General features: G+C 40.3%; 1 protein-coding gene across 1 annotated transcript; it reads right to left on the reverse strand.

The window, feature by feature from the left end:
- Window positions 1-12,741: 12,741 nt before the first annotated feature.
- On the reverse strand, window positions 12,742-41,928 carry LOC124506375 (fatty acid desaturase 2-like protein FADS2B). The gene is made up of 12 exons (XM_047072423.1): window positions 41,602-41,928; window positions 32,921-33,031; window positions 31,142-31,339; window positions 29,543-29,644; window positions 24,984-25,109; window positions 22,122-22,188; window positions 19,400-19,473; window positions 19,108-19,205; window positions 18,030-18,126; window positions 15,676-15,755; window positions 14,221-14,346; window positions 12,742-12,793 (listed from the first exon to the last, which is right to left on the reverse strand). Exons 1-12 carry the CDS (start codon window positions 41,926-41,928, stop codon window positions 12,742-12,744), a joined length of 1,458 nt encoding a protein of 485 aa, XP_046928379.1.
- Between the last annotated feature and the right edge of the window lie 30,161 nt (window positions 41,929-72,089).

Consider the following 72,089-nt stretch of genomic DNA (forward strand, 5'->3'; position numbering starts at 1 on the left):
TCTTCCAATGTTAGTCTCTCTCTTCTGGACTCCCATAGTATTTCAAAACTTCTGTTGCAGTAACTAAGATTTCATTTTGCAATTCAAAGAATCTTCTTATCTGTTTGTGTTGAGATGCTCCACAGAGGAGACCGACACAAACATTTGTGCAATTCTAGCAGCTAGCATAGCTTTTACAACATATATTGTCAACAAATGTGCGTTCAGTGAATGAATGATCAATCTAATCGCTAACGTTTACTGAGTGTGAACTATGTGTTAGACACTTTATCGGGTATTTCATGTCTATTGAACTAATTCTATCCTCACAACAGCCTATGATTTAGGAACTACTAGGGACTATTATTAACATTATTTTACTATTTATTAACATTATAATAGAGAGAAAAACTGAGACATGGAATGTTCAAGTAACTTTGAAATTCATGTAACTTATTGGAGTGCTTGGGTGGCTCAGTCGGTTAAGCATCCGACTTCGGCCTGGGTCATGATCTTTTGGTTTGTGAGTTCGAGCCCCGTGTCGGGCTTTGTGCTGACAGCTCAGAGCCTGGAGCCTGCTTCTGATTCTGTGTCTCCCTCTCTTTCTGCCCCTCCCCTGTTCATGCTCTCTTAATAATAAATAAACGTTAAAAAATTAAACAAAAAAAGAAATTCCTGTATCTTGTAAAATTTAAATTTATAATTTGAATTTTTTAACCTTCAGGGTTGAGTCAAAGTGGGGACTCCTCCCAAGGGATGGACCCCCTGCTTTTCAGCAACTGAAGCCACTTACCCAAGATGGTCATGCTGGGGCTTATGGAAGAACATTATGAACTGGTGAAAAGATTGTTTAAAACAGCTAATGACCCCAAATGATCTCTTGAGAGTCCATGAGGTTCATAAGTTTTCACCCACTAGCTGTTTTAGGGTATTTGCATGGACTTTGTTCCTCTTCTCATAGTCCAGGCTGCTTAATATGAAATGTGTGTACATCTAAACTAAGAGTGCAGTCTCTGGAATTGAAATTAAAACCCCGGTTCCATCACTTAGTTACGTGGCTTGAATAAACCTGTTCAAAACTTCTCTGAGTCACATAACATGAAAATAGATATTACTGGTTTTTCATAATTTGAAAATGGGGATTATTTTGTTAAAGGTCAATGAGATAATGTATTCCAGTTAGAAAGCTGTCCATATGATTATATTTTATCACCATTTATTCATTAATATTTATAGAATACCTACTGTGTCTAAGGCTCTATATCAGATGTTGAAAGGTCACAGAAATGCAATGTAGTTTAGCTACCTTATAAAAGATAGTGAGCATCTTATAGGTAAGTAAATAATTTAGATAGGAAGTGGTAAATAGTATAAAATATTTATTGCTACAAAGAAAGCCCTGTGGGTATTTAGTGGAAAAAGGAATTACCTCCAGGGGTAGAAGTTGGCAGTAAACATGTGCTAAACTGGGAAAACTTCAGGGAGAGACTGACTCTTAAAGTAGCAGTGTGATTTGGGCATAAAAAGATATGTTGTTTCATATGGTATATGTAATATGTTATATATACTGATTAACTGTATATGGCTTCTTGGCTTTGAAGAAGTTACTGCCATGTTATGAGAGGAATTGTGGAGAAGGCCACACAGAAAAGACTGTGGGTAGCCTTTAAAAGCTGGAAGCAACCTCTGGCTGATGGCCAAGAGGAAGGCAGGAATCTCAGTCTTACTACTGCAAGCAGATGAGATCTGCCAATAACGTTGGGGAGCTTAGATGTGATCCATCCCTAGCTGAGTCTCCAGATGAGTTCTCAGTCCTGGTTGACACCCTTATTGTAGCATCTCAGAGGATACAGTTAAGCAGTGTCCACATTTCTGACCCCTAAAGGTGTAATAAAATAATTGTGTTTTTAAGCCCTTAAATTTGTAGAAATTTGTTATGTAGCCATAGATACAGATTTTGGAATTACGACAATACAGCCCTATTGAGAAATACTCACTTTCTCGGTCTTCCTAAACAACGCCGCAATAAATATCTTTAACTATATGGCGTATTAGACTGGAACTTTCATTTCCATAGATCAATTTGCAAGTCTGAAATTCTGAACTAAAGATATTTTCTTTGTTTTAAAAAGATACTGTCAGATTCTTTCTAGGTTGAAGTAACACTTCAGTTTTCCATTAACAATGGGTGAGAGCATGGGGTGACTGGGTGGCTCAGTCAGTTAAGCGTCCAACTTTGGCTCAGGTCATGATCTCACGGCTCATGAGTTTAAGCCTCGCATCAGGCTGTGTGCTGACAGCTCAGAGTCTGGAGCCTGCTTCAGATTCTGTGTGTCTCTTCTTCTTCTTCTTCTTCTTCTTCTTCTTCTCTCTCTCTCTCCCTCACTCCCTCTGTCTCCCTCTCTCAAAATAAACAAACTTAAAAAAAATTTTTGGAGGACGAACGATTGTTACATGAAGGTTCATTATAGTAGTCCCTTATGCATTTGAAAATTTTATAAATAAATAAATAGAAAGTAAATGAATAAAAAGTAGAGCAGGAGAATTCCTTGGGTGCTGGTTCCTCTGGTTCTATACTATCTCCTGGGATTCTTCTCAGGAGCCATCCGCCTATAGGCCGAGCCTGCAGAAAGGTTGGTGCAGAACCCCCTAAAACAGGGGCCACGCCTCCTCTGGTGGGTTCTTAGCCAAGGACCATGAAAACGAACAAACACCACCTCCAAGAGGTAAAACAGAGAAAGAACATGAGGATGAAGGAGGAATCCCAAAGACATTTGTCCTGGCAGAGCAGTGGGGATGCCTTCTTTGGGCCAGGGCCTAAGCCGCACTTGGCTACGAAGATAGACTCCTGGGTTCAAGTTCTGCCTCCACTACCCCCAACCGTGTGACCTTGGGCAAGTTGCTTAACTTCTCTGTGATTTCGTTTCCCCTCCTATAAAATGAAGATAATAGTATCAATTTATTGGTGAGGGTATGTGTAAATGACTGACACACAGTAAGTGCTAAATAAACGTTAGTATTATAATTATTATTGCCCGAACTTCCCAATAATCTATGGCAAAGGGCATGTGGGGAGGTCGGAGGGGACGCCTTTCCTTCCAGCTCATCCATAGACACAACAGGTTCTGGGCCAGGTAGTAGGGCTGGTGGGGATGCCATTCTCCAGCAGGAACTCACCCAAGTACACGTCTGCACTCTGGGTAGAAAGACACGCCCTCAAATGGGAAGGTCGTGAATCGTGAATCGTAGATGCGCAGTAAGAAGGAAGTGGATTCACTGCCGCTGCATCATTTGCCTCCAGCTTTTCCAACTTCTTTTCTCAATTGAGGCGCCTCTCGCGCGAGGCCCATACCCTGAACCCCTCCTTGTCGGTTCCCCATTGCCCCTCTCCCGCCAACGCCCCACTTTTTCTCCCAAATCTCTCACCCCACCCCCCACTCTGCGACTTCCCCAGCCACTTTCCTCATGCTGCTGTTACCCATCCTCCCTTTCCCCAACTCCCCAACCCCCCATCATCCCATATGACTCCCCCTCCTGCATCCTGACTGGGGCAGCTCCTGCATAGGGGCCCAGTGGCACCCACCTTGCTCCCACCATTTTTGACAGCCCTGGACCATCTTAATTTTATCTTTTATATTAGTCTCGTCTTCTTTATGAAATTGTCAACTCCTTGGGGGCAGAACAATGGCATGCCCATATTCCATGTGACAGCAGCACCTGGTAACTACAGTACTGGCTCTCCACAGTTATGTGTTGGATTGGATTCAGTTATCTCTCAAGTGGGCATCAGACATCCTTCTCCAAATATTACTCCACTGGATACCGCTGAAGGCTTTGACCTCGGAAATTCCAGCCAGACCCCGACCACGCACCCTCTGCAGGACCACTGTGTGATGTGGTGGGTGGCTTCAAGAGGAAAAAAGCAGTCCTTCAAGAAAAGTATTTATCCAGCACCAGCTCTGGGTGCAAGATAGAACAGTGGACAAGTCTGTCAAAAATCTGCTCTCAAGGACCCGGTGTCATTTTCCCGTTCTCCTTCCACTTTGTAAATGACAAAGACATACTTAAATGCACTCATTGCTTTGGGAAGCACTCTTCCAGCCTTCTGTATTAAAACTTATTTTCCAGTGAGATGAGATGACCAGTAAATAAGATAATTTCAGATGGTGTAAAGATTATGAAGGAAAGAAAACAGGTTACTGGTTAGGGAATCTAGGCAATGGTGGTGGGGCAGGAGGGTGGGGGGGAAGGCACATGGATTCTGTGCCTAAATTGGAGTGGATAGAAGGTGACCAGAATGATGAATAGGTACCTTTAGTGCAAACATCTGGGAGATTCCCAGTAGGTAGGACATCAAGTTCAAAAGTGCTAATAGAAGAGGAGAGGAAGCAAGAGAACAGTCAGGAAGCTAATGCAGTGACTCCTGAGAGCTGACCGGTGCCAGGCCTGGTTCTGATCATTTTAACATACATTGTATTTTTAAAACCTCAAATACATTCATCCTTTATCAATAAAGGAGATTCTCTCTAGGAAGAGGCAAGCTCATGATCACATGTTGGTTAGTAGCTGTGTAACTTTTAAGAACCCTAGTTTGGGACTCTGGTGACTGCACCCCTCTGGCTAGAAGCCCCCCACCGTGGCTTAGGGCAGCCTCCCTCCTTCCCTCCTCAGCTCTGCCTGGTCACGCCCCCATTAAATCATGTGTTGGAACACTAATTCTTTAGTGTAAGTCAATGTTTGGGTTTGTCCCCATGAGAAAGGGACCCAAATTGTTCTTGTGCAACCTTTTCCAACTCCTTGAGCAGAGTTCCAAATTACAGGCTTTAATAATTCCAGCTAGTTAGGCATTTTTTGGTCCTCATACTGAACAGAAAGCACGAGTATGACAGTTGGATTCTGAGCAGCAATTATTAAGAATGTTTATAATGCTTGTCATGAGCAACAGTAAGATCATTTACGGTTTTTCATTATTAGGTAGCAACATTTTGTGACTTTGGTCGTTGTGCTTAATTGGGAAATTTTGTTGGTAACATTGAAATATTCAAGCTCAAATTATCCAAAGGTTGGAGTTTACATTTTATTTTGGATAGGACATTTGTCTTTTGTAAATAAACTACTTAGTACATTGGAGAGACCTTAAAAGGTATGGAAAATTACTACCCACCACCCCACTCACCCGCCTCCATTTTGGGCCAAATGAGGGGTATGTGTCCTGGGAGAAGGGGTGGGGACCAAGGAGAGGGAGTTGGTAGGAGTTAGGTAGAGAGTAGTGGCTATTTACCAACTGACATGGCAGTGTCTCAATCTTTTAATAAATGATACAGCTGAACGGGCTGTTTCCCATTTCTGTCTGCAAGAATAGCAATGAAATCCAGACTTGTCCCTTGAGGTGGTGTAGACCAGGACTTTCCAGCTCATGTGTTCCAGCCCATATGAGGTCATCCTCAAATGCCGATATATTGATCCCCTCATCTCTCAGTTCAGCTGTCTGGGGCCCAGAGAACAGAGTCCAGGGTGGGCCCTCTTGGGCAGTGAGCATCCTATCCATTTACCCTGGTGTTTTAGATGAACATTTTAATTTTGTGTCTATGCCATTGCAGAAAAAACTTTGGGTGGTATGCAAATAGCAAATCCTTATGTCTACTTTTTATAAATGTTGACAAACTTGGAAACATTGGCAAAATCTTTCTTTTAGAATAAGGGAAACATGTTCAGGGCACATTCTTCAGCTTGGATATATCGTTTCTTCTTGAGATGAGCCAAACTCAGCTTTGCAAACTGAACAAAGTTCCACGAAATGAAACAGGCTTTCCTCTCTGATGCCTTCTCTCGGTATTGGACTTGTTTCCTAGCTGCTCCCCTAACTTTCTTCTTTCCCACCTTCTGCCTCCGACATTCCCTTGTATTTCTCACGAGGACCCAGTATACGTCTTTTTTTTTTTTTTTTTGCCGGGGGGGGGGCCTGTATTGGTCCCCACAGCTCAGCTGAAAATATCCTTAAGACTTTCTGTCAAATCAAGTCTCTCCCTCTACTCTTTTTTCTCAGAGACTTCTCTGAAGACCATGTCCGAGCTGGCATCTTTTGCCCTTATGTCCCTTCCAAGTCCCAAAGGGTGTTCTCTACAATTACCTGCTAGCCATTCACACTTAGATTTTCCTTCAGTAGCATAAACTCAAGATGTTTAAAAGCAGTCCTTTACTTTTGCTTCTCTTCTTCTTGTCAGCCCTTGGCTAATGTCACCACCTGCAACGTGAACTTTTGGTTGTCTAGATTCCCTAATGTTTAATTATGTGACATGTCCCATCGATCCAACCTCTACAATGTGTCCCATTCATTCCTTTCCATTTCATTATTTATCCCACCAGCTGAATACACATTCTATCTCCCACCCAGATTTTTGAATTAGTCACCTCACTGGCCTCCCTTCCTCCATGCCACTCATCTTCCAATCTTCCCTTTGTGTGGTTCCAGAAGGGTCTTTCCAGCTCATAGTTTCCCTGTGGACCCATGTAGTCTACTAAACCAAGCATATATTTTCCAGCCTGGCATTTTAGATTTTGTTTCAATGTGAACTCAGTTTAACTTCACAGGCATACCTACCATAGCTCTAATTAATTATTCATGAAAACATTTACTAGCACCCATTCAATGCCAAACAATGGGCAGATCAGTAATAAAATGATGAGTGTAGTGGGTGTACAGGCAGGAATAAGTTGTATCCGTAAGGTGCACAGGGGATCAGAACTTATCAAGAGAGACTTGGGGCGCCTGGGTGGCGCAGTCGGTTAAGCATCCGACCTCAACCAGGTCACGATCTCGCGGTCCGGGAGTTTGAGCCCCGCGTCAGGCTCTGGGCTGATGGCTCAGAGCCTGGAGCCTGTTTCTGATTCTGTGTCTCCCTCTCTCTCTGCCCCTCCCCCGTTCATGCTCTGTCTCTCTCTGTCCCAAAAATAAATAAACGTTGAAAAAAAAATTAAAAAAAAAAAAAGAGAGACTTAACCCGGTCAATTAAGTCTGGGAAAATGTCCCAGAGAGAACCATGCCTGTACAAATAACAGGAAATTATTTTTGAATGCTGTAGAAAAGCCAAGACAAACTAGACCCATTAAAAGTGAAGTTGAAGTGTAAGTGAGGGAAAAAGCTGGTGCACTAGTTCACAGACTCACACACCTCTATTCTGTTCTTTAAACAGTAGCTCGTTCCTACCTCAGGGACTTTGCACTTGCTTCTAATGATTCTGCTCATCAGAATCTCATGGCAGGCTCCTTCATGTTCTTCTCAAATTCACCTGCCCCTGACCGCCTTATCTAAACTAGTCCCCTATTTATCGTTCTTTCTTACAACACCCTGTTTATGTACTTTGTGGGTAATCATCTTGCTTTTTCTTCATTTTACTTATTGACTGTCTTCTCCAGTAGAATGTAAAATTCAAAAGACCAGTCTACCCACTCTTGATCACATCACATCACATCACATCACCTCTCCAATGCCTGACACATGGTAGGTGCTCAATAAGTATTGCTAAATGAAATAAATGTATATGAATAAGTGAAAAACAAAGAAAAATAAATGTGTGCATGGTGTTTATTGTTTTGAGTTAATAATTTTGCAGAAAGTTACATGCATTATATTCCCTTATAGGAAAATTCCCTTAAAATCCCTTCAAAGATGAAGCTGTTCCATGATGGTCACCAATTCTTTACTGAAGAAGAGGAATGTACTTTGTGGTTTGCATAATCTGAAGCTTATTTTTCAAAGTAAATTCCTGGAAATTTCCTTTGAAGCACATGCAAAAATCAGATGGACTAATAGACAGATAGGTAGACGATAGGAATGAAATGAGGTGAGTTTTATAAAATGTTAATGTTGAATTTAGGTGATAGATACTCAGATGTTCACTGTAAGATTCTCTCCAACATCTCTATTTGTAAAATTCCATAAACACTGTTGGGAAAGAAAAAGTACCTGAATATATTCCTGCCATCATGAGGTTTTATATTCGATCTTTTATACTTTCTGCATCTTTAAAGTTGATGATTAGCATGGAAATAGTCAAGAGAGTCCTTTATAATGTCCTGATGAAACAACAAATGGTATACTTATATCTGGTATGATTTTCCTTTTTTTAAAGTTTATATATCTATTTATTTATTTATTGTGAGAGAGAGCACACATGTACGGGTGCACACATGAGTAAGTGAGTGAGTGAGAGAATCCCAGGAGGCACCACACTGTCAGCACAGAGCCCAACACAAGGGTCGATGTCACAACCATAAGACCATGACCTGAGCCAAAATGAAGTGTCAGACGCTTAACTGACTGAGCCACTGAGGCGCCCCTGGTAGGATTTTCAACAGTGAGGCTTGTGCTGTCACCCAGTTAACCAGAGGTTGGCATAAGTAGAACCTCTGGCTCTCTGCTATCCCTCCAGCCTGAGATCTGGTGATTTTGGCTGGTCCCAGGGGATTTAACAGCCAAATGTGGAAAGTGCCTCAAGGGTGTTACTTGTCGCAACAGGAGAAATCATTTTCTGTCTTGTGACTCATAAGCTTCTCACTTGGTGAAAGGTGCCACTGTCATTATAAAAATGATTAAGTGTCTGTCCATCTTGTGTTTCTGTGTGACTCTATGGCCCTCTTGCTTCTGGTGGGTCTGGGATTGGAGGAACCTCATTATAACATAATAGCAATAATAAGCATCAGAATGGGTGTTCTCAGCTTATGAAACTCTTCCGTTTGCCTTACTCCTTTGTCCCAGTCACGCTATGATATGGACGGGCCAGCTAATACTAGGCACACCTGTTACAGAGATTGAGGTAGGAGGGTATAAATGACCTGGCCAATTTCGCTGTAGGGTGTTAAGGAGCTGAAATTAGGATCTGGGTTCTGACTTCTATTCCAGTCACTCTTATTTAATGCCCAACTGACAGTGCGTGCAAGTTCTCACTGCCTCATTTTACCAAGAAGAATGGTGCTTTTGAGGAAATAGGGTTTCAGGGAAGACCATATGAAGACAGCCACAGGGAAGACGAATTTTCCTTTAGCTGAATTCATGTTAAATCACCACAAAATCTCAAATCCGTTTCTTCATCCTGTTCCTCTACAGCTGATGCAGTGTCTATCATTTCTGAAAGCTTACATCTCAGCTTGCCTACTCCCAAGTGAAATTTTTTATGAGCAGGATACTCTTTTAGGACTGGTGAGTAGAAGTGAGTCAATAGGAATCTTTCTTTCTTCCTTCCTTCCTTCCTTCCTTCATTTCTTTTTCTCTCTTTCGGTATATTTTACTTTCTTTCTTCAATGTTTATTTATTTTTGAGAGAGAGAGAGAGCGAGAGAGTGCGAGCAGGGGATGGGCATAGAGAGAGGGAGACACAGCAGGTTCCAGACTCTGAGCTGTCAGCACAGAGCCCGATGTGGGGCTCAGACTCACAAACTGTGACATCATGACCTGAGCCAAAGTTGGATGCTTAACCGACTGAGCCACCCAGGCACCTTACCAGGAATCCTTTCTGAGTTGGTGCTGTGCCTGTCATATGCTCCTCTGGCCTTCCCTTCCCCGGGGCACCTGTTCCTGCTGAGGTGAAAAGATAACTATCTTAATGCTTATTCCATCACCTCCTGGCAAGTGATTGAAATTATTCCAGAAATGCCCACTGTCGGTATCTACTAATGTCACTTAATTCCCCTTTGCTTTGAATTCCTTGACTTGGAAATTAATGAAGGTTGACTATGGAGTCAGGCATCGCTGGGTCTGAAACTACTCCAGCCACGTCCCATCTATAACATCAGGCAAGTTGTTTGGCCTGCCTAAGCCCCAAGTTTTTCTTCTATAAAGTGAGATTAATTATAGGACTTGCCCCAAGGGGCTATTATGAAGATTAAATGGAATAATGTCTACAAAGGGGGTAGCTCAGTACTTACTGCTTAGTAGATGTTCTTATGTTTTGATGATAATTTTAATAATTCGGAGTTAGAATATAGAAATGCTTTTCATATATATGACATTTTTTTCCTTTCTATCAAATTAGAAAGAATTACATTCACATACTTGTCTTCCTCCTTTGCCTCCCTCTCTTCCTCCCTCCCTCCCTTCCTTCCACACATCTTTGTTATGCGTCTCCAACAGATCAGACACTCCCTACTCTCATGGATATTGCAGGCTGGGGTAGAAGACAAACAAATTAATGAATCACACAAACGAATGTACAATTTTACCTGTAGTAATTGTTACAGAGTGTATAACAATAGGCCTTGACTTACAATAGGCCTTTAGTGTGGAGGCTGCCCTGAGATCAGCAGGTGAGTGGCAGGTAACCAGGAGAGAAGAAGTGAGGGCAGGGAGGGTGACAGAGGGGTTCAGACACTGGGCTTAGGGGCAAAGACCCTGTAGCAGAGCAAGTGTCATGACTGGAAGAAGCCACTGGGGCCGAAGCAGAGGGAACAAGGGCCAGTCTGGTACAAGGTAGGGGAGGGCAATGGGGAGGGGCCAATGCAGGCAAAGTCTGTTGGCCATCTGAGGGTTGGCTCTTTATTCCAAGAGCCATGAAAACCCATTGAACAGTTTCAGGTAAGGCTGTAACTCAATTCTCAGGAGTCATGTAGTTTAAAGACCCAGAAGTCTGGCCCGGCAAGCCACCTTCATTCAAGCGGCCATAGAACAGAGAGGACAGAAATGAAATACCCTGAGGACTGACCATCTAGATTCTCCCTCAGTGCTCAGTGTTGTGGGAAGCTGTGAACGTGACAGGCCTTGGTTCTCCTTCTCCAGGAGGCTTGTTGAACAGGTAATAAAATGTAGTCACATTCCTCACCAAGTGCAAATACCTGTCAGCACAGGGTGAGGGAGATAAATTAGTTGAGATAGTTCATGAAAATGACTACTATGCTGACTTGGGACACCTTAAGCAGGTTAAAGTTTACCCACCATAAATTTTTATTCTTACCTAGCAACTTGCTTGAACTAATTTCACATGTTTTCCCTACAAAATGTGTCAAAATCTCCCAGATGTGTTCAGTCCCACAGTAACCAATTCCATTCAGGCAACTGCCAAGTGGTCTGGTCTCAACACAGAGAGGGATGCCTTTGAGTTACTGAGTCTGTCCAGGGAGAAGTCGACTTGCTATTTCTAGTGACCAGGAGGAGAAACAGGACTTGAGCACCTCTGGGGGTTGGACCAGACGAGGCAGAGAAAACAACCACCATCCCCCACACCCACTTGCAGCCCTGATTTCCGGCAGGAGAAATCACTTATAGATCCACCAGTAGGTGGAATATGGGTTATGGCCATATCCATTAGGGCTTATATTACAAAGAATCATAAAACCAATAAAGCCTTTCTTCCTTTCTATCCTCTGCTTAACTTCCCTGTTCAATATTATTACCATTTCAATGCTCCTCCCCCCCCAACCAGTTCTTGCTTTCCTGGCTTTGACATACATGGTTAACTCCCCTGGACCTGTGAGTCACTTCACATACTGTCCTTCATTGCCCCATCTTGTACCTCTCTGGCCCCTGCTCCCTCTGCTTCAGTGCCAGTGGCTTCTTTCAAGTCATAACACTCACTTCTGCCACAGGATCTGTGCTCCTGAACCTGGGGATTTAATTAAGAACAAAGAAAAAGAGTATTTTGCAGGGTTTGGAGTAAGGGAATGAAATGCTTCCTGGTAGCATTTCAGACAACAGATAAATCCCTAATGCTGACTTGCCTGGAGCTGCAGATGGGAGTTTATACTGTTTGCTTTCCCTCCTCACAGCGAGGGTGAGCTCCAACATGACCCCATGAACAGATGAGCAAAAGCACCAAAGCCAGACATCAGTATGGTCTTGAGAGTGTCCACTCATCCTTCTAGCATTGAAACTCTCTTATCTTAAGAAATGCATAACTCGGTGCTAAGCTTGGAAAATGCCTTGACACAGCCTGGGGCCTACATTACAGAAAACAAATCTCTTTCCTTCATCAGAGTTACTCAATAGCAAGGCACAGTATTTCCGCTCTTGTGGGTAGGAATTAGGCAAATCAGTCTTATACTCAGGACCAGTTTATGCTTTAGCAGAAGGCCAGTAATGCTAAAATACGGAAGCTTAACCTCCTGTGTCAGTGGATATTGGGCCTGGTTGTAGGGAGCTCCTTAAGAGATTTTATAAGTTGGAAGAAAAATACATACACACCATAATTACACATATGCCATTACAATAAGAAAACTCCAAAGTGAAGATTGAAACATTTAAGGAGACTTTAATGTTAATTATGTTTAATTTTTAGAGAAAAAAGAGGCTCACACATTTAAGTAAGGAATAAGCAAAAATTTGTATGGTCAGCAGAAATTTCTTAAATACACCATCTCTTCTAAGGGCAACCGTGCTGTTTTCCCAAGTGTCCATCAGAGGTCTCTCTTTTTTCCCACTTCTTCTTCTAGCCAGTTTCTCAGTAAGACTTTTGCCTGGTTCCCTTGCATATGCCCCAGTGATGGAGATGATCTGATTAGGTCTATTAGTAGGACTAAGTTCAAGATTCTATAGAAGAAATAAAGAAAATTGGCTCCCATTTCCCTTTTGGTCCCCTAACCATCTTGTGTTTCCATTGCTTTGCAATTGCAGGGAAAACCTTCAGGGAAGGGGTTATCATGTGCCCTTGGGGTTCACACTCCTGTCACCACATGTATGCCTATGGCACCAGCAGGTAAGCAGGAAAGAGCTCTTGCACATCATCAACCCCCTTCAGAGACACAGCTACATGTGTGTCAAGGTTGATGCTCTGCTTCATGATTCATAGTAAGCATCCATCCAGAGGGTTGCAGATTTCTTCAAGTCCCTGTGGGAGAGGTAAACAAAATCATCAGTAGATGAGGCTTTAATGTAAATGGAGATGCGCCATGGACCATGCACTCCTTTACTTGGCTCAGGGAAATGTTGTTATTTTCAGTTATGGCTGAAAGATGTCTTTCCTGTTGCCCAGTGGAGGGAAACAAATACACTGCATTGCATGTTAGCAGATGATTTCACATTTCCTTTAGGGAGGGGGTTCAGTTTTTCTTTCATTTTATTCTTTTTTGTACCCCAGACTATCCACAGTCCTTTTCCCTTGCATTAAAAAATAAGCTTCTCTGAATCTCTGTAAGATAAAGCATATACCTCTATACCAACCCATCCTATTACACACTCATCATATTTTACAATGTGAAAGGTGTTTTTCTAGGCTCTGGGAATACAGCAGTGAGTAGGAGCAACATGAGTCCCACCTATGTGGAGTTCCTCGTCTAGCTTGGGAGACACGTATTAAATAATTTATTACCCACGATGTTATTTGTTCATGATTGTGATAAAGCTCACAAGTGAAGAGAAGCTTGTGCTAGAGCACCTGCAAAAGCAAGTGACAGGTTGAGTCCTGGGGTTGAGGAAAGACCAAGATGAGGAAAAGGCATTTATGAGCCTTGGAGAAGGGATGGAAATCGACAAGGTTTTATGAGGGGAGGCCATGGACTGGAAGAACATTCTAGGCAGAACATAAGGGGACAAAGGACAGGAGATGGCAAGGGACAGGGAGTTCTGTAGCAACTGAAGAAGGGCCAGATCTCTGGAGGGCAGAAAAGTAAGATGGGCATGGTGAAGAGTATGTAACTGGAGGACCATCTAAGGGTCAGATCAGGCCAGGCCTGGCCTAGTTGGCTTCATTCAAGACACTGGCAATTTTTTTCCTAATTCCAAAAGACAGGGAAACTTACTAAAGTCTGATCAAAGGCTGTTAATGTTCTCTGTGGAGCTTTGAATGCACCAAGATGAGTACTGACTTTCAGTTCTGGTGGGTTTCTCTGCTCTTGGTCAGTCACCCTTCCCTGATCCATACAGTTATGTCCCTGGACCCTGTAGGCATTTAGTTTGCAACTCTGGACCATGATTTGAGAGTCCCTCCCAGCACATAAATTCTAAAGCAGGTCAAGGTTCTGTAGGGGATACAGAGTCAAATAACATGCAGCCCTTGTTTTAAGAAGCTTGATACTTAGTAGTAGGGTAGCAAGGCATTTTCACTAAGAAGTGCCCACAAGGCAGTAGGTAAATGGTAAGAATTATTTTTTAACATTGCATTTTTGATGTTCCCTGAAGGGTCTCATGTCCATGCTGGGCATACAGATGTCCCTTAATAAATAGCTTATGGGTAAGTGATTCACAAGCCAGTGAATAGTGTGGAGACAAGCAGTGAGGGGGAAATGAGAGCTACGAGCTGAGAGACTCTGTAATTACCTGGTGATATCTCCAAATGCTTTCAACAGGGGCTTGTTCACATACTGCAATCCATGCTTGGCACACAGCGACCTCACCAAGGGTGCCACCTTGTGATAATTATGGCATGGCATTGTGGGAAACAGACTAGGGAAACAGATACAGGAGATACAAAACTTAGATCAAAGGAGCAACTTGAAGGAGTTTTTGTTCCCCTATTATTGGATAAAACTCTATTAGCAATGCAGACCTTGACATTGTACAATACTTCTGTTCCAGGAAGCTCAAAATCTGTTGCCAGAACACTCCAATCTTATCTCTCAACCCTCTGTAAGCCCTGTGGGTGGCTAATGTTTGGGAAGACCTAAGAGAATTACCTCTATCAAATATATTAATTTGACCAAGTCATATGAAAGTATAAGATTTTCTACCATTCTGAATTATCTAGAGAGCTGGAGGGGTGCCTAGCTGACTCAGTCAGTGGAGCATGGAACTCTTGATTTCAGGGTTGTAAGTTCAAGCCCCACACTGAGTGTAGAGATTACTTAGCAATTAATTGCCTGTGAGCTGGAGATACCCCCCCTCCAATTCTGTCTCTGTCTCTCTCTGTGGATACCTCTAACTCCTGTACAATAAATAAGTGAGTATTCAGTAAGTTTTAGTCAAGGTGTATGGGGGAAAGTTCTAAGATAGGAATAAGAAGGGAGGAGAGATGGGTTTTATTCAAGGCTTTTAATTACCAGCCAGGTGAACTTTTTAGGTTTTAAACTTTACTTTGATAACATATGAATAATAAGCTTTCTTGTTTTGCTGAGATTTTAAAGGAATACCACGAGAGAAAGGATGAGAAAATCCCATGAATAGGTATAAGAACTTTTTCCTTCTCTATCACAGATACAGCTTAGATGAAGAGGAAAGATGAATAGGAAAGTCTCTTCCTTGAATATTCTGCCGCGATTGACTTTCAAAGTACTATCGTTTTCTCCTTCTTTGGTACATGTGCACATAACTACCTATTGGTAAAGTAGTTCAAATATCATTTGGAAATTGCAGCAGAAACTGGATTTCAGTTGATTGTTTTGTAACCTTGGCTCTAAAGATATAGATACAGGTTGATATTAAAAATAAAAATTAATTTCGACATAACTTTGTTACACAAGTATCATGATTTTTCTTGGGTTTTGCCAACAAACCACATGCAAAGAAAACAACCACCAATTCCTAAGTCCTTGGGAATCTATGAACTGAGTCATTGTTATTTTTCCAAGATTTCCCTCCATTTACTCAATTATTACGCCTTATGCTTTTCTTTCTTCACTTTCTTACCTTTGAAGTTAATAGAATTTAGAGAATTCTGATTCATTTTTTCCCTCTGAAATCCCTAGTCTAGGGCTCTGTTCTGGACTGTATGGAGGGTGGGGGACTGTTATAAGTGACAGCCTTTGCCTTTTATCATGGACTGTTTCTATCACTCACTGGTGCTCAATCTGGAAGTTCAGATGCCCAGTGAACCAGTCATTGAAAAAGGACTGTTCAACATTACAGGTGGCCAAGACCTGCAAAGAAAAAGCTTACATTAGATGTAAATAAGCCCAATGTCAGATTAAACAAATTAAACCTTTATTTATTCTCTTTAAGTCAATTAGTCAACAAGTATCTATTTTCTGTAAGAAACTTTGAAGGATAAGAAAGATACACAGTGGGGCCCCTGGTGGCTCAGCGCATTAAGTGTGCAACACTTGATTTCAGCTCAGGTCATGATCTCGCGGATCATGAGTTTAAACCCCTGGTCAAGCTCTGCACTGACAGTGAGAAGCCTGCTTGGTATTCACTCTTTGTCCCTCCCCCCAACCCACACTGTTTCTCTCTCTGTCTCAAAAAATAAATAAACGTTAAAAAAAAAAAAAAAGCACAGTGTCAGGTCTCAAGGAGCTTATGATTTATATAGGCTTTTAATTATAGCTTTATAATTTAAAAAAAAAGTGATAAGAGGGGCCCCTGGGTGGCTTGGTCGGTTGAGCATCTGACTTCAGCTCAGGTCATGATCTTGTGTTCGTGAGTTCAAGCCCTGCATTGGGCTCTGTGATGACAGCTCGGGGCCTGGAGCCTGCTTCATATTCTTTCTGCCCCTCCCCTGCTCATACTCTGTCTCTCAAAAAATAAAGCGTTAAAATTTTTTTTTCAAAAAATAAATAAAAAGATGATAAGACATATTGCTAAGAAGTTTATGCAATGCAATAGATATGAAGAAGTATGTGGGATTTGAGGGGCTAAGTCACCATCAGCCCTTGGATACAGAAAGCTAAGGTGTCACGAATGATGACTGGCAAATGGGAAGTGGGATTGTAGGATTTGTGTAGAGACTGTAGAGATTAGAATACCATTTCCATACAGTACATTTGAAGGACTTCTAAGTGAGAAGTAAGGCAGTTAATTGTTCGACCATGGGTTCTGAGAATAGAAATGCATTTCAGTAGAAGTAGTTTCCTTTGAAATCTAATGTATTTTATTTACACATTTAAAACCATTATCCTTAGAAGGAGTTCCTAGGCTTCTCTAGGCTTCCAAGATTAAGAATCTTTATGATTGCCATTTTATTCACTGCCTTTCTAAGGTTGGGGTTGTCGCTATTTTGAATGTCATTTTTGTGATTGTTCTATGTCAGTGTTTCTCAGAGTGTACTTCAGAGCACCCCAGGGTTCTCTAAGAACCTTTCAGGAGATCTGCAAAGTCAAAACTACTCCCAGAATACCTCTAATGCAGCATTTGCATTTTTCATTTCCAATTTCTGATGCTTGTGCAGTAGATTTTTTTTTTCCAGAGGACTCTAAACCTAGAATGGCATCATCAGTTTGATGTTTAAAATGTACTGGCTTTATTCTTTTTGTTTTAAAGTTAATTAATAAATAAACTTTTAAAAGTTCTCAGTTTTAGTTGCAACTATAGTAAATATCAATGGCTATAACCCACATTAAAAAAAAAAAAGCTCATTGAGGTCCTCAAAAACTTGTAAGAGTATAACTTTGCAGAGTGTAAGGTGGTCCGTGACCAAAAAGTTTTAGAACCAATACTCTGCTTTAATGCAAGGTCCACTGAATTTGGGAATGAGCTTGGAGAAGGAAGTGGTATAATCATGGCCTAACCACTGGAAGGCTTAGGAGTCAAGGGGATTCTATACTGATCATAAATCTGTTAATCATTAACTGCATGCTCAAAGAGCATGCCATGTCTCCTCTCTGGGTCTTTCTACCTATAAAATGACGTGAAGTGACTTCCAGGGACCATCTAGGTGTAAAATTCATTTTGTGATTCTAAGAGCTCAGATTCACTTGAAAGACTGGGTCGGGTGGGAGACAGGTCAGCAAATGTTTTCTATAAAGTGCAAGACAGTAAATATTTTACTTCTCTGTCATAGTTACTCTGTTTTTCTTTTATAGAATGAAAGCAGTCATATATAATATGTAAATGTACAAGCATGGCTGTGTTCCAATAAAATTTGATTTACAAAAGCAGGCAACGAGCTCCATATGGCCCTTGGACCGTAGTTTACTGACACTTAGTTTAGAGCAAAGGCTCTGAAATCAGACTGCCCAGGTTTAAAACCTGCTTTCTACCACTTACTAGCTGGGCAATATCATACAAGGTACTCAACTTCTTCATGCCTTAGTTTTACCATCTGTAAAGTGGTAATAATCATAGCACTCGCAAAGCAGTGGGCAGTGCCTGCCTCTTAGCAAGCATTTCATAAGCATAAATTATTATCATCTGAGGTAACTAGACTCTAAATCAGTATAATCAGAAGGACCTTTTCCCAGGAACTCCACCATTACCTGAGCGCTGAGCCAGTCCCGGTTCTCCTCTTTGCTTATTCTCATAGGTACATGGCTCATCTGGGTAATATATGCTACCCAGGGACTTTCGAGAAACCTTTCAGAGAATAAAAGGAGAAAGTGATGACTTCTTGGGTGTTTCAGTTCCCAACACTGGGCTGGCACAACTGCTGGAAGATCTGGCTGAGCAACTGAGGAAACGGAAGGGAATCAAAGGTTCCAATAAAATGGAGGTCACTTGTTTTCCTCTTTGGAGGCCCTTTATGTGTAGAGATGACACACTGGGTTTTGGGCACAAAACCAGCCTTGCAGCCTGATGTATGAGTGCAGTGACCCCAAAGTTTTCTGTAGCATTGGTGCAAGGATCAAAGGATACCTAGGGCATATGCAAAGTGATCGACAGCCTCGGCTTTGCCATCAGGTAGAACTTGGCTCAAGTTCTGGTGTGGCACTGCCACTGGCCCCTACTTGCTCTGTAAGTTTGACAAATGACCTAACTAACTCTCTGAGGTTTCGATCCCTTAGCAGAAAAATGAAGATGATGCTATCTACATTACAGGGATGTGCAAGGATTACATCAAATAATATAATGCAGGTAAATCCTTTATCAAAGTTGTGATGCCTAGTAGTTGTCAATGGCATTATTATGTAAGATTTAGGATAATAATGTGAAAGAATGGGAGAGGAATAAATTGGGAATTTGAAGAGAGCTGTTTAGTCTGAAGCCATTTTAGTTTTGGGGAAATCTCTAGTCATAAAGACTGTCCTTCCATTATTCTTGGCGAGGTTATGGTGTCCAACTGGATTACAATTCTAAAGAACTTGGGGATCAGATGGAATTCTTCAATTGAGAATTAAGTATGTAGGAAGAAAAGGACAAGATTGGGCAAACTCTTTTTTCAAACGACTCTTCTTATTCAACTATTTCAACTTAAAAAAAAACGTTTTTATGGAAATGTCTCAGCTACGGAGCTTGGGCATGGTGTTCCAATCTTCTGCTAATCACAAATATCTCAGGTAAGGAATGTAGGAGAATCATATAGGTTATGGGAATAAAAGAATATTCTTGCTTTCTTACTTGACCAAAAATATGAGCAATATGGTTCCGAAGATTCCATAAAAAGGGCCAAACATGATAAAATAGTGGATATAAAAGCTGCTGACCCAGGCAAACTCCTGCAGAGAAAAGTAATTGACAGTTAAATGCCCTGGACACAATTTCATTTCCCCTTCCCCAGGTTAGGGCCCCTTCTCATACTGGCTAAATCTTATGCCTTATTGCTCAAGGAAGCTGCATCTAGAAGGAACCAGGCATTTTCCACCCCTTTTTCTACCTGATCTAGCTTCAGAGGATGAGTCAAGTTACTCACCACCCAAGACTTTTGGAGGTATATCATTTCCATGGACATCAGGTTGGCATACACAGGCATTAGGAGAAAGAGCCCAACTGAAAAAGAACACAAAAGATGGTGAGTAAAAGATGATGTAAGTAAGCAGAAATCTATCTCCTTAACATGCTACTCCTGGAATGTTGCCCCTGAGAAGGGATGCAAAGTGGAGATCCACAACCACTTTCTGGACTCCATGGAGTTCTTTGAGTCTCTGAGGCTGAACCAGGTTTTGGGTCAAGCTCTCTCAAAGAGACTAAGAGGAAGCTTTGAAGATTTGAATCATTCTTGATGGAGCAACCCAGAAGAGCTTCTGCTGCAAAATTTCAAACTTTCTCAAGGTCCATGGAATCCATCATCATCACAATTTTAGGAATGGGCCCTGTCACAATATGTCAAGGTGGCAGAAACACAGAACCTGTACTCACTTTCTGACCAGATGGTTATTTACCTGCTTCTCCAGGACCAGGGGGGCTGTCTAGAGCACAAAGCAGTGTGTTGGAGTCCTGACTTTAGTCGAGCCCTCTTTCTCCACTAGGTCTCAATACTGGGTTTCTGACTCTCAAACTCTACAAACTCTTAGCATGAATGATTTGGTCCAACCTCCACACTGAGATATTTCAACAAACATGAGCATAGTTTTTAACAGTTCAAGGCCATGCCTCTGGGATGACCCCAGCCCCCTTACAGTTCTGCCTGAGAAAGTTCAACATTGCCAACTGAATTTACTGTTTGTTCTAGCCAAAGCTGACTGCAGGCCTCAGGCTTAGACTATTTCTGTTAGAAAACTTACAATTGTAAAATACTTTCTCTGACTCTTTGTGATTGATCTTCTACAACCCATAAATGCCTTTATCAAAGACCTGAGAGTCATTCCTTTGAATGTAGTAAAATCAGGATAGGACCCTATCTCCCAGCCTCTGTACGGGGGGCAATAACCTGACATTTTTGTCTATGTCCCAGTAGGACAGTATTTTTTTGGTTGAGAACCACTGATCTAAAGTAAATGTTTGGGGGCTTCCCTAATTTTGTCTCATTTCTCAAATGCGTAAGCATGTTTAGGACGAGCATAGCTTGGGGTTCCACAAAAACTTTCTTTGTGAGTTGGTATGGGTTTGAGTTTGGTTAAGAGCAAAGTATTTTTGCTTATGATATTTTATCATAGTCAGAATTATTTAGCTTCCCTATTTTCTTTCAAGCCAGAACACATATTCAGGTTTATATATATTTCTTTCAAGCCTGAACACGCATATATATTATATATATATTTGTACATACATATGATTTTCACTTAAATTGGGTGAAAATATCATAAAAGATTTCCAGTGACTTGTGGTTTTGTTGTTGTTGATTTTTAGAGGAGGGGCAGAAAAAGAAGGAGAGAGACTCTTAAGCAGTCGCACACTCAGCACAGAGCTCAACTTGGGGCTCAATCTCATGACCCTGGGATCACGACCTAAGCCCAAATCAAGAGTTGGGTACTTAACCAACTGAGCCAACCAGGTGCTCCATGTGACTTGTGTTTATGAAGTGGGCATTTAAACATTTGCAGGATTACTGAACCTCAAAGATTGGTTAGAAATGCCCTGTACTTTCCACTGAGAAACTGAACACATGTCTTAACAGTTATTATTGCTCCTCTTGAAAGCTTTTTAATTTTAGGTTTATTTATTTATAATCTCTGTACCCAACATGGGGCTCGAACTCACCACCCCAAGATCAAGAGACACATGGTCTGCCAACTGAGCCAGCCAGGAACCCTGAAAGCTTTTTGATACACAAGATACCAGTTTAGAAATTAAAAATCCTTTATGTTACAAAATATACTTTGAATGATGGAAGGTTTCCTTTGTGTTTTAAAATATCTTTACAGTTGATTGTTCAAATACTGGCTTTCTGTAAAAAAACTTATCATGATAATTTAGACTGTTTGCATTAGGATATCAATACATTTTGTTGTTTGGGTAGTTTTAATTACTACCTTACACACACACACACACACACACACATATTCTGCAGCTGTATGTAGACCATGGGAGCAACCCGCTTCCTCTCACACAGTAGCTCTCAGGTGCCGTTTATTCCTGAGCTTCTATATTCTCTGGCTTCATAATGTCAGTGCTTTGGCATTCTTTTCCTATTTTTCCTCCCTATCAAAATACCATTATTCTTTTCTTCTTGACAGGTGTTTAGTTTTCCTATGATAGTCTCAGATGCAAGGCTTAAATTGGCATTCTGACTTCATCCCTCTTGAACTATCTCATTAGACGCACATTAGAAGTACCTATTTGCAGGATGCCTGGGTGGTGCAGTCAGTGAAGCTTCCGACTTGGGCTCAAGTCATGATCTCATGGTTTGTGAGTTCAGGCCCTGCATCAGGCTCTGTGCTGACAGCTCAGTCTCAAGCCTGCTTCAGATTCTGTGTCTCCATCTCTCTCTCTGCCCCACTCCACTCACACTCTGTCTCACTCTTTCTCTATCAAAAATAAATAAATATTAAAAAAAATTTTTTAAATACCTATTTGCTTTTTTTGCTTTCCTTTTCAGACTTTTGCCCCCAGGAAGTCTGAAATAAGACATGCTACTTTTCCAAGTCACAATAAAACATGGCCTGGTCTCTCTGTGAGAGCATTGCTGTTGTGCCGTCTGGCTTGACAACGGCTTGCTTCAAGGACACGGTATGATAAGGAAAGTGGCTCCAAGGACTCACCCATGTAGAAACACAGGTGCTGCTTTTCATAGTTGATGTAACTGATTTTCTTCTTGCCATTCTGAAAGGAGAGAGCATAAAACTAAAATAAGAGACAATGCTTGTGGTCGTTAATACTCAAGAACATTGCTCTGTGTGTGTGTGTGTGTGTGTGTGTGTTTAAAATCTCTATGGAAAGAGCCATATGGTCAGAATTTGTTGGCTGTCACACTTGAGGCACTAGAAGAACAAGAACTGGAATAAGAGAAAATATTGCAGCATCTTTTTTCTTTAATTAAATGTGGGTAATTCTTGCATTTGACTACGGGGATTGTGATTTTTTAAAAATTCCTATGGTAGCCATTTTGAAATTTTTTTGTCCTTCTATGGAGTGGAGTGGTGATCAAAAGGGAATATTTCTGATGGGTTTTCCAAGCTTCTCTTCACTATGGTGTTTAGAAGTCTGCCTGAAGCTCAGTCTCCATCTCCATTCATTCATTCAACAGATATTTGTCAAATAGTCATGTGTAGAAGATATAGGCATGGCCCCTCTTATCTGTCCCATCTTCTCTCCTTTGTGTTCTCACTGTGGATCTCACACTGTGATGGACTATTTATAAGGTGCAATGATATTACTAAATCTTAATGCTGGTAATTCGATTCACTTTCTAGAGGAGTCTCCTTAGTTAATTTATTGTATGCTTAGTGCACAAGGACAGCAAACACCCTGAGGGGAGGCATAGAGGTAATGGTTAAACTTCCAGTACCTAGTAAACATACAATTAATGTTCAGTTGAAAGAAAGAATGAATGAATAAAAATTTACATCTGCTCTATAGTTTTATGGTATGTTCACTTGGTCACAATACTATGGGAAGTGATTGATTTCTGCTGTCCCCCATTCTGCTGATACCTTCCCTCCTACATATAGATATCTTTTTGTATTTGGATGGCAGGGTTGACCTTTTCTTCTCTTACTATGATAGGTAAAAATAAATAGCATAATGATGATGTAATAAGAACCATTTCCAGTTACTCTCAAACCTGCAGACATTTAAGTAGTGGGAAACATGGGGAAAAGAGCAGGTGGAAATTCCTGGGAGCTGGCACACCTAAACAGAGGACTGATTTTGAGTATCACTCCAAAGGAGGATTCTAAGTCTTTCAGAACATGAGCACAGAACCTGGAAAGTAGAATGCTTGAAGAAAATGGTAGAAATATGACAGTAAAATGAGAATGAAGAAAAAGTTCAGGGCTCATCAGAACCATTTTTTATGTAAAACAACTGAATTTTAGAGTTTAAATAATTTCAAGCAATGTCTCGGACAGTAGTAGCTCTGCAACTGTATTAAATGGAGCCCTAGGGTCTAGGGAGATGTTGACGAGCAACTGTAAAACTTGGAGAGGTGACCTCCACCATTTGTGAAGAGGCAGCATGCATACTGAACATAGCCTTAAGGAGGTACTTCTGGGGAGGGGCAGCCTGCTTCATAAAATTCAGTAAGACAAACCCTTCTTACTCTGTGGGGATGATTAGAGAAATCAAAGTATCACACTTTTGTTGATGAGCGTAGGAGTCCACAAACATCAGGCAAGTCCAATTTGTTTGTGGAGCCATTGTCAAAAGCAACTGATTTGTGATGGCAGCCAGAGATTTTTTTTAAGATTATTTATTTTGAGAGAGACAGAACAAGCAGTGGAGGGGCAGAGAGAGAATAGGAAAGAGGATCCAAAGCAGGGTCCCTGCTGACAGCAGTGAGCCTGATGTGGGGTTCAAACTCAGGAACCATGAAATCATGACCTGAGAGGAAGTCAGACGCTTAACCGACTGAGCCACCCAGGCACCCTCAGAGACTTTTAAAAATCTAGTCAAGGGATTGTTTCCTAATTCAGTGGAGAAGAAAATCGGGTCTTCCAAAGCTGGGAAAGCTTATTTTCAAAAAGTTGCACAACTTTTGGTTTATGTAGCACAAACCACAGGCAGCAACTGACAGAGCTATTCTTACTTTTAATAAAACTCCTAAGTTGTTTTAGGAAATAGCAGCCTCTTCCTAAGCACCGGAATCTTGGGATCTACCATTTCCCTAGAGGGGGGAGATCTTTCTGTGATTATCCTCATACCTCCTTTGTTGAAGTAAGACTTTCTCCTAAAAAAAATTTGGTAATAGTCCTTTACATGATGATTTTAAGTTGAGGCTAAATAAAATCAATAACTGAAAAATTCTGGAGTTGACTTTACCCTCCCTTTTCTATTGTTTAACAAGTCCAAATGAGAGGTGAGATCTCTAAGTGTCTTAGAAAACATTTGGGCTGTGGTTCATGTTTAAATGAACAAAATGAACATGAACTAAAAATACCAGCACAGCCTTTCCTCACTGAGCTAGACTTAGTTGAGATAGCTAGTTATTCAGATATTTGTGATTTAGTGCTTATTGGATGTACTGATAAGTTTTTTTCTGAGCGAATGTCTCATCCTCGTCCAACTTTGGAAAGTCATTGCCAACCTCAGTCATGTGGTTTCACTACCTAACATTAACTTTTGTTGCCTTACAAGTAGTGAGGGCCACTGGGCAGGGATCTGTCTATCACCAGGATTGCTCAAGCAGAGTGATACGGGTTATCATATTTCCTGCTGTTGGAGGTTGGCGACATGTCCTTTCAAGTCACAGAGTCCCATGCTTCACATCTTCTTCTATTCATACAACCCCAGAATCAGTTACTTCACATCTCTATACCAGACATAAAAGAAGGAGACGTGTTCTGAGAACATGCTTGAAGTGGGAACCCTCAGCTCGATCTTTCCAGGACAAGACCATAGACATTTCCAGGAACCACTTCCGGGAACATTTCTCATGTTTGCAGCAGCTCTAAACATACCTGGACAGGCTTCAAATATCCATTCACAAAAAGTGGGCCTGTATTAATATCTGGGTCTTTGGGGTAGATGTTTGTTTTTACATGATGTTGGAAGTGTCGGTGATTCCACCAGCATGTTGACAGGCCCTGAGGAGAAGAGAGGGTTCATTAGCTGCAAGATTTCTCTCCTGGGATGTCCTTTGCTCTCAGAGTTTTCTGCATGCATCTCCAAAGTCAAAGTAAGATATCTGAGCTTCTGGAACTTGTTCCCTGACTGCTGGGTCACAGAATGGCTCATTGGACAGAGCCTTTCAAAGCCTACAATCAAATAATCATGGGATCCAGGAACACAAATTCAGGCTAATGCAACTCCTGATCATGAAAATTCACAAAAACCGGTAAAATGAAATGTTTTTCCAACCTTTATTTTGGGTGGGGGTCCTAATTTAAAAAATCCTGAAGGTAGGAAGGGCAGTTAGTATTCTTATTTTACAAATAAAGAAAATTCAACTCTAAAACTTTAATTAGCTCTCGGGAAAAAATGGTCCTAGGAATCCTGCTTTAATCAGTATTTCAAAGAATCATGGATCTGAAATGATTTTGTAGGGGGCTTGGCTCAGATTCTTGCATGTTCAGGCTTCAATGATCTCATATAAATATAAATGAGAATAAAAATATTTTAACTGATGCCGAGTTCAAATCATCCCTGATTAGGTTGCTTATGATTTTCTTTCTCTCAATGACAGTATAAAGGTTTTAATAGAGCAAGGATTTGGTAGCACATCAATGTGGTTTCATACCCTGGATATATAAATACTGCTGTGTGGCTTGGGTAAATTTCACCCTCTTTGAGGCTCTATTCCATCTGCAGTAATGACATTTACCTCCATGGGTTGTTTGGGGAGACATGAGATGATGTATGTAAAATGTTGGCATACTGAGATATTCAATTTCTTCTCCTTTCCCCTATTACATAAATTATTACATAAGAATAAGCAGCATTTGGTTTTTATTGCATATTTGATATATCTCAATAACTGGCCTATACATGTTTTACATCGTCACTGTCCAATATGGTAGCCATGAGCCACATGCTGGCTTTTGAGCACTTGAAGTGTGACCAGTCAAATTAAGATGGCTGTATGTGTATAATACTGGATTTTGAGGCATGGTATGAAAAAAGGAGTGTAAAATATCATATTAACAACTTTTATATTGATTACATGTAGAAATTATAATATTTTGAATATATATGTGGTAATAAAGTTATCTTTTAAGATGTGGCTATGAGAAAATTTAAAATGATTTATATCATTTTAATGTGGCTTAGAATTATATTTCTGTTGGACTACACTCATCTAGACACTATACATCCATGGTAGAGGGGGAAGGGAATGTTTGAAAATCATGTGAGCGTTGCCTTCTAGTCTTATTGCAGAGTCCTCTCTTAGCAAACCCTCGTGTTATCATCCCTCCGGAGTGATAGTCTCTTTTTACCACTAACACTCCCTACCATCCTTATGGTGGAATCTCTCTTCCTGCATCCCACATCTCTTCCCTGAATCTCATGCTTGAAAGGGAAATCACTTTCCAAACATTTCCTTGTGGGTGTTTCATGATATGTCAAACTCAAGGTGTACTCATCAATTTTCATTCCTCCTGTGGGGTCTCCATTGCACTCTGCTCGTCTCCTACCAAACTGCATACCACCCACTCACCCTTACAATTGTGCACTTTCTCTTTGTTTATCCGTTCATTATTTATTTTGAAATACCTCCCATGCATCAGACACTGAGCCAAGTATTTGCTGTATAAAGTTAGACATGATAAAATGGAGCTCCCACACTTATGAAACATACAACCCAACAGGAGCAATACAGAAACAAGGGCACTGTGATAAACAATGATTCACTTTGTTAGTTTAATCCTTTGTGAGCTAACATTTTGACAGTACCCTTGCAGTCAATGACTATCTGTGGAAACTGGTAATGTCAGAGTAATTATTGGTGTGATAAGGCAGCTGGCTCTACCCTCACCCCTCGGTCTGGAAGCCACAATTACTGGAGGTGAGGGATAGTGATCCAGCTGAAAGTGAAGATAATCAGCTACATGCAAATAGGTTGCCCCTGTACCAAATTCCATATAAGAACCACCCTAAGTCATTCCTCATTTCCATGTTAGGTCCTTTCTTGGTGCATTATAAGGATTCCAAACATTGTTCTAAAGCCATTTTGGGGCTGAATTCAAATCCCTGCTACTGGGTGTATGTGGCGTTGGGTAATTTCCTCATCTGTGAAATGAATGAGAAAAATGTTACAGGAAACAACATACTTGACACTCCCCCCCCCAAATTATTTTAGGATGTAGTCATGGAAACAGGATAGGCCAGATTTTCAAGGCAGATCTTAATATCAAATATTCTATCTCTTTGTCCCTATAATGACACTTGATTCTTATAGTTTTCAAACTGGGCATGCTGGGTGTTGGGGAGGGGATATCGAAAAATATGCTACAGGGAGTCCATTTTGATTTGAACATTGCACAGAAGTCCAAAATGTGTGCAGACATTTCAGAGTGTACTTTCAGAAGGGCTCTTTTGCTGCACACACACACAAAAAAGCAAAGACCAGACATACACCATTACTAGCACAGGTAGTGAAAGCATATTCCAACAAAATCTCAATATATATTTATGCTTTTCCATGGGGGAGGGTAAATTGGCATGAAATCAAGTTTTGAAATTTAAAATTGTAATGTATGTAGAAGGTGAAGTTGTTGCTGCTTCTATTATAATTTTCTTTGTTACTTCCCTCCTTCCCAACTTTCCTTCCCCTAGGAAGTTTACTCTGCTGCAGATGATTGAAGCCTGTATTCATTTTGCTCACAAATTGCTGGTTTTGCCTGCAAAAGGCCCAGTGCACTCAATTAGTTTTTAGAGCATTTCCCATTTACTTCCTCTGTTCATGAGTTATCAAGGTTGTGTTCATTTCAACTAGTGCAAAACTTGTTTCTGGCAACACAACTCATAGAGAAAGAGCAGTGTACAAATTTGGACCAATGGAAAAGCAATGATTTTTTTTAAAGCACCAGCAAGGGTAGAGCTTGAAACATTATATATACTGACACCAGATCAACTGTCAATTATCTCCAGGTCACATGAGTCTCCTTTTCCCTCTGACTTCCTCAAAACAGGGGAGGGAGAGTGGGAGGGTCCATTACCTAATTCTTTCTGCAGGATTTCCTTCTTTTATTCTGTGGTAAAGATTTCTGATTGAACACAGAAACAGTGTCAATTTAGCACTAGTGGATGGAGGGCAGAACAGTGCACCTACAGGAATTTCCCAGTTAAATAAAACATCAAATAAAATGACAATATGTTATTCATTCTAACAATTTTGAGTAACAGACATAATTCTAATAGGAACCCAGATCCCACTCAGTGTTACTGAATCTACTTAAACTTTGTTTGCTCGACTGGAAAGAGGATAGATAAGACGGTGATTTTAAGTATCTTCCAGTTCAATATAAAACAACAGTGCTAAGACAAAACAAAAGTGCCTATGAGTTTTTTCTAAAATGAGCTGGCTTGAATGCAATATTTGGCTTAGTGGAAGGCTCAGAGGCATTTCCCCCCCCCCCCCCCCCGTCTGGGCCAGTGTACATAGTCACTAAATCCTAGAATGTCCTAGAAAAGCAGACATCCAGTTTAACTCCTAATATTAGAGATAAGGACATGGAGAGTCAGATATCAGACAAGATCACACAAGGGGCCTTTTCAGAGTCAGATCTAGCACCCACTCTTAGCAGTCCTGTACTGTTACCTTGGTTCATCCATCCATCCATCCATCCACTCAACAAATGCTATTGAAGGCTTACTATGTGCCAAGCACTCTGCTAGGTGCTGCAGCATAGTGGCACATAGGACAAAGTATATGCTCTCCTGGAGTTTGGGCAGGGATACAAGGCCAACTGCCATCATCATCACTGCTGTTTCCAGCCTTCTGGGATTTGCAGCCCTTGACTCTTGAACAGTGCCATCTGACCTGTCTTGTCTACTTTTTCTCTTTCTCTTCACTATTATCTCTTCTGCATCCTTTCCTATTTCTTCATAGACCTGTCCTTCTAAGACAAATTGGGCTTTGCTAGATTCCTGTAGCTTCCCAGCAGTAAATATTCAGACTCCTTCTAGAAACATTCCCATTCATGATTTTACAGAGCGCCTCTTCATTTATTAAGGTACAATTGTTCTCCTCCAAGGTGGTTTCTTAATTGGGTACCAGGGACTGGGCCAAAGACTTTATTAGTGCAAGAAAAAAAAACTGTTGGAATTTCCTAAATAAAAATAAACCTTCCCTCATAAAAATTCCAAATTCTAATTTTAACATACATATTATAATGTCATATGTGTATATATATATATATATATATATGGTATCTACATTTTTATTGTATTTATACTAATTTGCAAATATATTTATGCACAAACACTTTTTTAACTCCTATCAGCACACAAATTTGGTAACCATAGTCTTAGGAAATGAGTTTTGAGAATTCCATCATGCTCCATGAACATCCTGTACCTTGAGATGACTCATCATAAATTTTTGCATCAAGCGGCTCCACTTGGACTTTGGAAATACAGAAATGTGTCCCAAGTCATGTTGCAGAAGAAAACACTGAACCTAGAAGAGATTAAGTTGTTGTTAGAGAGGTTGAGGAGTTAAGAAGAAATTAATCAATGAGCCTGCCCATACATTCAGGAGCCCATTGGAGAAGAATGGTGGGGGATCTCATCTGGCCCCAAGCCAAGTTCACTTTCTATTTCCCACACATTGCATTCTTTCCCACTTGTGTGCCTTTGTGAACTGAGTTCTTTCAGCCTAGAACATTTTCCTTACCACTGTCAAATCTTCCAGTGAGGAGGACAAAGAGTATGGCCTTTGGAGTCAGGCAGATTTGGGTTCTCAACTGTTCTTTACCATGTATGTGTTGCACAGATCTTGGCAGGTTACTCAGTAGCTCTGAACCTCAGCTCTTCATCTGATAGGTAGGGATAATAATACCTTACTCATGGACTGTTGGCAAACTTAAATACCTCCAAAGTGCTTGGCTTATGTTAAGCACCAAACAAATATTTGCTTCCTTTCCAGTTTCCAAAAGAATTGCTTTTCAAGGAATAAAGCAAGTTGACTTTACAAAAAATAAATAAATAACATATCATAAATTCTGGAATTAACTTTGACATCAATTTTCCATAAAACCTTCCCCAGTTATCCCCATGAGAATTAAATGCCTCTTTCTGCTTTAACAGCATATGCTGGTTCCTCTTTGGCACCGATGTCATTCTGTCACATAGAATGTTTACCAGTGTGAACATCGGTCTCCCCAGTGGAAGACTCTTTTCCCCAGGGAAGGAACCAGGTGCATTTCCTTTCGTGTCCCCCCCACAGTGTTGTGCTCACAGAAAGCCGTGTTCAGAGATTCACACTTCATTCAACAAAGATTTATCCAATGCTCTGCTGGTGCCAGTTGTTGATTACAATTTATGGTGGAATCCATAAGTTCAGGTTTTTAAGTTTTTATATAAATTCCAGTTAGTTAATCTACAATGTAATGCTAGTTTCAGATATACAATACAGTGATTCGACACCTCCGTACAACCCCCAGTGCTCATCGTGACAAGTTCACTCCTCAATCCCCATCACCTATTTCATACATCCCCCCACACCCTCTCCTTTGGTAACCATCAGTTCATTCTCTGTAGTTAAGATTCTGTTTCTTGATTTGCCTTTCTCTCTTTTTATTGGTTGGAAGATGAATAAAAGATAAAGGTGAGTGTTACATGGCTGAGAAACGACTTCAGTTACTGAACTGGTATGGATACAATTGGGCAAAGATGAGCATCTGTCATAAATTAAATATTTCCTGTGTGCTAGTCATTGTGCTAAGTGTTTTACACGTTAACTTGTTTAGTAGAGAATATTTACATAAAAATTGTTATCCCGTTTTACAGACAAAAGACTGGGGCCTGGCAAGATGTGGTAACTTGCTGGTGTCAGATGTGGATTAGTAGCTTTCCAGGAAGTGTCAGGAAGCACCTGATGCAGGTCTAAAGGGAGAAGGAAACAATTCTGAATTGTCCCCTAAAGCCACTGCTTGATTTTAGGGTATGTGCTTACCTGGGAAATTGTGAGAAGGAAGGAGATGAATATTGTCACAGGCCAGCCACTGCCAAAATGCCACACTATTAGCCAAGCCAGAGTTTCTAAAATCATGATCTGGGCGAAGTGAAGGAAGAAGAACACTGGGTTGACCTTGAACATGTTCATGGCCTCTAATGTTCTCCGCAATTCTCGGAAATCTTCCACCAGCTGGGACTGAGAAATAAATGTTCAAGGAAGGAATTAGTTCCCTCAGGGAACACAAATGAACACAATTAATAATCTCTTTTATTACTTTATTAATACCTTACTTTTATGACTAGAAATTTAAGGATATTAACAAATTTAATTGAGCAAAATTAAAAACATAAAACTATGAGCAAACAAAACCTTTTAAAAAGGTTATGATAATATTTTTTTTCAGGAGAAGAGAAAAAATGGGTAGTGATATGTAAACTGTCCTCAAACTGTTTTGGAACTCAGAAAGAGTAGGGTTTGGGGGGGCGGGGAATCTAGGGAGTTATTGTCTAACAGTTGTCTTTTAACCATCAGTATTGTTTCAGGTATTGATTGATCACCGATTATGCTTCAGGGAACTGTGTGGTCTATATGGACTTGTGTTACCATACTTAGTGGTACACTTTACACAGAATTTTCTACCTCATCATCAGATCAGTTTGTGCAAAGGGCGCTTTCATTAAAGATGATGAACATAGAAAAATGCAGTTCATGTAAATTAGTTCAAAGGAAGACTTTCCTATGAGCTGCTTGATGGGTCCCTAGGCACAAGGCAGGATCTCTTGTGGCATTAGTGTGTGTGTGCTGATCTGTATGTGTGTCTGTGTGTGTGGGGGCGGGTAAGTTTCCTTGTCCTGTGTGTGTGTAACATGCATATGTGCATGTGTGTGCATGGTCAAGGCTAGTATTGGTTTACAAGCTTGCCAATCAAACTGGAGAGTCAGTGCAAGAGATGGGAAGAAATATCTCTTAGCTTAATGACTAATGGGTTTGAAAACAGGACAGTTGACACAGTGACCAGGGTATAAGAAAGAAAACAAGACTGTTCAAGGAGATACACAAAAGGAGAGAAATTTGTAGCATAAAATGTAAAAGCTATGAACATAATTCTAGAAGCAAAATTTTCATTTGGATTGGGGCCAGAAATAAGTGACTTGGAATCCCAGTTTTCTGATACACCAACTGTGGGACTTTCAGATAGCAATTTATTTTCCTTGGACTATAGTTTCACCAAATGTAGAAAGGGCTTCTGTTATGATATATTCACATATTTCATTCAATAGCTATTTATGGAGTCCGTATTATATGTCTGATCCTGTGCAGGTGGGTTCTTGAGTACACAGAGATAAGCAATATAGATACATACATACATACATACATACATACATACATAGATATTCCCTGCTCTCATGGAACTTACTTTAAAAGGGAACATAGACACAGACATCAAACATTTTTATAATCAGTCACTGGACAAAAATTGTATCTAGATATATCTGGGCAAAAAAAGAGGTACTTGGAGACATGGAAATTCTGTTTGGTACAGGACCAAACATTTCTTTCCTTTTTACACAGAGGTTTAAGAATTCTGAGTGTCTAAGGAGGATGATGTTATATTGTAATATGTAGAAGCTACTCATTTATGGTATAGCAGGTTCACCCAGCCATGATGTCAGGCATCTCACAGAAAATGATCAGTTCTTGGATATGTCAGGAAACGATCAGCTGGCCTTTGTCCTCATCCCTCCACATGTTTCTGAGTCCTGAGACCCCACTCACACTTTTGTGTCTCTCCTGGCTAGGCTCTTCTGGGGCAAGCTCTCCGATGAGCAGCGGCTTAAGGTACAATTTTACAATGTCAAGGTCCAGGTGCATGGCTCTGAAGACATCCTGTAAATCACAGAGAATTGATAGAGGCTTAGGAGACACATGCTTATCTACAGAATAGTCCCCTTCCTTACCTCATCCTGTGCCCATCTTGGGAATCAGCAGACTCTATTACAGAGGATTTCTTCTAACCCCAGGTTGATGTCTCCAGTTGAACAATCAAAATTACCCTTGGAGATACTTTGTGAAAGCTTCATGCTGGAGATCCCCCAGCTTGATGCACTGCTTCATTAGGCAAGCCCAACACAGCCAGGATATTCCTGAGCATTGGAAGGGATCGCTGTTTATTGAGCACCAGAAGAATTAATTTGCTGGAGTTAATAAGCCATGATGAATCCTTAAAGTCCAACATCAGGCTTGGTGGAAGTTGCCCACACAGAAACATGCAGCAACCATGACTAGCTGTGAAAAGCACATCTCCCATCAAATCTCCCTCTTGGTTCCTGGCCAAAGCCAAGAGGAATGAAACATTTGAATTACGTTATTTTTAAAAAAACTGGTTAAAGTTGACATTGATAGTGTAGGATTAATTCACAGGAGAGAAAGGGAGCACAGCCCTTGTGGTCTGAGCTGTCTAAAGTACACGCTTTTCACAACGTTTTTCACTGGAGGGGTCTCATCACTCTTTCTAAACAGTGCTAGGGCAGTCTCTGCAAAGGTTGTGACAGCCAGGCACATAGTGGTGACCAACTGCTTTTCCCCATCTCAGGTCCATGTTAAGCAGCACCTTGTGGGTAGAGGCTATGTGAAGTGTGGTGGTTCCTATATCCTGCTTATATTTGGAACTAAAAGATATTCTCTTTCCTTCCAGGGATTTAAACCATTTTTGGGGAAGGAAAATTCTCCAAGAGGTGGACTTTCTAGGCTTTCTGCTAATATGACTTTGGGTACAGGAGTTATTAAAAGTGAGGGAATATAATCAACATCATAATCAACATCATAAGTTGAAAACATGGAAGCCACACCCACGACTCTAAAGTGCTGGTATCCCATAGTACTGACTAGGAAAATGGACCCTGGAGTGGCCTTTCTTCATTTAAATTCTGGTTTCTACTTACTAGCTGTGGAGCTATGAAGCTGTGGACAAGTCTCTTGACCTTGTCTGTGCTTCTGTTTTCTCTAACAGAAGGGTGATGACAATAGCCAACCAATTCATAAAGTTACTTTAGGGATTAAGCGAGTCAACATATTAGCCATCTTTCTTGTATGTATACTTCTAGTGCTAAGAACTTACTACCTACATTCCCTTCAATACAGCACCTCAGAGATTTTCTTCCTATACTCCAATGCTTAATGTGTAATGAACTCTGAATTATTTTCGTGAATATAATGAAACTTCCAAGTTCAAAGTGCAAAGCAACTTTAGATACATCTAAGAACTATGTAGAAGACTACTTTCTAAGAAGGTGTTTATGTAATGAATAACATTAATTAGAAGGGTGCAATATCAGCTTTTTAGACTTACTTCTCCTTATGGTCTCTAGGTTCAATGATATAAAAAGGGCTTTGTATTTGCTAGAACCAGTCCAGTCCCTACTTTCCATTCTGCTTCTGCGTACTTTACTCTGACCCCCTTTGGAAATGCTATACTATATAATTTCACATTCTACAACTTTAAAACTTAGTTTCCTGAGCCAGGAAGACAGCCATCCAGTGATTAAGAAGGCTATTAAGTATTTCAGAATGATCCATATTGGCAAAATATTCTACCTGTTCTTTAAGAGCAGATAGGATGGAAAACATTCTGGTGGATCAAGATAAGAAGGTAGAAGAAAGGTAAGCCATTGAAATTTCATTTTACTATAAGCAGTCATTCAGAACCCTGGAGCAGTGTGCTGACAAAAACATTCTTCTGGGTTCATCATTTGTTTGTTTGTTTGTTTGTTTGTTTTGTTGGTTGGTTTTGGTGGGGGTTTATTTGTTTGTCTTTTGATTCACAGCAAAATCCATAGGCAACACTGCAATAACAGATCCTAAAGACCAACAGAGTTTTTCCAGAATAGTAAGCCTAGCCCTGCCATGTGGACCTCTTTTCATTGTACTGATGAGCAGTACAACAAAGGAGTTTACGTAGTCTTAGAATATTCAATGTAAAAGAATTTCCTAATAGAGTCTAGATATTGTGGAAGTTGTGAAATTCTCTTTTTGAAACACCTGTAAAAACAGGTTATGTTATCAACACACTTGGGCAAGTATATTCGTGCTGAAGGAAGGAGAGGGGGTAAAATGAAGGGGAGAGGGGATAGTGCTAACTTCTGTTGAGCGTATCTTGTGTACCAGACAATCTATGGGCAAACTCATAATCGTCACCTTAGATCTGTGAGGTTCCATCATTTGTGCTATAAAGATAAAAATACCAAGTCTTTGAGGAGAGAAAGTCTTGTCCAAAATGCCACAGCAAATAGGTAAATAGTAGAGCCAAGATTTGAACTAAAGTCTATGTGACTTTAAAGCCATGAAGCTGTAACAATTTATTCTATCCTTAACATGTATAATTCTTTTTCTGAAAGGCCTCTCAAGAGAGAAGTGATGCCAGATTGTTTGGGGTGATGCAAAAATCTGTATGTATCTGCTGGGCATATAGTAATGATACCTCTCCATATTAGGTTTTAATCCCCTGAATTGCTTTGCCTCTGGCTTCAACCTGCCTCTCCAGGCTTACCTTTCACTATCACCCTTCATGAGCCATTTGTCCACCAGACATCTTCCCATTCAATGAACATTCCATGCCTGTCTATTGTTCTGAAGCTTGGCACATACTGTTTCCTTTGTCTTAACTACCTTCCTCCATTTTCTCTCTATAAATACTCTTCCTCACCCCTCAAGATTCAGATTAAATAATGCCTCCACCTAACTTAGGAAAGTTATTTACCATCTCCTGTGGCTCCTGTAGCCCCTAGAGCTTTTCAAATTATATTATAATGAAACTGTGTACCTGCCCCCTTCTCTAGTGGTCTTTGTGTTTTTCTTTTTTAAAAATTAGTATAATATTCATATAGCCTTATATTGGCTTCAGGTGTACAAAAGAACGATTTGATATTTGCATGCATTGCAAAATAATCACCACAATAAGTCTGGTTAACATCTGCCCCCTTACATAGTTACCAAATTCTTTTTCTGGTGATGATAACTTGTAAGATTTAATCTCTCAACACTTTTCAAATACGCAATACAGTATTATTAACTATAGTCACCATGCAAAACATTACAACCCCCATGATTTATTTATTGTAGCTGGAAGTTTGCACTTTTGAACTCCTTCACCCTTTTATCCCACCCCGTACCACCTGCCTCTGGTAACCACCAATTGGTTTTCTGTATCTATGAGCTTGATATTTTGTTTTCTTTCTTAGATTCCACATATAAGTGAAATCATATGCTATTTTTCTTCCTCTGTCTGACATATTTCAATTAGCATAATGCCTTCTGGGTCCATCCAGGTTGTTGCAAATGGCAGGATTTCGTTCTTTTTTATGGCTGAATAGTATTCTATCGGGTGTGTGTGTGTGTGTGTGTGTGTGTGTGTGTACGCATGCATGTGCATCACATTTTCTTTATACATTCATCTGTAGCTTTGTAGTATGTACTGATATCAGGGAATCCAGGTGGGTTATTTCTCAAGATTGCTTTGACTATTTGGGGCCATTTATGGTTCCAATACAAATTTTAGGATTACTTAATCTATTTTCATGAAAAATGCCATTGGAATTCTGATAGAGAATGCATTGAACCTATGGATTGTTTCAGGTAGAATGGATATTTTAATAGATTAAATCTTCCAACCCATGAGCACAGAATACCTTTCCATTTGTTTGTATCTTCCTCAATTTCTTTTATTAATGTCTTAGTTTCTAGTGTGCAGGTCTTTCACCTTCTTGGATAAATTTGTTCCAACGTATGTTAGAGTTATTGAAGACGAAAGCCATGTACTATTGATTAAATTATTCCTACTGTCTCGTTTTGCCTGGAATATGGCACGTGGCTCAGTGGATGCCTGATGAATAAGGGAAAGGAGGAATGAAGAGATGAATATAAGCTTTCTCTAACAAAGAAAAAGTTGGGAGCATTCAAGAGTGTTGAGCTCAGAGGATACAGGTCTTAAGAACCAGTGTCTCTTCCCTACCCAGCATCTCCCATTTTCATCTGTTAGCTTTTTGACTCGCTTCTTAACCATAATCTCTACTCCTTAATCTATTCATAAATTTGTACCTACATTCATTTCAAAACGGGTTATTTCGACACAGGCCTGAGACAAACCCCTGCATTTACAAACTTAAGTACTATCAAGAGGTTGTCCCCTGCACAAAGGCACCCATCCAGGAGGCTAGGTATGGGCTGAAATCCAGCAAACATTCAGTTTGCCAAATCTTGTGCTGCAACCACCCAAGGAGTGTGCCTTCCTAATTCACACTAAGGCATAGTGCAGGGTAGCAAAGGACTAAGCTGCCTTATATTGGGGAAATTACTTAATTTCTCAAGCCTCAGGGTTTTTTTCTAAATGAGGATAATAATGTCACCCACTCTGCCTAATGGGTTTACTAATGCTTCCATTTATTTATTCAGTCATTCTATAAAACCTTATCGAGGATCTTATCTTAGCCTAGTAGCTAAGGGATTTGGTTTTGAAAGCCAGACCAAATAAATAAATTAATAAGTGATTGCACTTTTTGTATTATATTTAGTTTGTCTGGGGGAAGAAATTCTGGAAATAAAACACCAGTGAGAAATATATATACACACAGTCACAAAACAAGGTAACTAGAACATGGATTTTGATTTACTCACCTCACAAAAGCTCACCAGAGTAGTCAACACCCAACCACATATGCATTCCCACATCTCTGAGTAATTTCTCTTATGCTTACTCTTCTCTGGTCTCATGTGCTCCAAGGCAAAGGCTAGAACAAGCCCCCTCATATTTTGGGTAGTACATGAGTTGTGAATAGGTCAGTTTGTAAGGAGAATGCCGTCTTTGCCCTTTATCTGGGAGAAAGCCTTTTTGGAATGGAGAATGTTCGCTTAAAGTCACCCAGATTCCCCTTCACCCACAGGAATAAGCAGAGGGTTATTTTTCCACTGCAACTCATTTCATTGTTTGAGAACTTTCATTATTTGAAGGCTCTTCCCTATACCAAGGTTTTTTCTGCGATACTTTCTGCTGAGCTCCAGCCCCAGTTCTCTCTCTCTCTGCTCTCCCTCCCAAACCTGCTCATCCTCCTGGCTTCCCTATTCTGTCATGGATATAGTCACCTAGTTCACTATGTCACATATGCACAAGGCAGACAGACTGTTTCTCCACGATTACTCAACCAGTCACTCATCACATTTTATAAATTATGTCTCATAGACATCCTTTGCAGCTACCCCGTCTTTTCCATTCCTGTGGTCAGTGCCTACTTAGGACTTTCAACATGTTCCCTGGGCTCCCTCCTTCATTTTGGCTGACTGTTTTTCAGTACAGCCATCACTTAGCTGCCAGACTGGCCTTTCTGAAAGAAAGCATGTCCTCATGGCCCATCTTCACCTTTAGTGCCTCAGCACCCCCTCTCTCTACTTCTCCACCTATTTTCTACTTGAATCGTTGTTCTGGTGAGAACCAGATAATTTAAGAAATGTTGACAACCCAGAGAAGATGCAACTACTCGTACTGATTACTACTTTCACTTTCACTAATGCTTAGAAATCTGGGTTGGTTTTGTCGTGGTGATTGCCGATGGGGATGGATGCTGTGCTAGGGAAGTGTTATTATGTGTAGTGGAAGAGGAGAAAGAAGAGGAAGGCATGACTCAGCTCTCAAGAACCTTCCTCTCCCTCTCCTTTCTCTTTTCTCTTTCTCTACCTCTCCTCTCTCACATTCTGTCCTCCTTATGCCATGATAGTCAATGATGCTAATTGAACACATACCATGGGCCAATATTGTGCTAAGCAAAAGAAGTGGTTAAGCTGGGATGCCCATTCTGGCTGGGTGTTTACTCCTGACGTGAATCCTGCTTTCACTCCACCTCTGTGAAAAATCCTCTCTTCCTCCAGCCCTAACCTCACCTCCACTGACTGCATGCCACTCTTCTGAACTGCATACAGCTCCCCTGTCTTCCACATGGTAGTCCTCCAAATAGCTGGATGAACTTTTCTATATTTCCTCTAAGTTTTGGTTATCCTTTCCCTGTCATATTGGCCTTTGACCATCATGAGAAAGAACTTGAGCTTCCCAGTGTCTTTCTTAGAGTGGGGACTTCAGAGATAATAAGTGGGTTGAACAGCACTAGGATACGAACTTGTTTTCTTTGTTCTAGATATTTCGTTCATGTACATGTATCACAAGGTTGCATTTATGCCTTTCATGGAACCCAGAACATACTGTTGTCTTACATGAAGACTGTGCCCAACTATTGTTTCATAAGCATGTCTCATCCTCAAATGCTTTGTAATCCTATTTTAATAATTGCAAAATAGCCCATCATATGGATATATCGATAACTATATAATCAGTTCTTCTTGGACTTACAGGTTGTTTCTGACTTTTCCCCAGTGAACTCTTCTCAGGTAAAAATACTGGGCCTAGACTCTAATTATTACCACCATGCCATTAGTTTTAAATCATATAGTTTGAAAACAATCAGACAACTCATATGGGAAATAACAGGAACTTATGTACCCATTTTGTTTTGTGGATTTATCTGTCTTGCCTTTTGTTTGGAGAAAATTACAACCCATCTCAGAACTAAGTAATAATAAAACAAAAGCACTGCTATTTTTTTTTTAGTTTTTAATCTCTGCCAAGCGAGATGAAGGTATTATGATCCCTAATTTCTAGATGAGGAAGCCAAATCTTCAAGAGTTTCATCAACCTTCTCAAGACATTCTTAGTAAGTAGTTGAGCTCAGATACAAGCCAACTCTTTTCCATTCCCAAACCTGTACTCTTAATCATTACGCTGGACCCTTAACAAGGGTTTTAGAATAGCTGACTACATGAATGAGTGAATTAGTGATCTATCACTATTCAGCGTTTATGAGGAAAGTAGAAGCTTCAAGGAGAGTTTCCATGTAAATAAAGGAATGGTGCTCTTCATTGGGCAGGTGCGGTCATGGGTTGAGGGCCAGCTAACAGAGACTATGCTTTCTTTGGTCCACAGTTGCCTTTCAGGGCACAACCTGCAAACACCTCTTAGGTTGTAGAGTAAGTCTCTGATTGTAGGTCCTTTATGTCCTGCCCTCCTTCACTAGAGAGAATGATGCTTCTCCACCATGGGCTCCTCTGTTCCCAATCAGATGACACCAAATATAATCAAGATTTCTAAGCTGGTGGTAAACAGGAAATAATAATCACACCTCTGAGGCTATGGATGCCAGTGAGATAAATCATAATAGTTAAAATTTAATGAAACTTTATTAAGTGTTTGGCATTGTGCTAAACACTTTACAAGCATTAGTCCCATTTACCATAAACCAGTTAGATTGGTAAGGTCATTTCCATTTTACAAATGATGAAGCAGAGGCTGCGAGCATTTTAACAACTTTCCCACATTCATATATCCAGGTGCCAAGCTCAGGCTCCCTGAATTCTGAGTAGCTATGGGGTATTACATTTGTCAGAACTCCTCTGGAGCCTCCCACTCTTCTTGAACCATCTTCCTTTGCAAGAATCTTTTCTCCAAACATTTTTGGATTTACTTACATAAAGTCTAGGGTACATGGCTGACCACGCTCAGGATTTTCATTCTTAAGATATGAATCCCAAGGTGGCATGGGTATTTTATCCTAAAGTCCTGATGGTTTTATTTTATTAATTAATTCCACCTTGTTGGCTAGAATTGGATGTGGAATCATGTTTTTTCCCTAACTTCTTACAGATAAACATCATCAGAAAATTAAAGATTCATCAGCTCAGCTGTCTCAAGCTGAGTGAGTTTATCAGTTATTTCCAAGGTGGTTGAAGGCCTGCATCTTTGCCAACACATCATCTGAGCTGATCCTGTGACTTGGGTTAGAAAAGCACTATCCATAATTGTAGGTTTGTGTTATTGTTATTCACATTTTGATGCCTATCATGTGAATTGCTGTCTTCCTTTTACACACCCCATTTATAAGAGTCTGAGAAATTTCTAGATGGGCACAGACGTGATTTTTCCCAAATTTTACTCATGCATTTGTAACTTTCTTCTTAAAAGACAGTGACAGATGGTAGCCACACTTGTGGTGAGCATAGCCTGGTGTATAGAGTTGTTGGATCACTATATTGTACACTGGAACTAATGAAATGTTGTGTGTCAACTATACTAAACCAGGAAGCAAACAGTGACTCCAATTCAAAACACAACACCAAGAGAAAACAAAATCCAAAATACACAAACAGTATCCACTGTCAGCATCTGAGCCCATCCCAAAATAGGAGCTAGTCCTTGAGGCTTATTTGGTTTCAGGTTCTTGCTGGATAGGAATCCTGAAAAATTGGTTTGGGAGGAGATGAGCAATTGTGGAGTTTGAGCACGTACTCAAAATGCTTTGGGAAAAGAGCCAAGTCCCAGCCACCCACCAGTCGGAAGAGAGAAGGCAGAGCTTTGAGTTCCTTACCGTGGCATCTTCCCCGGCATAGTGGTTGAGGACTCGGCTCCCCCCTGGATGCTTGTTGGCCCAGCCAGTAACATCGTAGACCTTGCGATTGATCACCAGCCACTGATCAGCCTTCTGATTGTGTTTCTGGATCTCCTGCCAGCTGTACATGTTGAGACTTTTTCTGGGCACGCCACACTTTCCATTTGCCTCCTGCTTTACAGAGATCTCACCTCTCCCATTTGCTACTGGTTTCCCATTCGCTTGATACTTCTCACCCAGGTATGGCTGACCCTCTCCTACAAGGTCCCCATTCCCTGCATGCTTGTCTTCAAGCTTCGTTGTCATTGTACCCCTCTGATTTCTGGGTTGGCTCCTGAAATTTCTAATATTTGCCTCTGATTAGACCATAAAATGACACTTTTCCTTCCTTCTTATTCTGCTTCAGTAGAATACTGCAGTAGAATACTACTGATGCCTGCACAGAAAACTTTTTAACCTAGTTATCTCTTCACCGTCCTGACAGTGAGCTCATCCCCAGCCTCACACTTCTCTGTCTGTCCTGATTTTCTCTGCCCTGCTAGAGGCTTGGTCACCTTCCTTCTCTCTGCTGGCTGATGTCTTAGCAGCATCCTCTTTCATCATTAAATGTCCCCTGGTAAAGAGCTTGGACCAATCACAGTTGGTCTGAAAGTTGTGGCCCGCACCCAGGGCCGTGGGGCAAGGCTCAGGTCACAGGGCTGTCCTACACTGCCACTCCATGGAGTTGGGTTCACCAGCTCTCTGGCTTGCCTGTGGATAGAGACATTTAGGTTTGTTAATTCCACGTGTGGTTGAAATGTATTGAATTGTCTTTCCATCATCTCTGTGTAATGGAATTGCCCCAACCTCTGTCTGAATGATATAGTTGACCCTTGAACAACACACAGTCAAAAAATCCACGTATAAAACTTGGACTCTCCCAAAAGTAACCACTAATAGCCTAGTACTGAAGAAGCCTGATTGATAGTATAAAAGGTCCATTAACACAGATTGTGTATGTTACATGTATCATATACTTTACTCTTACAATAAAGTAAGCTAAAGAAAATAAATAATTAAGAACATCATAAGGAAGATAAAGTGTATTTACAGTACTGTACTGCATTTGTTAGAAAAACATGGATATAAGTGGACCCACAGAGTTCAAACCTGTGTTGTTCAAGGATACACTGTATTTCCATTGGAACAACCACATCCCTCTCCTCCAGGCCACAGAGGCTAATCCAGGAGAGCTACCCAACCTAAGCTGAACCAAGATCTCCTTCTGGAATTGTCTAATATCTTGAATTGAGGAGATGTAAATTTAGGATATTAACAAGGGTTACTTTCTATCATTTGGACTGGGAAGCCAAAACGTTTGTCCGTACCAAGTGCAAAAAGTAAGGAGATACCAGGAAAAAAATTTCAAGGTTATAAATTTCGGAAGTTTTCCTGGATAGAATGCTCATAATACTACAAAGACTGATACCACATGCTCCATGAGAAAATGGAGATTTGTATCGTGTTTACTATTGTATCCGTAGGTCTAGCACAGGATGCATTTAATAATTATTTGTTCAATGGTTGAACAAGTAGGGCACCAAGCAGAGGAAATAGCTGGATGAAGGAACTGGACATCTGGTCCCAATTACCTTGATCCTGGAAGGTCTTATATCTCATGGAGGATTATTTGACTACCATAGCTGATTTCATCAAAGTTCCCCAAAGAATTTTGCTGAACAGCAGGTACTTATGAACCTTGCCTTGTGTTTCCATGAATCCCCCTACCCAGTAGTTCACTCACCTCCCAGTTCTAATTAGATCACATATTTTATTAAATGGGTGTTTGAGGTAACATCGATTTGCCATTCATTCAGTGACCACTTATGAAGTTCAAATATGTGTAAAGCACAGCAAAAATTGATTGTTTCCTCTGCTTTAAAAGTGTCCTAATAGGAAAGCAGTTACTACCTGCTTCAACAAACAAAATAGCAATACCTACTTTAGGATCAGCAGTTTCATGGTATCATCTCATCAGAACATAAGAAATTTCCCACGTATATATGTGAAGTCATGAATTCCATCATATGAGAGACTCAGAGAGTGAGGATTTAAAAAAAAAAACAAGTTTAATTATCCCGAGCTTGAGTAATTTATCTTGACTTTTTCTGCTTGCTTCTCAGAGAGGTGGGGCACAGACCTCATCTGAGATAAACTAGAAGATGATTCTCTGGCCATAAAGATAAATTGCATTGCTGTGAATTATGAAGTTGGATGTGTAATTAGAGACCCTAAAGGTCATGGGACTTGTGGCTGCCTGTTCAGAGGGGTGGTGGCCGACCTGTGTTAAAACAAATGCTGAACCAGTCATCTGGGCTTCTAGTCCCCATTACTGATTAACTGGATGCATTTCAAAGCCATTTTCCCTTTCTGGGTCTCCAAATCCTCACCTCACATTGAGAGATTGCATCAGATAAAGTTGTTCTCAAACTTGAGAACTTGGATGGGGCGCCTGGGTGGCGCAGTCGGTTAAGCGTCCGACTTCAGCCAGGTCATGATCTCGCGCTCCGTGAGTTCGAGCCCCGCGTCAGGCTCTGGGCTGATGGCTCAGAGCCTGGAGCCTGTTTCCGATTCTGTGTCTCCCTCTCTCTCTGCCCCTCCCCCGTTCATGCTCTGTCTCTCTCTGTCCCAAAAATAAATAAACATTGAAAAAAAAAACAAAAACAAAAACTTGAGAACTTGGAGATCCCAAAGAATAAGAAGCCAAAAACTATCACTTTGGCTGATCATTTGGTATCCAAATATTCAGGACCACAAACACAAAACACTTGAACACCAAAATTGCATAGCAGAATTTGCTAGAAGTTGGTCATCCTAATACACATATTATTTTTTATAACTCAAATGAAACCAGAATCCTTCACAGAGTACTTGAGGATGCCAAGAAATACTATATTGGATAGTATCTGAGGTTCCTTCCAGCTCTCAGATAAAAAGAAACCATGTCTGAAAAACTTTTTTCTTTTTCAGTAGTAGAACGTAGTGATTCATCATTTATACATAACATCCAGTGCTCACCCCAATAAGTGCCCTCCTTAATACCCATCACTGATCTAGCCCATCGCCTGACGAATCTCCCCTCCAGCAACCCTCAGTTTGTCCTCTGTATTTAAAAGTCTTACCGACGGATGTTGAAACTATTGTGGTAATCATTTCACAATATATGTAAATCACATCATCATGCTATTTGTCTTAAACTTATATAGTGATGTATGTCAATTAGTTTTTAATAAAACTATAAAATATTTTTTTAAAAAGAAACCATATCTGATTTCCCTGGTGTGATAATTTCTTCAATGCTCTTCTGTGAGGATAGCTGAAGCACACTTCTGATTCTGCTCTATCACATGTGGAGATTAAGCCTACAGATAACATGAGATTTCATAATAAACACTCCTCTCCTGAGAACATATGTGGCAAACATTTAACTAGGCATTTTTGGAGGATCCACAAGAAAGGGTGAACATGTGACCTCTACCCACCGCTGGTTTACCATCTGCTACCCTTTTGTATTTTCTGTGCTCCTACACTAGACTATGTGTGGACTCACAAAGGGGACACCGTGCATGCTGGTGCGTGCCACCCTGCCTACCCGGGGACTCCTGTTAATGCTTCAAAACTCAGGTTAAGCAGCACTTTTAGTTTTTCCTGATCCACCTTGCTAGAGCTGGATCCCCTCTGTGCTCTCCCCGTCCCTCCAGCACAGTGTGATTGTAGCTCTTGTTGCGTCTTGACTGAACTGTTGTCTATTTCTGCCATGAGTTTGTGAGTTATTTGAGGGACTAGCCACTTTCATTCCTGCATTTTTCAAACCTGGCACAGCCTAATCCTCAGTACTTGAGGACAGAGTGAATGAGTGGCTCGATGGATAACAAAGACTCAGAAATGTTCACATTCTCCTCTGTCATATATTCTCTGTGATGGACGGGGCAAGTCTCAGTTAACGCCTGGCTCCCTTCCCATATTGGCAGTGCCAGGCCTTGGGACTCATTTCAGTGCTGTCCCTGATTATTCTCTCCCACTCTCATTAGAAGTGTCCTTAGGTCTTTCATTCCAGGTGTGTTCATTTTGTTTTGTTTTGTTTTTTTGTTTTTGTTTCTGTTGTGTTTTTTTTTGGATGTGCTGTTCACAGTCTTGTGTCATCTGCATCATCTTTAGATCTGATGATAAATGGGAAGCCTGCAAAAAAGGAGGAAAGGTGATTTCTGAAGGCTTAAAAAACCCTTCAGATGACAAGACAAAGACCCAAACTTTGGGTTTCTAACAGGTGTTTGCTGCTGCAAATGGCTATTTCATGCCTGCGGGGAATGATTTCAGCAATAAATACTCAGCTCTGCAGTTGATTTTCTGATTCTTGTCGTTTTGTTACTTTTTATGGCAGAAGTATTAGGTTCCAAAGTGTTAATTACCATTTCTCAGGCAGTTTGGACAGCTGACCCTTAGCCTGGTTTTGCAGGAAAGATTCAGAATAGTTAGGAACCTGCTCAAAGTCACAGAGCTAGAAAGTGACTTGACCAGGATTTGGACATGGCTCCAAATGGCTCCAGCTGAAGCTCTTTCTATTTTGTCACAGTGTCATCTGTCTATAACTAACTTTATTGGATGTCTGTTTGTTGTCAGGCTGCATCCTGGTAACCCTCTGTGTTTCACCCTCTGTTCGGGCAGAGCCTTTGAATATTTCATAAAGGAATTTCTCTTCAATTTCTGACCTAGTGTCTGTGCGTCAATCCCAAACTGGAGGAATGGAATACTGAGGATCTCCCAGTCCTGTCCTTTCACCAAATCAGGTGCCAAACACTCACTGTGCCCCTGGCATTGTGTGAGGCCCTACAGGAGATGCCAAGATCAATAGATTAGTTCTTCCCTTACAATATATAAGGGTAACAAAATAATTTTGCAAATAACTATAACACAGCATCTTACAACTGCCATAAAAGTGGTATAAAACCCACTGTGGGGGGGCACCTGGGTGGCGCAGTCGGTTAAAGCGTCCGACTTCAGCCAGGTCACGATCTCGCGGTCTGTGAGTTCGAGCCCCGCGTCAGGCTCTGGGCTGATGGCTCAGAGCCTGGAGCCTGTTTCCGATTCTGTGTCTCCCTCTCTCTCTGCCCCTCCCCCGTTCATGCTCTGTCTCTCTCTGTCCCAAAAATAAATAAACGTTGAAAAAAATTTTAAATAAAAAAAAAACCCCACTGTGGGGAGTCAAAGTTGGAAGAATTCTTATTTGTTTGCCATGAAAAAGGAAACCTTCATAATGGAGATATCATAGAATTAGACCATGAAAGACTGAGAAGCTCTCCAATGGCAGTTCTCAGGGAGAACACATGGGCACAGGTGATAAGCAAATATCTACGTTTGCAAAAATAAAGAGCAGAGTGTGGGAATGAAGAACACTCAAACTTTCTGGGTCACAGCATGAAAAAAAAAGCAGGTTTGGAGAAAAAATAGGAATTATTGCAAAGGTTTGGATCACAAAAGGCTTTGAATACCGAGCTTGAGTAATTGGATCCACACATTCTTGGAGATTCTGGGATTTCTACAATTTTATTTGTAGGAGAACCTCAGATTGTGTGTGAAGAGGCATGTTTTTGTAAGAGCTTTATTTGAAAGATGATGAATTGGGAAAGACTGAAGAAAGCAGACTGGAATGGGGAAAGACCAGAGGCCAAGAGAACACTGATGGTTTGCACCATGGATTAAGGTGAAATGTAATAAGGATTTGAAAAGGACTAAGAGTGGTGAGAGTAGAGGGGGAAGGAGGTTGGCATCTCCTAGCGTTTTCATCACAACCACATGCACCATGCCTTGACTCTTGTAGAGATATCAAGAAATAATATTGCTTGTAGCAGCTCCAGTTGGTAGAATTGACAGCTGCAAAGATTCACTTTTCCCTTTCTTAACTTAACACTGTGTCAAATGCAGCATTTATTACCCTGAGCAGGTAGTCCAGATTTCTGCTTTGTCTCATTAGCTGGGTACAAAATATAAGTTGGTGAAAACCCAGTGACACTGCATTTAAAAAGAACATCAAATATCTGAAGAAAAAAAATAAACTTACTGAAGATTAGAGATGGGTGACTTATGGACTACTGGAATGAGCCCCAGCATGGGAATCAGGAGGTTGGAATTCTTGCAATGGTCTGTCCCTATCTAACTGTGGCTTAGGGACAGCCAGATACTCTTTCTGAGCTTCAGTGTCCTTCCGATCAAAGGGTGAGGTTGGGGCTCTGTAGGCTTTCAACTCTTCTCAGTGATAGAGCCCTTGGTTCAAGTAAGTCCTTGTGAGGAATCCAAGATGTAAAACAGATATATGAGGGGTGCCCCAGTGGCTCAGTCAGTTAAGCATCTGACTTTGGCTCAGGTCATGATCTCACAGTTCATGGGTTCATGCCCCACGTTGGCCTCTGTGCTGACAACTCAGAGCCTGGAGCCTGCTTCGAATTCTGTGTCTCCCTCTCTCTATTCCCCACACCCTCTCTCAAAAATAAATAAACATTAAAGGTTTTTTTTTAAAACATATATATAAAACATGCAGTGGTAGGACTGGGATGAGAAGCTTGAATCTTGCTTGGCCTCTGTATAATCCCTGCCTCCAATCTCTGGGGCTCTACGAGGCATATCAGAATTCTACTGACATTGCAGATTATTAAATCATCTCACATATTTCTTTAAGCTCATCATAGTGACTCATGAGTTTCCAGGCAGAAGTTCCACGTTGAGTTACTTATTGCTTTCATGATCCTGAGTTTTCCAGAAAGATAAACTTACATTCTATACATGGTGGCTTTCGCTCAATGCCTTAGACATCTCAAATTTCTTCTTGCTTTGAGATTTTGCTTTAGTTGAGCCAGGGCAATCTTTTCCCAAGTTTCTCCATATTTTCACATGATTTGCTTCTTTCTCATCATTTAAACCTCTACCTAAATAGGTTCCCAAGGAGTCCTTCCATTAGAGGCCAATTTTCCAGGAAGCTCTTCCTGCAAGGGACCTGCAAGGAACCCCAGGAATGTGCTCACACAATGATATGTTTGCAAAAGTTACTTGATTATGAAGACTGTGTCCTCCTTCTCTCATTTTTCCCACTGTCACACTGTTCCTTGTGGATATCTTTTGAAACATCATGCCTCAATTTCCGCCTCCACAAAATGAGAATAATAACAGTGTCTAACTCCCAGTGTAGTTGTAAAGATTACGCGTGCTCATACATGAAGAGTGCTTAGAACAGTTAGCGACTGGTATGCAATAAATGCTCATTATTTTATTGTTGTCCCATACCAAGAAATCAACGCAACAGTAGACATGCTGCTGGGCTCAAGTTCAGGCCAGGCCATTGTAGACTGTAAGTAACTTACTAATACTAAAGTCTCCCTGCCCCCTTATCTGAAACTTCATGTTCTGTACTTCCAGTTACCCACAGTCAATATAGTCAGGAGTCAGACGATCCCCTTTCTGATGTATTTTCAGAGGGTCAGTAGTAGCTTAACACCACATCACAATGCCTACATCATTCACCTCCCTTCATCTTTTCATGTATACATTTTATAATCTCACATCATCACAAGAAGAAGCTAAGTAGGGTACAATAAGATATGTTAAGAGAGAGACAGAAAGCAAGACGCCACAGCACATAACTTTTGTTAGTCTATTGCTATCATTGTTCTTATTTTTAGTTATTGCTAACCTCTTACTGTATCTAATTTTTGGATTAAGCTTTATTACCGATACTTAAGTATAGGAAAAAACAGAGTATATACAGCATTTGGCACTATCTTGGTTTCAGGCATCCTCTGGGGGTCTTGGAATGTACCCCTGTGGGCAAATGGAGATGATTGTACTAAGAATATCAAAGCACAAATGGCTGAAACTCCTTCTCCTAGAGTTGTTGTAACTTTCAGAGAGAAGGAGCTTAATTATCTCCCTCTGCGATATCTCTAGAGAGAAAATTCAGTGTTTTTCTTATTTTTTCCTTCTTAAGAAAAGTACTATCTTTGAACTTGATATAACCTTGGGATGGAAGCAGGAGAGGGAAAAATCCCATATTTATATGTATATATATATATATATAATGGGATAATCCCATATATATATATATATATATATGATCTGAGTTGTGTGTGTGTGTGCACGCAAATATTAAAAAAATGGTTTTCTGGTTTTGTAGATAGGTATTTAGAGTGACAGGGAGTTATACCCTTAAACACAAGATGTGTGCAGTGGTATAAGTTGAATTCTAATTCACATATTTTTTCCTTTGGACTCACCTACCCCACACCCAAGCATGGTGGGGCTTATGGGAGGCTTATCCTCATGCTTCATTTACAGTGAATATAATAATTAAAAATTAATATTAATTAAATATCATTAAAATAAATTAATACACAATTAATATGAAATTAAAATACAATAATTACATCATGTGTGACAAAAGCTTCAAAAGTGAAGTAAGCATCACTAGGAGCATCATTCAGAATAGGGTGGGAGGATATTAAGGAAGCAGGACAGATTCACTTCCCCTGCTTCCATTTTTGAAAAACCATGGGCTTGTGAATTTTTTCATTTGCTGCTTGTCAACTGCACCTCGACCACCTCCTGGAACACATCCTTCCAATTTGGACTGAAACAGAGATAATACAACATCTGTTCACTAAATGGCCAATAGTGTCTTAGAGAGTCATTTTAACCCTGTCAGCACCAATCTTAGTTCCTTCAAACCAACTTATGTAACCTCGTGGTTTCTGCCTTTCTAAGCCTGCACTCACCGCTTGCAATTCAGAGCACACTTTCAATTTCTGGCCTCTCTGCATCTCCCAGATTGCAATCCCTAAACTCCAAATAAACACTTTTGGTTGTTTTACCGCCTCTTCTTGCTCAGCATATGTTAATATAGCATTATATAAGCATCTGTGTGTGTGTGTGTGTGTGTGTGTGTGTGTGTGGTTTTAGCAAAGTAAGATGGAAAAAGTTATTTTCCAGCCACTTTGCCCAGTGTCACCAGCTTCTCTGGATAATTCCGAGCCCCACAATAGCAAATTTTCAGGTGAGCATTATTTGGTCGGTTACTTCAATTTCTCACTGCATGGATACAGACTGAATTAATTAGGTAAAAAAAAAACATCTCTGGGAGATGTGTATACAATATTACCAACAGTATGCTAGGGACTCTCTAAAGATTTTCCTTTGCACTTGAGACAATTGTAGAGATGTCCAAGGTGAGAATTTGGAGAGACAGAGCCATTTTGGTCCCTCTGTGCTTGTGTGTGTGTATCTGTGTCATATCTCAGGGATCAGGGAATTGTATGCAGTCAAGTAACTCATTCCAGGGTAAGAAATTGGAACCAAGCCGCAGTCTAAACTGCCTTTCTCAGCATGAATCAATGGATTTCTAACAAGCCAGAGCAAGACACAGAAGGTAAGCCAGATGAACCTAAGGCATGTGTCTTGTTCAACTTTGCACCATGCAGTAGTATAAGTGGGCAACCAAGTGATGGTACTTTTAGTATTCCTAATAATGTCCTAATGTAGGACATTGTATGTCCTACATTACTGTCCTAATGAGGACAATGTATGAAATGCGCCAATCTCTTTCATATTTGAAATGTGCCAATCTCTTTCATATTTGAAATGTGCCAATCTCTTTCATATTTGAAATGTGCCAATCTCTTTCATATTTGAAATGCGCCAATCTCTTTCATATTTACTTTGGAATTTAATTCAAATGCCAGTAGTTAAAAGCTGGGTATATTATCTTTATTTTACAGATGAGGAAACAGACTCAGAGAAGTTAAGGTACTGCCCAAGTCACAGAGCAGGTAACACTTAATGGCTCTGAGGCCTGGCACCAGCTCTTTTCTCTCTAAATGGACTCTTCTTATGTCTCAGATGCCTTCATTTATTGGAGTAATTTAAAGAAAATGAACAAACGAATGAATGAATGCATGCGTGCATGATGGCCTAGGCAGGCCCACCTCAGGATTGGAAAGACTAGCCTGGGAGAGAGGACCCAGACAGAAGACCCATCAGGATCCCTTTGAGAAATCTAGACTGTGGTGTTGGAAGTAAATGACAAATGTAGCAAGGAAGAAACAATTTATAGTGTACTCAGATGTACAAATAATCTGTATTTTGACATTTTTTTCTGTAGCTGATTTCATCTTAAGTAGCAGTCAACATGCCGCTGAGTGGCAGTGACCACTACACTTGAGATCAATCCGTTAAACACAACTGAACCGATCTTTTAAGGTCCTGCCTTCCAGATGCCTCATCTCCCTGCTTCTTTCCAAGTTGACCTCTAGAGGTATAGGGAAGGGGTCTCAGCAGACTGTAAGGTGATTGAAATAGGAGGGGTCTCTTGGAGTCACCTATGGGAACTTGTACTCTTGGCATCCTGGTGGCGACAGTACCTTTCCTACCAACCTACTTGTTTCTCATCATCTAGCGGCTGCTGGCTTCTTCATTAGCTGGTGATCACCAGTTGTCTTAGCTCTTGCATGGGAAGGGTACTGTGGACTTGTTTGTCTTCATGGTCTCACTCTCGTCTTGTTGGCGATGATGGCGTCAGTTATAAGAAGAGGTGCAGAGAGTCTGGGAAGGTTCTGGTATACCTATTGATTGAGTCCATTTATGGGGCCAATATCCCTCAGTGTCAAAGCAAACTAGATCTCCAACTACTCCTGCCTATGAGAGCACCCGCTACCCACCGTCCTACCATTTCACATCTATCTTTAAACCTTAGTGCCCATCACCCAACTTCCCAGCATGTGCCTATATACGTGAGATGGTCTCTATATATAGTTGAGTTAGCCAGCCATGAGGGCCTTTGGATCCTGGATGGATAATGCCTGGATATTGGCTGGTAAGGAACATCTAGTTTTGACCCAGCCTTATGAACCTCAGAGTCTCTTGACCTACCCCAGGGAAACTTATTGCAAATTCAGAGATGGGGTGAATGTAGTATGAGAACTTAGAACAATTAAAATACGAATGAGTATTTATTGAGTATCTACAGTATGCCAGACACTATTCTAGGTACTAGAGAAAAAGCAAAGGAGTGGGAGTTGGAGGTTAGGAGAAGAAAAAAGACAGAAAAAATGCACACCTTCACGTAGCTTATATTCAAGAATGAGTGTCAGATAATAAGTAAAATAACTAAATAAAATATATGGTGCCTTAACTGGTGATGATTGTTGCAGACAAAGCAATGAAGGAGGAGAGAGGGAATATGGGGAGTGGAGTTGAAGTTGATCTGGTCAAGAAACATCTCATGAATGAATGAAATTTGAACGAAAAATTGAAGGAGGTGAAGTGAGCCATGTGAATATCTGGAAGTAGAGTTCCAGTTGGAAGGTAATGCTGTATCTGGTATATGTTGAAGGAACAGGAAAGGGGTCAGTGGGCGGGAAAGTCATGAGTCAGGAGAAAAGGAATTGTAAACAGGTAAGAAAAATAAAGGACCATAATCATTGAAAGGGCTTTTGGTTTTATTCTAGATGATATGGGAGCCTCTGAGGTCTTGAGCAGAGGAGTGACCTGGTCTGACTTCTTTTCTTAAAGAATCATTTGGTTACTGTGCTGAGATTTGACTCCATTACTGAGGGGGAAATGTGAAAGCAGAAAAAACAGTTAGGAGACTGTACCAATAATTCCAGTGAAAGAGTTATTAATAATTTAGACCAGAGTGTTAGCAAGGAAGAGAGTATGAAAAAATGGATATGGATATATTTTGTAGTACAGCAAATAGCATTGATGAATGGATTGGATGTGGGGCAGAAGAGGAGGAGGAAAATCAAGATAACTTCCACATTTTTTGGCTTGAGTAACTAGAAAAATGGAAATACCATTAGGATGTGGAAGGCAGTTCTGCATCGGGCTCTGTGCTGACAGCTCAGAGCCTGGAGCCTTCTTCGGATTCTGTGTCTCCCTCTCTCTCTGCCCCTTCCCCACTCGCACTCTGTCTCTCTCTGTCTCAAAAATAATGTATTTTTAAATACAGTCTAAAATTTTTTTAAAAGATGTGGAAGGCTGTGGGTGTATCAGGTTAAGGGAGGAAAATCTGAAGTTTATTTTTGAATGTATCAGTTTTGAAATGCCAAAAAAATCCAAGAGTGTTTGTTTGTTTTTTAATTTTTTTTTCATCGTTTATTTTTATTTTTGGGACAGAGAGAGACAGAGCATGAACGGGCGAGGGGCAGAGAGAGAGGGAGACACAGAATCGGAAACAGGCTCCAGGCTCTGAGCCATCAGCCCAGAGCCTGACGCGGGGCTCGAACTCACGGACCGCGAGATCGTGACCTGGCTGAAGTCGGACGCTTAACCGACTGCGCCACCCAGGCGCCCCCAAGAGTATTTGTTGAGTAGATGTTTGGAGTCTGTGTTTGGGGAGAGGTCTCAACTGGACATATAAATTTGGGAGTTATAGGTATATATCAATGAGTCCATCAAAGGAGTGAGTGAGCCAGAAACAAAAACTTAATAACATAGCAGAGCACAACAATTCCAGCTGAACAACCAAACCTCCATAATTGTCCCAGAGAAGATGAATTAGTTGGTCTTTACCCACTTTAAACCCAGAAGCTCATTTTTCCTTGGGTATCTTTGTGTGCCAAAGCATTTTCATCTCATATAGATATTTGGTCTGTGTTGAATATTTATCCTGGTCCATAACCTCCATAATGAGACTCTTTGGCTTTTTAATCTAGGACAAAAAAAATAAACTTAAAAACAATTGATAGGTAAGGACGTCAGTTGATACTCTTTCTTCTATTCAATTTACATTAAACAAGCAAAACCGCTTCTTAAAATATTCCCAGGAACCATTGCTTAGTGGTAAACATTGGGAATGTTCCCAGTAGCCTCACCATTTACAATTTAAGGACATGTACTTGCGAGTTCCTGACTTTTTTACCTGAAGTACTTTTCTACCCAGAGGCGTTTATTTCCTGTGTTTATCCTTGTGTGACAAGTAAACCACATTTTCAGCTTTCACAAATTTGTCTCTCACTTGGTGAGTAATTTTTTTTCACTGAGACAGTTAAGTTCTCCTACTTTTGTGTAGAAGGTATATGAAGATGTAAGCTATCACTAAATTTGATATTCCACTTGTACACTCAAGCAGACCTATTACTTGAGAACCATTACTTTCTCAGCCTCTCCATTCCCATCTCCAAAAGCAGAAGCAGGCAGGCTTTCTTTTTTTTTTTTTAATGTTTTGTTTTATTTTTGAGAGACAGAGACAGAGGGTGAGCAGGGGAGTGGGGGAGAGAGAGAGGGAGACACAGAATCTGAAACAGGCTCCAGGCTCTGAGCTGTCAGTACAGAGCCCGACGCAGGGCTCGAACTCACAAGCCGTGAGATCACGACCTGAGCTGAAGTCAGATGCTCAACCGACTGAGCCACCCAGGCGCCCCAAAGCAGGCTTTCGTGATAGAACCATTTTAAAAAGTCACACCCATCTCCATCCTAAAAGAGGTTCATCCCCGTAAGTGAGCTACCATGTTTCCAATGAAGATAAAACAAAGCTTCATAAATACGGGCAGATGTCTAGTCTTCCTCACTAGCTAAGTGATTCTGCGTAGGCAGAAAGAGTCTGATAAAAATTCATGATATAAGAAAATTAAAGGTGGTTGTGTATCCTAAGGTGGGCTAGACTGCCTGATGATCTCAATCCCTATTGGAGAATATGTGTTCCACAGGCCATAAAACTTATGATAGGTCTTTATAGTCTCAGACCCCCCAAATGACAATGGGTTTTTTTTTTTTAATTTCTAGAAATGTCCATTATTCTCATACTGATGTAAAGATGAGTTTCATATCAGTCCTTTAGGGTCTGTACTGGCACCAGGAGCCAGCCTCCCTGTTAGAACATTTCTATTTGTTTTAACAAAATTTTGTTTTAACACCCTTTTTGTGTGTTAATAGGCATTCATTCAGCTTTTCTGAATGATCTCACTTTTCTTCTTCTTTCCTTTTTTTTATTTTTATTTTTCAGCTCTTCAAAGATAAGAACGGTGCTTTTAACATTTACTGAAAGCCTATCAAGTTCAAATTTAAAGTGAATATTCTTCCCCTGTCCTGCCCTGTCATTTTCCAGCACTTAAAGCTTTCAGGAGCCATTTAGTTTTTACTTTAGAATTTTCCTTCTCATTTCTTCCATCCCATGTCTGATCTCTCCTCTCCTTCTGTAGTCTCCTGTCCAAGTATTGCCTTCTGTGTGATGAACTGTTCACTTAACATCTAGATTCCCTGGTCCCAGCTCCTTGGAAAGGGGAGTTGGTTCTCCGCTCTGCCTCCTCTTCTTGCAAGTGTCTGTTCAAACCACTTCTGACCTTTCTTTCCTCTTAGTGAGTTAGAATAAAGGGCACAGCACTAAGTAGGCTGTGGCTAAATGCTGTGGGTGGGTTGAGAAGCTGAGGAGAGAAGGTTGTAAATCTAAATAAGAGGATGTTCTCACTATGATCAATCTCTGTGCATCCCTGTGGAGTGGTATCAAATATCTAGCTTGCTCTTCTAGATGTTTCCTGAAATATAAATGTATCCTTGATTCTGGAATTATTGTTGAGTGGAACCTCTCCAAAGGCATCTCAGTCCCTCCCACATAAATCTTCAGGCTGGGGAATAGTCTTGTTCAGGAGCAAATTCATTAGAATTAGAATTTAGTCTTCCTGTCCACGACCAGGCTCTTTGCCATGAATAGGAAAGGTAACAAGGTTGAACAAAGCAACCAGTAGATATCCATCTCTAACCCAGCAGTATTGGGATTTGGTCCATGACCTCTGGGGTTCCCAGTTAGTCAGAGGGTGGGTGTAAATCACTAGGTGATCTGACCATCCCTTTTATGGCTGCCTATGTTGCACTGGAAGGGAACCAGGGACATAAGTCTCTAGCCTGCACTCAGGCTTCTGTGGGGTGCAGATGACATTTATTCATCTCCACCTTCCAGGGACCTCCTTGAATTTCATTCCTCAGTTCTACATCCTATTGTGCATGAGATTTCCTTCCCTGTGTTCCCCAGTTAAGTTGAGATTCAATTAACAGTTGGTTCTGAACAGCATGGTGCCTGTAGTAGCATTGCTATACAATGTATAGAACAGTCATTAGGAGAGTAAATTCTAAGCATCTCATCACAAGGAGAAAAGGTCTTTTCTTCTTTCTATCTTCCTTCTTTTCTCTATATTTATCTAAGTGAGAAGGTGGATGTTAGCTGAACTTATTGTGCTAATCATTTTACAATATACATAAATGAAACCATTATACTGCACACCTTAAACTTGTATACCAATGTCTGTCAACTATTTCTCAATAAAACAGAAAAAAAAAATGAGTTGGCTCTTGGCATAGAGATAATTCCCAGCATTGTTTAATAAGTCCTGACTATATTGCTCGGTCAGAAACTCAGCTACTTACTTATGAGTTTCCAAGCATTTATTCTATTTGTGGTTGGACAATGGCATGTTATAGTGGTTTTTTAGTTAGGACTTGAATTGCTAATTCATCATCTGAATCTTAGTTGCTGTCCACCTTAATAAACACCATTTCTAGGACAGTGACTCAGTCTTTCGGAGAAGCATCAATTTTAGTGGATTTGAGTCCATCCACAGCCCTTTGGAGAGTACCTCACAAACAAAACTTCACAGACAGAGACATCTATGGAATCGTGAATGTTTTCACTATCTGCTGAAGTTCTAACCTTGACTCAAAGTCCTTTCCATTTCAACCACTGGCATGTTCACCATGTGAATGCCTGCGATCTGAGTGGAAGGCAATTTATACCAGTGGCTCCAGAGTTTGTATGTGGCCAACCCTGTATCATCAGCCAGGGCCCAGAATATCCAGCCTTAACTTGATTAACTTTTATCGCAGAATATCAAATGGTTTATGTATGGCAGGGAGAAAGCAGTGATTCTCTCTCTTGTACTTGAGAGCAGCATATTTTCTGAGGTTGGAGAGAGGACCCACCACCTCCAGCAACAGATCCAGGAGTGGTCAGCCATAAGTTGGATGTACTAATTGGATGTACTTAGTGGAAACAGTCTGGCCCCAGGAGGGAGAGCAGGTGCCAGTCTCAATTGCAGCCAGTGGCCAAGAAGACTCCAGGCATCATCTGGGCCCCAACAAGTGCTGAAGGGAAATATTTGGATAGGGAGAATGGAGGGATGAGGGGTAGAAATGCAGCCAAAAGATGTTTTTCCTATCGTTGTATTAGCACTTTACCCTTAATTGTCCTCTTCTGGTTTGAGGAAGTGTAGATTATATGTGTAAATACATACAGCAGCTGACCTATTGAATCTTACACTTACTTCCAGGGATGACTGGAGCTGAGGTACAGATTCTTGGCCAAATCAGAATGAAAGCAACTAAATATTCCCGTGCTAACGTCTAAGAGAGACACTGTAAGCAATCTGTATTGGTTTGTCGGCTTTGTTCATTAAAAAAAATCAAGTAGGTGGTTAGCAATTAGAATCTGTTATGTTCTTTGGTTTCTTCTATTGCTCTTGGTCATGAAGCCCAACTTTGGCTACATAACCAGAGGAGTTGAAACCCACTCATTGGAGAAGACCATGGCTCTCCTGAGCCCAAGGTATCCTGCACATATCTTAGTAGTTCATGATTCAGATATAAAAGTGCATCCTATGTGATTGATTGAGGAAGCACCCTGTGATCTGTGTCTGGAAGTCTGGACCTCTCTGATATTTGCCTGTGCTTTCTTTTTCCTGCTATATTGGAGCCTCATGAGTCATTCCAACCATTCAACCCTGCATAATTAATGCTTTGTGTTAGTTTTGTATTCACTTGGGAATGTGAATCAGTAAAAAGTCTATATATACATTTTCAGCTCATGTCTAGAGCAAATGCTAGGTTAAGCTGGACAAAGGCACATGGGCAATTGATAAAGTCAGCCTTTGAGTAACCCACAGACTTGATTTTCTCCTCTCCTCTTCCCTTCACACTGTTTTTCCCCATCCCCTTTTGACCCTGAATGCACTCATATTTTTCTCTAACATTCCCCATCAAGACCTTCTGTGGATTCCTCTAAGAAACCTTCCTAATTCTCCCCTACCTGATCCCCTTTAAATAAAATTCTCTGTCCTCTGCGGTAGCAGGAGTATGTTTTCACAAAACTGCTGTGACATGTCACATCCTATTAGATCCCTTTTTCCCTGATGGACTGAAAAATCTGTGAAGACAACAATCTTGTCTATTCATTTCCATGAAATCCACGAGCTCCTACCACAGTGTCTTATAGCAGTAGATACTCATTAAATGCATGATCAAAGACACCAATGAATTAACAAATGTAGAGATAAAGGAGTTATTTTGCTTTGAAGAGTTACTGAGGGCTGAGTGAGTGGTGATGTTTCTCCCAGGTACATTTGCATTGCCAATGCAATAGGTGCAAATGCAAATGTAATAGCTGGATAAAAACTTAAGCTACAGTAATGCAATTCTAGTCATGGCATGTCAGACATTGCCAGACTGTAGGGGTCAAGCAATCAGGTATTTGCAAATGTTCTTAAATAGGGCCTCAAAGACTTCATGGAAACTTAAAATGATATCATGTAGATTACTGCGACCATTAGTGCACTCTGGAACCTGAAAAGGTCAGTGAACACTCACTTGTTTGAGTTGGGATCAATCTTACCCTGGATTAAACCTCAATATTATTTTTATTGAGAGAATTTCTAGCATGGCACCAGTGTCCTCTATAGTGAGCCTGGAACTCTCACTGAATAGTTGCGTGACCATGAGTCACGTTGCACGTGCAAGACCTTCATTTCCTTCTTTGTAAAATAAGAAGTTGGAGTCTATGATCTCTAGAGTGCCTGTCAGCTAAATGAGCACAAATAAATAAATCACCCAAGATTCCTTGACCAGGAAGGGCAGAACTTTGTGTGAAATTAGGGAGATCAATCACCTTTCACCGCTGTGGCAAATGGAAGAGATGAGCTATGGCCTGGAGGATTCAGAAGTCACCTTTGAATTAGAAAACAGATGTGCGATTGCTACAGATTTCCATTTGTCAATTTATTTTGCTTAAAACAACATTACAGCAAATTCGCTCCTTTTTGAAATATACTTCACCAGTGGACTTTAGCATGTTTTCTGATATCATCCAACTGTCCAGCTGCCCACACGGCTGGGGCATAGGCTACATGGCACAGCAAGAGCCATCACTAAGTCTATAAAGGAGCGAGGTGACCACTTATTTCCATCTCCCCAGAGAACAAAAACAGTACTATATATGTAAGTAAGCTGAATATTCACTGAAGACGATTTGTTGATGTTTGAAAGTTAAATCCATGGACTTGAAATGTCATGAGAGGAAGTTAAGAGGTTGCCCATAGACTTCAAACACGTCTTCGAGTCCAGGATTAGTTAGGTTTTCAAGTACAGAATCTTGGTCTCGAGGGTAATTGGGTTGAGTTCTGACTTGAGCCAAAGAACATCACAGGCGAGTGATACCTAAAACCCCCCAAAGCTCACAAGAGAATGACAGATAAAAGTAGAATATAAGTTTATGATTTCACCATTAACTATTTGGTTTCCATAAACAGTGAAACTCACATGGTCCTCATTTATTCAGGCTCCCCAGAGAATATCTACATATGGGTGTGTGGGGTGCCACATACTAGTTTGAAACTAACTTGATGGATATGGAAATGGGTAAAGAATTTGTGACTAAAATTGAAATATTCAGTGGCATCTGGCTAAGCTACCATAAGAATGATACTCTAGAGTTCCTTACACTCCATGTAATACATTTGAATAGGAACTTCCCCATTTAGCTTATGTTTTTAGAGCTTGCCTGCCCGCCTGCCTTCCTTCCTTCCTTCCTTCCTTTCATGCTTTCTTGTCTTCATGCTTTCTTTTATGCTTTCTATTTTTCTTGTGGTTGCATTACTGGCAAACTTCTCTCCTAATGGATGCACTCCATCTTTAGATAAGGAAGTAATTGAATCTTATTTCTGTCCAGTCTCAGGACAGATCTTTCAAAAGTAACTTTGTACATTTTTATTCTCAATTATTTTCCACTCACTTATAGTTTTACTCTCAGAATCGGCAAACCTAATATTTCAAATATTGTATTTTTTTAGAGGGGAGGGGCTGTGGAGGTAGCAGTGAGGCATCTTTATGTTACGTCCTTGAAATGCCTGTAAAACGTAAGGTGATATTTTCTACTTGGCAAACACTAGAATGATTTAATGAGTAAACCATAGATGCAGTGATGCTCCTTAAGTTCTTAAAAAGCCTGTTATTGACTCAACAAATCAATTGATTAACAATAAGGATTTCAGGAGCAAACTGCTGTGGGAAATTCTGTTCTGAATCGGTAAGCAGAGTTCATAATTAGAGATATCTGAAGCTTACACAAGCAAAGGAAACATTGTGGGTGGGCACAGGACATTAATAGTCAAGTCTAGATTTTCTCCTGTGATTTTGAGCATTGAGAGGAAAAGCATTGGAAGAGATTGATAATCAATACAACCAACCTCTTTGTACATGAATATACTGCCACCTTTTGGTCTTTTCTTGTCATTGGTCAGGATTAGAAGGCTGCCCCCATGAATTCTTAATATGGTCGGAGGATATACACTCATTCTACTTATGACTTCCTCTTTTGAGATCTTAACAGACTTTTTAGTGTGTGTGTGTGTGTGTGTGTGTGTGTGTCCCACTGGGGTGGGATTCAGGAAAATTGGATTCTAGTGCCAACAATGACACTAACTTGCTCTGTGACCTTAACAAGTCCTAACTGCTTTGGATGGTGGTTTTCTCATTTGCAAAACCACCAAACAATTGATCATAATAACCCAAATGCGTAGTGAGCTAACAAAATGATACCTATTAAATACTTTGTATGTATTATGTTACTGAGGCCAAATAATTATATACACTTACAAATGAAGAAACTGACAAAGAGACAACAACCAAACTTTTTGATAAGTGGTGGAGATGGGAGTTGACCTTAGGAAGTTCTGATTTAAGAACACATATCCTTGAACATGATGCTAAATATTTTTTTAAAAGATTGCTTCCAGTTCTGGTTTTTCTACATCTTCTTTTCTTAATGAATTAGTTATAATGATAGCTAACGTTTATTGACAACTTGCTACTTGACAGAAATGTGGTGAGTTTTTATGAGTTCTCTCATTATACCATTGTTGTAATCCTATAGAGAAGATACTGTTATTATTACCATTTCATGGGCTAGGACACTAATGTTTACATTACTTGATTCCCGACTTCCTTAAGTGTTTACAATGGCCCACCCTTCGTTTTTCTTCCTGGTTCTGCAGACACAAATATTCCATAAGGCATTTAAGGTAGCACCTGAGAATATATATATATTAATGAGGGTTTTTTTGTACAAAAAATCACACTAGGCAGCATAAGGAAGAGGAATACAGAGCCTATTCCAATATAGACCCAGCCTTGAAGGGGACTTCTATCTAGTACAGAATGGTACCTTGTCATATGCTTTATTACATATCATTGTGATGTCTGCAGTAAGAAGGGTCAAGCTAGAATATCAAAGAGTCAAGTACCCAGGAGATGACAGCAATCTGGACACAGGGGAAACTTCATGGCAGAGATGACAGTAAACTGACCTTCTAAGGATTGGCACTCTGAATAACTACGAGCCCAGCTTTGTGCAGCTTGGACATAAGTCCCATCGAACCTTTTGTAAGCCACCAGAGGCACATCTATTGCACCCAAGTATCTATTCACTTTAAAAATGAGTTTTTAAATATTTATTTTTGAGAGAGAGAGAGAGAGACAGAGTGCAAGTGGAGGAGGGGCAGAGAGAGAGGGGCAGAGAGAGCAATTGCATTTCTGGGTATTCATCCAAAAAGAATGAAAATACCAACTTGAAAAGATATCTATACTCCTGTGTCTATTGCAGCACTATTTATAATAGCAGTGCTATGGAAGCAAACTAAAGTGTCTAACAATAGACAAATGGATACATAAAATGTGGCATATATACACCATGGAATATTACTCAGCCATAAAAAAAACAATGAAGTCTGGCCATTTACAATAACGTGAATGGACCTTGAGGGAATTATGCTAAATGGAATAAGGAAGACACAGGAAGCCAAATGCCATATGGTTTCACTTATATGTGGAATCTAAAACGAACGAAGCAAAGTAAAAACAGACTCATGGGTACAGAAAACAAATTGTTGATTGCCAGAGAGAGAAAAAGCGTGGGTAAAATAGGTCAAGAGGATTAAGAGGTACAAACTTCCAGAAATAAAATAAATAAGCCATGGGTATTAACGTACAAGGTAGGGAGTATAGCCAATACTATTGTAATACCAATATTGTAATATCGTATGGTGACACATTGCAGCTAGATTCATTGTGAGAATTATTGTGTAATGTATACAAATACAGAATCACAATAACATATGCCTGAAACTAATAGGATATTGTATGTCAAGTATTCATTTAAAACAAGCAAAACGACCCAAAATGTAATGTCAACTTAAAAGGCAGCTATAAAAAGCCTAAAAACACACAGACACGTACACACGCAAGCACATGTACAGACCAAAGCTTAGTTGTAGCCTAAATGTCAAGGAAAAGATGTTCGTCTGCCTCTTGGTTCTGAAAAGATATGTAAGAAATATCCTAGCAAAGAAAAAAATACAGATGTTTTGTTTCTTCGTGACCATCTATATTTTATTATTTTTATCTTCTTGTTTCTCAGGCCAGGTTGGTTTCCCAGTGTGTGCTTCTTAGAAGCAGAACCTGAAACAGGGATTTGAGTTTGAGTAATTTATCTGGGAGGTGAAGGAAGCACCAGTATAGGAGTAAGGAACTGAGACAGAAAAAGGAGGTTGTCCAAAAAGAGGCTACTACTATGGGCATCTGGAGCTTGCAGTAGTTGAAGACACACTGGAAGCCGGTTCAGAACACAAACCTCAGAGGTGGTCCCTCGGAGTGACCAGGGGCTGGGGTACTTCTATACCAACTCCTATCAGCCACAGGCTGGAGGCAGCTCTTGGGGTTGTTAATTCCCCCATTGCTTTGGACCTGCCAGGCAGGTAGCAGTAAATGGCCTCAAGCAAAGAAATGCAAGGTCCATCAGTCTTAAATTTGAAGTAGTAGGAAACATAAACTCCCCAAGTGGGTCTTTGTGTTTAAGATAGGGGCTACTTCTTTCATCTTTTGGATTCCACTATCAATGTTGGTATTCTACACTGACCTACAATGTTGGTCAGTGTCTCTCAGGGACACTGCACATCATGTAATGACTGTTGGTTCAGAGTATACAGACCATTGGGAAAAAGTGTCCTAACCATGCTAGGTTATCATTTCTAAACTGTTTTCTGAGCATTACTCCTGAGGCCATCCCAATGTTCTGTCAGTCAGTAACTTCTGGATGATGTGACATAAGGGAGGTCACGTTGGCTTCATGGTCACTTGCTTTTTCTCCCCAATCATCATAAATGTGTCCCTTACACTGGGATGCTATTACCAGCATCCCATGACAATAAGGTAGACATTCTATGACCTGTCAGCTAATAATAGCGAAAGCATCCTTGGAGAGCAAATTTTTATTTCAAATTTGTGTTAATCCCAATGAGATCAAAACATTTATTGCTTATTACAATGTAGAAGGGGTCTGATATAATCAATTTAGTTCCAGGTGGCTGGTTAGTTTCCTCAAGGGATGGGACCTTATCAATGGCCCAGAATCAGTCTTTCAGTGACGATGAACGTTCAGCAGTAGCTGCCTCACTACCAGCAAGGCTATTCCATCAGCCATGCTGAGGGAGGGCTCATGCTGCTGGGTTTGTGCATAGCCTCCTTCACTCCACCACGGCTGCTCTGTTCATGGGTCCATTGCTGGCAGTGAGGTGACTGAGTACACAGACTGGCTGACATCCTGTCTACCTGGTCAGTGATATCTCCAACAGGTGATATTGTGGCATTGATACAAGACACAAAGATCTGCATCCACTGGACACACACTTATAGCTCTATCCGTGTGCTTCGCCCCCAGAGCTCTTTGTCTCTGTTCTTCCAGTCTTGCATCTTCTGGGTTCCTTAACAATAGCCAGGCCATTTGCAACATCTCAGGAGTCTGAGCGTACTTTTAATGCAGGCCACTTTCACCTGTGGTAGAAACTATGGTGCTGTCACCTCTGTAATTATTGTTGCTGGTAATTTGCTTCTTTTCTTTTTTTAATGTTTATTTATTTATTTTGAGAGCAGGGGAGAGAGTGTGTGTACATGCACAGATGAGTGGGAAAGAGGCAGAGAGAGAGAAAGAAATAATCTCAAGCAGGCTCTGTGCTCACAGCCCTGACTCAGGGCTGGAACTCACAACTGTGAGATCACAACCTGAGCCCAAATGCACTGCCAGTGCAGGGCCAGACTCAGGGCTTGAGCTCATGACTGTGACATCATGACCTGAATCTAAATCCACAGTCAGACGCGTAACCCACTGAGCCACCCGGTGCCCCAACTTGTTTCTTTTTTTTTCTGATCAATTTGACAAGGTTATTGATTTTATTTGTCTCTCAAAGAACCTGGTTTTGATTCCATTGCTTTTACAAAAGTGTTTTTTGCTTTTGCTTAATTGATTTCCACTCTGATTTTTACTGTTTCTTTTCTTTTGTGTACTAGTTTACTGTGGTTACACTAACACATTACCACCAGTGGGCACAAATCAAGATGACAGCGGGGCCATACTTTCCCCAGAGGCTCTAGGTGAGAATTCATTTTTTGCTTCTTTCAGCTTTGCCAGAATTTCTTGGCCCAGGGAACACACCTCTCTAATCTCTGCCTCTGTCTTCTCATTGCCTTCCTTCTATTTCTCTTTCTCTCTGACCTCTTCGACATCTGTCTCTTATAAAAGCACTTTCTTGCATTTAGGTCCTACTTTATCTCAGATCTTCACTTTAATTATATCATGAAACCTCCTTAACCAAATCAAGAAACATTTACAGGTTCCAGGGATCAGGACCTGAAAGCTTTGAGGAGGAGGCATTATTCTAATTATCACATTGTGCTTCCTGAGCTACTTACTCAGGTAGAAGCTCAAATCATTGATTGAAGACATTTTATCTTGTTCTCTGTTGGTGGTGAGTGCTAGAAATTTCCTGTAAGTGCAGCTTTATCTTATCCTATTACTTTGATATTTCATGTTTTCATTCCGCTAAACATAATTTCTATATTTATTTTTAAAATGTTTACTCCTAGGTTATTTTTTTTGGAGAATAAAGATGTAAAAGACATTTATTTTTATTTTTACATTTTTTAAATTTTCTTTTCTATTTTTTTAAATTTACGTCCAAATTAGTTAGTATATAGTGAAACAATGATTTCAGGAATAGATTCCTTAGTGCCCCTTACCCATTTAGCCCATCCCCCCTCCCACAACCCCTCCAGGAACCCTCAGTTTGTTCTGCATATTTATGAGTCTCTTCTGTTTTGTCCCCCTTCCTGTTTTTATATTATTTTTGTTTCCCTTCCCTTATGTTCATCTGTTTTGTCTCTTAAAGTCCTCATATGAGTGAAGTCCTATGATTTTTGTCTTTCTCTGACTGACTAATTTCACTTAGCATAATACCTTCCAGTTCCATCCACGTAGTTGCAAATGGCAAGATTTCATTCTTTTTGATTGCTGAGTAATACTCCTATATATATATATATATATATATATATATATATATATACACACACACACACACACACACACACACACACATATACCATATTTTCTTTATCCATTCATCCACCGATGGACATTTGGGCTCTTTCCATACTTTGGCTATTGTGGATAGTGCTGCTATAAACATGGGGTGCATGTGTCCCTTTGAAACAGCACACCTATATCCCATGGATAAATGCCTAATAGTGCAATTGCTGGGTCATAGAGTAGTTCTATTTTTAGTTTTTTGAGGAACCTCCATACTGTTTTCCAGAGTGGCTTATTCTCTTGTATTGCCACCAACAATGCAAAAGAAATCCTCTTTCTCTGCATCCTCGCCAACATCTGTTGTTGACTGAGTTGTTAATGTTAGCCATTCTGACAGGTATAAGGTGGTATCTCGTTGTGGTTTTGATTTATATTTCCCTGATGATGAGTGATGTTGATCATTTATCATGTGTCAGTTGGCCATCTGGATGTCTTCCTTGGAGAAGTGTCTATTCACGTCTTTTGCCCATTTCTTCACTAGATTCTTTGTTTTTTGGGTGTTGAGATTGATAAGTTCTTTATAGATTTTTGGATACTAAACCTTTATCTGATATGTCGTTTGCAAATATCTTCTCCCATTCTGTCGGTTGCCCTTTAGTTTTGCTGATTGTTTCCTTTGCTGTGCAGAAGCTTTTTATTTTGATGAGGTCCCAATAGTTCATTTTTGCTTTTGTTTCCCTTGCCTCCAGAGACATGTTGAGTAAGAAGTTGCTGCGGGCAAGATCAAAGAGGTTTTTGCCTGCTTTCTCCTCGAGGATTTTGATGGCTTCCTGTCTTACATTGAGGTCTTTCATCCATTTTGAGTTTATTTTTGTGGATGGTGTAAGAAAGTGGTCCAGGTTCATTCTTCTGCATGTCGCTGTCCAGTATTCCCAGCACCACTTGCTGAAGAGACTGTCTTTATTCCATTGGATATTCTTTCCTGCTTTGTCAAAGATTAGTTGCCCATACATTTGTGGGTCCATTTCTGGGTTATCCATTCTGTTCCATTGATGTGAGTGTCTGTTCTTGTGCCAGTGCCATACTGTCTTGATGATTATAGCTTTGTGGTATAGCTTGAAGTCTGGGATTATGATGCCTCCTGCTTTGGTTTACTTTTTCAAGATCGCTTTGGCTATTCAGGGTCTTTTCTGGTTCCATTGAAATTTTAGGATTATTTGTTCTAGCTCTGTGAAGAATGCTGGTGTTACGTTGATAGGGATTGCATTGAACATGTAGATTGCTTTGGGTAGTATCAACATTTTAACGATATGTTCTTCCTATCCAGGAGCATGGAAACTTTTTCCATTTTTTTGTGTCTTCTTCAATTTCTTTCATAAGCTTTCTATAGTTTTCAGTGTATAGATTTTTCATCTCTTTGGTTTGTTTGTTTGTTTGTTTGTTGTTTATTATTTATTCCTAGATATTTTATGGTTTTTGGCGCAACTGTAAATGGGACCAATTCCTTGATTTCTCCTTCTGTCACTTCATTGTTGGTGTATAGGAATGCAACCAATTTCTGTGTGTTGATTTTATATCCCGAAACCTTGCTGAATTCATGAATCAATTTTAGCAGTTTTTTGGTGGAATCTTTTGGGTTTTAGATAGAGTATCATGTCATCTGTGAAGAGTGAAAGTTTGACCTCCTCCTGGCCAATTTGGATGCCTTTTATTTCCTTTTGTTGTCTGATTGCAGAGGCTATTCAACAATACTATGTTGAATAACAGTGGCAAGAGTGGACATCCCTGTCTCGTTCCTGACCTCAGGGGAAAAGCTTCAGTTTTTCCCCATTGAGGATGGTATTAGCATTGGCTCATTCATATATGGCTTTTATGATCTCGAGGTATGCTCCTTATATCCCTACTTTCTTGAGGGTTATTATCAAGAAAGGATGCTGTATTTTGTCAAATGTTTTCTCTGCATCTATTGAGAGGAACACATGATTCGTGTCCTTTCTTTTATTGATGTGATGAATCATGCTAATTGTTTTGCAGATATTGAACCAGCCCTGCATCCCAGGTATAAATCCCACTTGGTCATGGTGAATAGTTTTTTTAATGTATTGTTGGAGCCGATTGGCTAATATCTTGTTGAGGATTTTCGCATCCATGTTCATCAGGGAAATTGGTCTATAGTTCTCTTTTTTCATGGGGTCTCTGGTTTTGGAATCAAGGTAATGCTGGCTTCATAGAAATAGTTTGGAAGTTTTCCTTCCATTTCTATTTTTTGGAACAGTTTCAAGAGAATAAGTGTTAACTCTTCCTTAAATGTTTGGTAGAATTCCCCTAGAAAGCCATCTGGCCCTGGACTCTTGTTTTTTGGCAGATTTTTGATTACTAATTCGATTACCTTGCTGGTTATGGGTCTGTTCAAATTTTCTATTTCTTCCTGTTTCAGTTTTGGTAGTGTATATGTTTCTAGGAATTTGTCCATTTCTTCCAGATTGCCCATTTTATTGGCATATAATTTCTCATAATATTCTCTTATTATTGTTTTTATTTCTGCTGTGCTGGTTGTGATCTCTCCTCTTTCATTGTTGATTTTATTTATTTGAGTCCTTTCCTTTTTCTTTTTGATCAAACTGGCTAGTGGTTTATCAATTTTGTTAATTCTTTCAAAGAACAAGCTTCTGGTTTCATTGATCGGTTCTACGGTTTTTTTGGTTTTAATAGCATTAATTTTTGCTCTCATCTTTGTTATTTCCAGTCTTCTGCTGACTTTATTTGCTGTTCTTTTTCCCAGCTCCTTAAGGGGTAAGGTTAGGTTGTGTATCTGAGATCTTTCTTCCTTCTTTAGGAAGGCCTGGATTGCTATATACTTTCCTCTTATGACCACCTTTGCTGTGTCCCAGAGGTTCTGGGTTGTGGTCTTATCATTTTCATTGACTTCCATATACTTCTTAATTTCCTCTTTAACTGCTTTGTTAGCCCATTCATTTTTGGTACAATATTCTTCAGTCTCCAAGTATTTGTTACCTTTCCAATTTTTTTCTTGTGGTTGATTTGCGTTTTATAGCGTTGTGGTCTGAAAATATGCACGGTATGATCTCGATCTTTTTGTACTTACTTAGGGCTGGCTTGTGTCCCAGTATATGGTCTATTCTGGAGAACATTCCATGTGCACTGGAGAAGAATGTATATTCTGCTGCTTTAGGATGAAATGTTCTGAATATATGTGTTAAGTTCATCTGGTCCAGTGTGTCATTCAAAGCCATTGTTTCCTTGTGGATTTTTTGATTAGATGATCTGTCCATTGCTGTGAGTGGGATGTTGAAGTCTCCTACTATTAAGGTATTGCTATCGATGAGTTTCTTAATGTTTGTGATTAATTGATTTATATATTTGGGTGCTCTCACATTTGGCACATAAATGTTTACAATTGTTAGGTCTTCTTGGTGGATAGACCCCTTGATTATGATATAATGCCCTTCTGCATCCCTTGATACAGTCTTTATTTTAAAGTCTAGATTGTCTGATAGAAGTGTGGCTACTTTGGCTTTCTTTTGTTGACCATTAGCATGATAGATGGTTCTCCATCCCCTTATTTTCAATCTGAAGGTGTTTTTAGGTCTAAAGTGGTTCTCTTGTAAACAGTATATCGAAGGATATTGTTTTCTTATCCATTCTGTTACCCTATGTCTTTTGACTGGAGCATTGAGTCCATTGACATTTACAGTGAGTACTGAAACATATGAATTTATTGCCATTATGATAGTTGTAGGGTTGGAGTTTCTGATGGTGTTCTCTGGCCTTTTCTAATCTTGTTACTTTTGATATATATATATATATATATATATATATATATATATATATTCATCTTTTTTCCCCTCAGAGAGTCCCCCTTAGAATTTCTTGCAGGGCTGGTTTAGTGGTCACAAACTCCTTTAATTTTTGTTTGTCTGGGAAACGTTTTATCTCTCCTTCTATTTTGAATGACAGCCTTTCTGGATAAAGAATTCTTGGCTGCATATTTTTCTGATTAAGCACACTGAATATATCCTGCCACTGCTTTCTGGCCTGCCAAGTTTCTGTGGATAGGTCTGCTGCAAACCTGATCTGTCTTCCCTAGTAGGTTAAGGACTTTTTCCCCTTGCTGCTTTCATGATTCTCTCCTTGCCTAAGTATTTTGTGAATTTGACTATGATATGCCTTGTTGATGGTAGGTTTTTGTTGAATCTATGGGAGTCCTGGGTTGTGATGTCTGTGTCTTTCCCCAGGTTAGTAAAGTTTTCCACTATGATTTGCTCACATAACCCTTCTACCCCTATCTCTCTCTTTTCCTCTTCTGGGACCCCTACGATTCTGATGTTGTTCCTTTTTAATGAGTCACTGATTTCTCTAATTCTTTTTTTTTTTTTAATTTTTTTTTCAACGTTTATTTATTTTTTGGGACAGAGAGAGACAGAGCATGAACGGGGGAGGGGCAGAGAGAGAGGGAGACACAGAATCGGAAACAGGCTCCAGGCTCTGAGCCATCAGCCCAGAGCCCGACGCGGGGCTCGAACCCACGGACCGTGAGATCGTGACCTGGCTGAAGTCGGACGCTTAACCGACTGCGCCACCCAGGCGCCCCTGATTTCTCTAATTCTTAAATCATGCTCTTTTGCCTTAATCTCCCTCCTTTTTTCTGCTTCATTATTCTCCATAAGTTTGTCCTCTAGATTGTTGATTCTCTGTTCTGCCTCACCCATCCTTGCCACTATGGCATCCATTCGTGATTGCAGCTCAGTTATAGCATTTTTTATTTCATCCTGACTAGTTTTTACTTCTAAATTCTGGTTCAGACATCTTGCTTGTATCTGTGTTGGTTAAGTCCCTGGCTGTCATTTCTTCCTTCTCTTTCTTTTGGGGTGAATTCCTTTATTTCGTCATTTTGAAGGGAGAAAATTAATTAATGAGGTAGAAAAATTAAAATTAAAAAATATTAAAATTAGAAAATTAAAAACACACACAAAAAATTGAATAGATGATGCTAGATCCTAGATGTGTTTCGGTCTGGGTGTTGAAAGTGGCTTAATAGATTAGAGAAAAAAGGGGAAAGAAGAAAAAAAAGGAAATTGTTTGAAAATTTATAAAAATGAATACATTGAAATAGACTAAACTGAAATAATGGAAGTAAAGTAGAATTTGAAAAAAATTACACAAAAGTAAAAAATATAGCAAAACAATTAGAGAAAAATATTTTTAATAACAATTGAAAAAGAAAAGAAAGAAATGAAAAAGAGAAAAAAAAGAAAAAAAAAGGAAAGAAAGAAAATTGAATAGATGGACCTGCTAAGTCCAACTTTATAGTCGGACTTTATAGTCAGACTTTATAGTCCATAAACTAAGCAGGCAGTGAGACTTCTGTTCTTGAAGAGTGAGGTTGGCCCAGTTGGGAGGGGCCTAGTGTAACAGCCCCGTTCTCCACTAGATGGCGCTGCTTAGCTCACTGGGGTGGATTGTTGTGATGCTTGTAGGTGCATATGCGCATGCATGGAAGTGGTGAAAATGGCACCACCCAGCTACTCAGTCTCTAGTATCCGAACTGTGTTCTCCCTGATCAGCAATTGCACACCCATCCTTTGTCTTCAGGTTTTGTCCTCTCCTCGCTTTTACACTATCCGTGACCACGCCCCAGGTAGTACCTCTCTCATGAGTTTTGTCTCAGATGGGGCTGTTTTCACTAGCCCCTTACTTCTGAGGGACTGTGGCTTTGACCTGTTCCACCCCTCTGAGGAGTGTCTCATGGAGCAAT

The sequence above is a fragment of the Lynx rufus genome, unplaced genomic scaffold, assembly GCF_022079265.1.
Source record: "Lynx rufus isolate CCGP_SWC_20201006 ecotype Redwood Valley unplaced genomic scaffold, mLynRuf1.p SCAF_9, whole genome shotgun sequence".
Classification (NCBI taxonomy): domain Eukaryota; kingdom Metazoa; phylum Chordata; class Mammalia; order Carnivora; family Felidae; genus Lynx; species Lynx rufus.

Coding starts and splice junctions, on each gene's coding strand:
- LOC124506375 (XM_047072423.1), bottom strand. CDS start 41,928: ATGACAACGAAGCTTGAAGACAAGCATGCAGGGAATGGGGACCTTGTA. Junction 31,340..32,920: donor GCCAGGAGAGACACAAAAGT/GTGAGTGGGGTC, acceptor TTTATTTCTCAG/TCCCAGCTGGTGGAAGATTT. Junction 22,189..24,983: donor GATATTTGAAGCCTGTCCAG/GTATGTTTAGAG, acceptor CTCTCCTTTCAG/AATGGCAAGAAGAAAATCAG.